At 41.1% G+C, this 72,089-nt stretch overlaps 5 protein-coding genes across 5 annotated transcripts; 1 reads left to right on the top strand and 4 right to left on the bottom strand.

Moving 5' to 3' along the window:
- The first annotated feature begins 21,738 nt into the window (after window positions 1–21,738).
- Window positions 21,739–22,701, top strand: LOC119895492 (olfactory receptor 52Z1-like). The gene has a single exon (XM_038708644.1). The coding sequence runs from the start codon at window positions 21,739–21,741 to the stop codon at window positions 22,699–22,701; it is 963 nt and encodes a 320-aa protein (XP_038564572.1).
- A 3,597-nt stretch (window positions 22,702–26,298) lies between these two features.
- On the bottom strand, window positions 26,299–29,291 carry LOC119895491 (olfactory receptor 10J4-like). Its single transcript, XM_038708642.1, has 4 exons — window positions 29,264–29,291; window positions 28,793–28,983; window positions 28,018–28,680; window positions 26,299–26,596 (listed from the first exon to the last, which is right to left on the bottom strand). Exons 1-4 carry the CDS (start codon window positions 29,289–29,291, stop codon window positions 26,432–26,434), a joined length of 1,047 nt encoding a protein of 348 aa, XP_038564570.1. The 3' UTR covers window positions 26,299–26,431.
- A 12,281-nt stretch (window positions 29,292–41,572) lies between these two features.
- LOC119895490 (olfactory receptor 10J4-like) lies at window positions 41,573–46,876 on the bottom strand. Its single transcript, XM_038708641.1, has 4 exons — window positions 46,870–46,876; window positions 46,302–46,492; window positions 45,521–46,189; window positions 41,573–41,887 (listed from the first exon to the last, which is right to left on the bottom strand). Exons 1-4 carry the CDS (start codon window positions 46,874–46,876, stop codon window positions 41,723–41,725), a joined length of 1,032 nt encoding a protein of 343 aa, XP_038564569.1. The 3' UTR covers window positions 41,573–41,722.
- A 9,147-nt stretch (window positions 46,877–56,023) lies between these two features.
- Window positions 56,024–60,562, bottom strand: LOC119895489 (olfactory receptor 13C2-like). Its single transcript, XM_038708640.1, has 4 exons — window positions 60,514–60,562; window positions 59,087–59,274; window positions 57,584–58,246; window positions 56,024–56,188 (listed from the first exon to the last, which is right to left on the bottom strand). Exons 1-4 carry the CDS (start codon window positions 60,560–60,562, stop codon window positions 56,024–56,026), a joined length of 1,065 nt encoding a protein of 354 aa, XP_038564568.1.
- A 7,963-nt stretch (window positions 60,563–68,525) lies between these two features.
- On the bottom strand, window positions 68,526–69,464 carry LOC119895487 (olfactory receptor 52L1-like). The gene is made up of 2 exons (XM_038708639.1): window positions 69,119–69,464; window positions 68,526–68,989 (listed from the first exon to the last, which is right to left on the bottom strand). Exons 1-2 carry the CDS (start codon window positions 69,462–69,464, stop codon window positions 68,526–68,528), a joined length of 810 nt encoding a protein of 269 aa, XP_038564567.1.
- Between the last annotated feature and the right edge of the window lie 2,625 nt (window positions 69,465–72,089).

Raw genomic sequence — 72,089 nt, 5'->3', positions numbered from 1 at the left:
CGACCGACCTCAAATTTGTGCTGTGCCTTCTAAAGGCATTGAAGATGAAAAGTTGTGCTATTGCAAGTTTTCGTCAATGGGCGTGTCCGTGGCGTGGCGTCAATCAACTCTTCGCCATGACGGAAGTTGTGTAACTTCAGTGTACTGCTCACATCTGCACCAAACTGTACATGTAGGATGAGAGTCCCGCCCTGAACACATGTACATGCTGACATTCACCCACAGTCATAGCGCCACCTGCTGGCAACAGGAAGTGACTTTTAACGAAGCAGCCCCCGCCGCACGTTTCACTACGTGCACGATTTTCTGTGGTATGTGTATTGTCCAGACGCACAAAAAAGCCTCTTGGAGCGATGCCTAAAATCAACAGGAAGTCGGCCATTTTGAATTTTACGTCAAATTTTGGATGATTTACACACTTCGTACTTTAACGACTCCTCCTAGGGATTTAGTCCGACCGACTTCAAATTTGTGCTGTGCCTTCTAAAGGCATTGAAGATGAAAAGTTGCTATTTGCGAGTTTTCGTCAATGGGTGTGTCCGTGGCGTGGCGTCAGAGATCAAGTCTTCGCCATGACACAGGAAGTGTTGTAACTTCAGTGTACATGCTCACACTAACCAAACTTTACGTGCTTGATAACTCTCCCACCCCGTTTATGGAGGACCGATCCTGACACAGCCAGAAATAAATACAGAAATAAATAAATGCTCAATAAATAAATAAGCATCCAATTAAATACACAAAAAAATAAAGTAATAAATAAATGTAGGTAGTAATTAAATTATACAAGGAGACATAAATGTTATATTTTAATTAGTGCCTTTACTTATTCACCTTTGTTATAATTACCTTATTTGTTTATTCAACTTTATTTATTACAATTTTTTTAATGTATTTATTATGTTGTGTTTTAATATTTTTGTCTGTTTTATTCTTCCTTTGTATTTATTTACCTTATTTATTTTCACCCATGGTATTTATTTCTGCCTGTCTTTTTAAATTTTTGTATGCATTTCTGCCTCATTATGCAAATGAGGAGGGGCTGTGTCTCAAGGGGTCATCTTCTCTGCTATTGGTGGACCAGTCAGACAGGAGAGCTCCTACTCTGCCGCAGACATCAACGATCTTGCCCCTCACACAGTCAGATGGCTTCCTTCAGTGCGCTGAGGTGTTTAACAACTCTGAAGACACTACCAGCAATGTCTTCCTTCTCTTTTCACGTAGACGCTCCGACAGACAGTGCTTTCAGTTTGCTGCATGCATGGACACAGAACTGCGGTATAGGAGAAGCACACGGTCAGCTGGCTGCAGCTAAATCTGGAGTGCACTCGTATTCAATTCTGTATGGTAAATTCAGTTTTAACGGAGCAGAGCGAGCTGACAGGCAGAGTTAGAGACTTTTTCTGTCCGTTTCTCTCTTTACAAAGACGCTGTTGCAGTCGAGTCTTCTCTGAAGAGCAATGATGCAACCCGATGCGAGCACATACAACACAATTTATCAATTACACAACGGATATACAGTATGAAAATAAGATGATTGGATTATACTCTCACAGGAAGTATAAAAACCTGTTACATGCTAACCTGTAATGTCAGGGAAATTACTTTACTTAGAATTAAGTACTGCAGTTGTACATTTGAAATACCTTCCTAACTTTCTGATAGGAAGCCTTCTTGAGGTGGTATAAAACATTTCTTCTTATATTCTGATTTGAGTTGGACACTATGACCACATGAATTAAAAAAATTAAACATTTCACTGCCCAAGTCAGCTATACACAAGTCTTGTTCATCAGACTACATGCTGTGGCAGATTTTGTCCCAGGATTTCTTATGCATTTTCTTCTTCGTTGCATGATTTAGAATAATAAGGTGAGAAATGGGTCTGTTCTGAGTTCATCCTGCACTGCAGCAGCTAATAAAGTCCATTTAATCCCCAAAACGCTTTTCTTTTAGGCAGGCTGGAGCAGAAAACAACTCACCTTTCTCAAGTTGTACAGTAATGTCACATGTGTATGAAGGTGGATCAAACAAGCTAATCTTAAATGTCAAAGTAGAGAGGAGCCTAGTAGGCCTATTTATTTTCATTCATTACACAATATGAATAAGCTATGCAGACAGTTGTAAAGAAAGAACATCTTTTTCTTCTGTTCTCTACTTGTTATAGTTACACAGTATTAGGGGTGTGGGCTGTATTAAAAGTATCCACTGTTCTCACATGCTCTAACACACAGTAACGATGAAATGTGTGCTGTTCTCACATTCTTCCTCTGTATGTACACATAAACAACAAGGCAGGGAAATATAAAAGGAATTTATTTTGTTTGGGTACATTATTGTTCAGTTACATGCTCACATCTGAAACAAACTTACGTGCTTGATAACTCTCCCACCCCGACATCTACACGTCAATACCGATTTATATTCATAGCGGCAAGTGCTATGTAGCTCCACATAGGGCACAGGAAGTGACATATAGCACCTTCATGCGGCGTCGGAACCGCGTAGGAAATTCACAGCCGCACCGGCAGAGCTCCAGAATATGCAACTCGGCCGTCACGCGCAGCGCGCTACAAGTGCGAGGGCCCGCCAACGCTGCTTGCAGCTTTAATTTTTTTATTTTTTTTTTTTTTCTGCAAAGTAGGCCCAAATGACATGGCCTAAACATACTCGAAAACTCACCAAAATTTGCAAACATGTCAGAACCGGTGAAAAATTTCGTATTCTACAAGTTTCGCACATGGGCGTTGCAAAATGACTCGCTAGCGCCACCTAGAAAATTGGAAAAATTAGCCCCTCGTTCACGTTCAACCTACATCTACGAAATTTTCTGGGGACATGTATCATGTCAAGACGCACAAAAAGCCTCAAGAACCCATAGCCTAAAGTCAACAGGAAGTCGGCCATTTTGAATTTTACCATTTTTGGATGATTTACACACTTCGTACTTTAACGAACTCCTCCTAGGGATTTAGTCGGATCGTCAAATTTCTGCTGTGCCTTCTAAAGGCATTGACGATGAAAGTTGTGCTATTTGCGAGTTTTCGTCAATGGGCGTGTCCGTGGCGTCGATGATTCGCTATGAAACAGGAAGTTGTTGTAACTTCAGTGTACATGCTCACATCTGGACCAAACTGTACATCTAGGATGAGAGTCCCGCCCTGAACCATGTACATGCCGACATTCACCCCAGTCATAGCGCCACCTGCTGGCAGAAAGTGACCTTTAACGAAGCAGCCCCCGCCGCACGTTTCACCTACGTGCACGAATTTTCTGTGGTACGTGTATCTTGTCCAGAGCACAAAAAAGCCTCTTGGAGCCATAGCCTAAATCAACAGGAAGTCGGCCATTTTGAATTTTACGTCAAATTTTGGATGATTTACACACTTCGTACTTTAACGAACTCCTCCTAGGGATTTAGTCCGACCGACCTCAAATTTGTGCTGTGCCTTCTAAAGGCATTGAAGATGAAAAGTTGTGCTATTTGCAAGTTTTCGTCAATGGGCGTGTCCGTGGCGTGGCGTCAAAGATCAGCTCTTCGCCATGACACGGAAGTTGTCGTAACTTCAGTGTACATGCTCACATCTGGACCAAACTGTACATGTAGGATGAGAGTCCCGCCCTGAACACATGTACATGCTGACATTCACAGACAGTCATAGCGCCACCTGCTGGCAACAGGAAGTGACTTTTAACGAAGCAGCCCCCGCCGCACGTTTACCTACGTGCACGAATTTTCTGTGGTACGTGTATCTTGTCCAGACGCACAAAAAAGCCTCTTGGAGCGATGCCCTAAAATCAACAGGAAGTCGGCCATTTTGAATTTTACGTCAAATTTTGGATGATTTACACACTTCGTACTTTAACGAACTCCTCCTAGGGATTTAGTCCGACCGACCTCAAATTTGTGCTGTGCCTTCTAAAGGCATTGAAGATGAAAAGTTGTGCTATTTGCAAGTTTTCGTCAATGGGCGTGTCCGTGGCGTGGCGTCAAAGATCACTCTTCGCCATGACACGGAAGTTGTCGTAACTTCAGTGTACATGCTCACATCTGGACCAAACTGTACATGTAGGATGAGAGTCCCGCCCTGAACACATGTACATGCTGACATTCACAGACAGTCATAGCGCCACCTGCTGGCAACAGGAAGTGACTTTTAACGAAGCAGCCCCCGCCGCACGTTTTACCTACGTGCACGAATTTTCTGTGGTACGTGTATCTTGTCCAGACGCACAAAAAAGCGGAGCGATGCCCTAAAATCAACAGGAAGTCGGCCATTTTGAATTTTACGTCAAATTTTGGATGATTTACACACTTCGTACTTTAACGAACTCCTCCTAGGATTTAGTCCGACCGACTTCAAATTTGTGCTGTGCCTTCTAAAGGCATTGAAGATGAAAAGTTGTGCTATTTGCGAGTTTTCGTCAATGGGTGTGTCCGTGGCGTGGCGTCAGAGATCAAGTCTTCGCCATGACACAGGAAGTTGTTGTAACTTCAGTGTACATGCTCACATCTGAACCAAACTTTACGTGCTTGATAACTCTCCCACCCCCTATGGAGGACCCCTGACACAGTCAGAAATAAATACAGAAATAAATAAATGCTCAATAAATAAATAAGCATCCAATTAATACACAAAAAAATAAGTAAATAATAAATGTAGGTAGTAATTAAATTATACAAGGAGACATAAATGTATATTTTAATTAGTGCCTTTACTTATTCACCTTTGTTATAATTACCTTATTTGTTTATTCAACTTTATTTATTACTAATTTTTTTAATGTATTTATTTATGTGTGTGTTTTAATATTTTTGTCTGTTTTATTCTTCCTTTGTATTTATTTACCTTATTTATTTTCACCCATGGTATTTATTTCTGCCTGTCTTTTTAAATTTTTGTATGCATTTCTGCCTCATTATGCAATGAGGAGGGGCTGTGTCTCAAGGGGTCATCTTCTCTGCTATTGGTGGACCAGTCAGACAGGAGAGCTCCTACTCTGCCTGCAGACATCAACGATCTTGCCCCTCACACAGTCAGATGGCTTCCTTCAGTGCGCTGAGGTGTTTAACAACTCTGAAGACAATACTACCAGCAATGTCTTCCTTCTCTTTTCACGTAGACGCACCGACAGACAGTGCTTTCAGTTTGCTGCATGCATGGACACAGAACTGCGGTATAGGAGAAGCACACGGTCAGCTGGCTGCAGCTAAATCTGGAGTGCACTCGTATTCAATTCTGTATGGTAAATTCAGTTTTAACGGAGCAGAGCGAGCTGACAGGCAGAGTTAGAGACTTTTTCTGTCCGTTTCTCTCTTTACAAAGACGCATGTTGCAGTCAGAGTCTTCTCTGAGATGCGAGCACGACATACAACACAATTTATCAAATTACACAACGGATATACAGTATGAAAATAAGATTGATTGGATTATACTCACAGGAAGTATAAAACCTCTTACATGGTCTATTAAAAGTAAAGTAACACAAAAATGTCAGGGAAATTACTTTACTTAGATTTAAGTACTGCAGTTGTACATTTGAAATACCTTCCTACCTTTCTGATAGGAAGCCTTCTTGAGGTGGTATAAAACATTTCTTCTTATATTCTGATTTGAGTTGTGGACAACTATGACCACATGAATTAAAAAAACATTTCACTGCCCAAGTCAGCTATAACACAAGTCTTGTCATCAGACTACATGCTGTACAGTATTTGTGGACAGATTTTGTCCCAGGATTTCTATGCATTTCTTCTTCTTCGTTGCATGATTTAGAATAATAAGGTGAGAAATGGGTCTATTCTGAGTTCATCCTGCACTGCAGCAGCTAATAAAGTCCATTTAATCCCAAAAACGCTTTTCTTTTAGGCAGGCTGGAGCAGAAAACAACTCACCTTTCTCAAGTTGTACAGTAATGTCACATGTGTATGAAGGTGGATCAAACAAGCTAATCTTAAATGTCAAAGTAGAGAGGAGCCTAGTAGGCCTATTTATTTTCATTCATTACACAATATGAATAAGCTATGCAGACAGTTGTAAAGAAAGAACATCTTTTTCTTCTGTTCTCTACTTGTTATAGTTACACAGTATTAGGGGTGTGGGCTGTATTAAAAGTATCCACTGTTCTCCCATGCTCTAACACACAGTAACGATGAAATGTGTGCTGTTCTCACATTCTTCCTCTGTATGTACACATAAACAACAAGGCAGGGAAATATAAAGGAATTTATTTTATTGTTTGGGTACATTATTGTTCAGTGTACATGCTCACATCTGAAACAAACTTTACGTGCTTGATAACTCTCCCACCCCGCAGACATCTACACGTCAATACCGATTTATATTCATAGCGGCAAGTGCTATGTAGCTCCACATAGGGGACACAGGAAGTGACATATAGCACATTCATGCGGCGTCATAACCGCGTAGGAAATTCACAGCCGCACCGGCAGAGCTCCAGAATATGCAACTCGGCCGGCTCACGCGCGGACGCGCTACTAGTGCGAGGGCCCGCCCAACGCTGCTTGCAGCTTTAATTAGGGCCCGAGCACGACCGTGCGAGGTCCCTATTGAATCTGCTCGGATTATTTTTTTTTTTTTTCTGCAAAGTAGGCTCAACTGACATGGCCTAAACATTCTCGAAAACTCACCAAAATTTGCAAACATGTCAGAACCGGTGAAAAATTTCGTATTCTACAAGTTTCGCACATGGGCGTGGCAAAATGACTCGCTAGCGCCACCTGAAAATTGGAAATGATTAGCCCCTCGTTCACGTTCAACCTACATGTACGAAATTTTCTGGGGACATGTATCGTATCAAGACGCACAAAAAAGCCTCAAGAACCCATAGCCTAAAGTCAACAGGAAGTCGGCCATTTTGAATTTTATGGCCATTTTTGGATGATTTACACACTTCGTACTTTAACGAACTCCTCCTAGGGATTTAGTCGGATCGACGTCAAATTTCTGCTGTGCCTTCTAAAGGCATTGACGATGAAAAGTTGTGCTATTTGCGCGTTTTCGTCAATGGGCGTGTCCGTGGCGTCGATGATTCGCAATGAAACAGGAAGTTGTTGTAACTTCAGTGTACATGCTCACATCTGGACCAAACTGTACATGTAGGATGAGAGTCCCGCCCTGAACACATGTACATGCCGACATTCACCCACAGTCATAGCGCCACCTGCTGGCAACAGAAAGTGACCTTTAACGAAGCAGCCCCCGCCGCACGTTTCACCTACGTGCACGAATTTTCTGTGGTACGTGTATCTTGTCCAGACGCACAAAAAAGCCTCTTGGAGCCATAGCCTAAAATCAACAGGAAGTCGGCCATTTTGAATTTTACGTCAAATTTTGGATGATTTACACACTTCGTACTTTAACGAACTCCTCCTAGGGATTTAGTCCGACCGACCTCAAATTTGTGCTGTGCCTTCTAAAGGCATTGAAGATGAAAAGTTGTGCTATTTGCAAGTTTTCGTCAATGGGCGTGTCCGTGGCGTGGCGTCAAAGATCAGCTCTTCGCCATGACACGGAAGTTGTCGTAACTTCAGTGTACATGCTCACATCTGGACCAAACTGTACATGTAGGATGAGAGTCCCGCCCTGAACACATGTACATGCTGACATTCACCCACAGTCATAGCGCCACCTGCTGGCAACAGAAGTGACTTTAACGAAGCAGCCCCCGCCGCACGTTTCACCTACGTGCACGAATTTTCTGTGGTACGTGTATCTTGTCCAGACGCACAAAAAAGCCTCTTGGAGCCATAGCCTAAAATCAACAGGAAGTCGGCCATTTTGAATTTTACGTCAAATTTTGGATGATTTACACACTTCGTACTTTAACGAACTCCTCCTAGGGATTTAGTCCGACCGACCTCAAATTTGTGCTGTGCCTTCTAAAGGCATTGAAGATGAAAAGTTGTGCTATTTGCAAGTTTTCGTCAATGGGCGTGTCCGTGGCGTGGCGTCAAAGATCAGCTCTTCGCCATGACACGGAAGTTGTCGTAACTTCAGTGTACATGCTCACATCTGGACCAAACTGTACATGTAGGATGAGAGTCCCGCCCTGAACACATGTACATGCTGACATTCACACAGTCATAGCGCCACCTGCTGGCAACAGGAAGTGACTTTTAACGAAGCAGCCCCCGCCGCACGTTTCACCTACGTGCACGAATTTTCTGTGGTACGTGTATCTTGTCCAGACGCACAAAAAAGCCTCTTGGAGCCATAGCCTAAAATCAACAGGAAGTCGGCCATTTTGAATTTTACGTCAAATTTTGGATGATTTACACACTTCGTACTTTAACGAACTCCTCCTAGGGATTTAGTCCGACCGACCTCAAATTTGTGCTGTGCCTTCTAAAGGCATTGAAGATGAAAAGTTGTGCTATTTGCAAGTTTTCGTCAATGGGCGTGTCCGTGGCGTGGCGTCAAAGATCAGCTCTTCGCCATGACACGGAAGTTGTCGTAACTTCAGTGTACATGCTCACATCTGGACCAAACTGTACATGTAGGATGAGAGTCCCGCCCTGAACACATGTACATGCTGACATTCACAGACAGTCATAGCGCCACCTGCTGGCAACAGGAAGTGACTTTTAACGAAGCAGCCCCCGCCGCACGTTTTACCTACGTGCACGAATTTTCTGTGGTACGTGTATCTTGTCCAGACGCACAAAAAAGCCTCTTGGAGCGATGCCCTAAAACCAACAGGAAGTCGGCCATTTTGAATTTTACGTCAAATTTTGGATGATTTACACACTTCGTACTTTAACGAACTCCTCCTAGGGATTTAGTCCGACCGACTTCAAATTTGTGCTGTGCCTTCTAAAGGCATTGAAGATGAAAAGTTGTGCTATTTGCGAGTTTTCGTCAATGGGTGTGTCCGTGGCGTGGCGTCAGAGATCAAGTCTTCGCCATGACACAGGAAGTTGTTGTAACTTCAGTGTACATGCTCACATCTGAACCAAACTTTACGTGCTTGATAACTCTCCCACCCCGCTATGGAGGACCGATCCTGACACAGTCAGAAATAAATACAGAAATAAATAAATGCTCAATAAATAAATAAGCATCCAATTAAATACACAAAAAATTAAGTAAATAAATAAATGTAGGTAGTAATTAAATTATACAAGGAGACATAAATGTATATATTTTAATTAGTGCCTTTACTTATTCACCTTTGTTATAATTACCTTATTTGTTTATTCAACTTTATTTATTACTAATTTTTTTAATGTATTTATTTATGTGTGTGTTTTAATATTTTTGTCTGTTTTATTCTTCCTTTGTATTTATTTACCTTATTTATTTTCACCCATGGTATTTATTTCTGCCTGTCTTAAATTTTTGTATGCATTTCTGCCTCATTATGCAAATGAGGAGGGGCTGTGTCTCAAGGGGTCATCTTCTCTGCTATTGGTGGACCAGTCAGACAGGAGAGCTCCTACTCTGCCTGCAGACATCAACGATCTTGCCCCTCACACAGTCAGATGGCTTCCTTCAGTGCGCTGAGGTGTTTAACAACTCTGAAGACAATACTACCAGCAATGTCTTCCTTCTCTTTTCACGTAGAAGCACCGACAGACAGTGCTTTCAGTTTGCTGCATGCATGGACACAGAACTGCGGTATAGGGAGAAGCACACGGTCAGCTGGCTGCAGCTAAATCTGGAGTGCACTCGTATTCAATTCTGTATGGTAAATTCAGTTTTAACGGAGCAGAGCGAGCTGACAGGCAGAGTTAGAGACTTTTTCTGTCTGTTTCTCTCTTTACAAAGACGCATGTTGCAGTCAGAGTCTTCTCTGAGATGCGAGCACGACATACAACACAATTTATCAAATTACACAACGGATATACAGTATGAAAATAAGATTGATTGGATTATACTCACAGGAAGTATAAAACCTCTTACATGGGTCTATTAAAAGTAAAGTAACACAAAAATGTCAGGGAAATTACTTTACTTAGATTTAAGTACTGCAGTTGTACATTTGAAATACCTTCCTACCTTTCTGATAGGAAGCCTTCTTGAGGTGGTATAAAACATTTCTTCTTATATTCTGATTTGAGTTGTGGACAACTATGACCACATGAATTAAAAAAACATTTCACTGCCCAAGTCAGCTATAACACAAGTCTTGATCATCAGACTACATGCTGTACAGTATTTGTGGACAGATTTTGTCCCAGGATTTCTTATGCATTTCTTCTTCTTCGTTGCATGATTTAGAATAATAAGGTGAGAAATGGGTCTATTCTGAGTTCATCCTGCACTGCAGCAGCTAATAAAGTCCATTTATCCCAAAAACGCTTTTCTTTTAGGCAGGCTGGAGCAGAAAACAACTCACCTTTCTCAAGTTGTACAGTAATGTCACATGTGTATGAAGGTGGATCAAACAAGCTAATCTTAAATGTCAAAGTAGAGAGGAGCCTAGTAGGCCTATTTATTTTCATTCATTACACAATATGAATAAGCTATGCAGACAGTTGTAAAGAAAGAACATCTTTTTCTTCTGTTCTCTACTTGTTATAGTTACACAGTATTAGGGGTGTGGGCTGTATTAAAAGTATCCACTGTTCTCCCATGCTCTAACACACAGTAACGATGAAATGTGTGCTGTTCTCACATTCTTCCTCTGTATGTACACATAAACAACAAGGCAGGGAAATATAAAAGGAATTTATTTTATTGTTTGGGTACATTATTGTTCAGTGTACATGCTCACATCTGAAACAAACTTTACGTGCTTGATAACTCTCCCACCCCGCAGACATCTACACGTCAATACCGATTTATATTCATAGCGGCAAGTGCTATGTAGCTCCACATAGGGGACACAGGAAGTGACATATAGCACATTCATGCGGCGTCGGAAACGCGTAGGAAATTCACAGCCGCACCGGCAGAACTCCAGAATATGCAACTCGGCCGGCTCACGCGCGGACGCGCTTACAAGTGCGAGGGCCCGCCCAACGCTGCTTGCAGCTTTAATTTTTTTTTATTTTTTTTTTTTTTTTTCTGCAAAGTAGGCCCAAATGACATGGCCTAAACATACTCGAAAACTCACCAAAATTTGCAAACATGTCAGAACCGGTGAAAAATTTCGTATTCTACAAGTTTCGCACATGGGCGTGGCAAAATGACTCGCTAGCGCCACCTAGAAAATTGGAAATGATTAGCCCCTCGTTCACGTTCAACCTACATGTACGAAATTTTCTGGGGACATGTATCGTATCAAGACGCACAAAAAAGCCTCAAGAACCCATAGCCTAAAGTCAACAGGAAGTCGGCCATTTTGAATTTTATGGCCATTTTTGGATGATTTACACACTTCGTACTTTAACGAACTCCTCCTAGGGATTTAGTCGGATCGACGTCAAATTTCTGCTGTGCCTTCTAAAGGCATTGACGATGAAAAGTTGTGCTATTTGCGCGTTTTCGTCAATGGGCGTGTCCGTGGCGTCGATGATTCGCAATGAAACAGGAAGTTGTTGTAACTTCAGTGTACATGCTCACATCTGGACCAAACTGTACATCTAGGATGAGAGTCCCGCCCTGAACACATGTACATGCCGACATTCACCCACAGTCATAGCACCACCTGCTGGCAACAGAAAGTGACCTTTAACAAAGCAGCCCCCGTCGTACGTTTCACCTACGTGCACGAATTTTCTGTGGTACGTGTATCTTGTCCAGACGCACAAAAAAGTCTCTTGGAGCCATAGCCTAAACCCAACAGGAAGTCGGCCATTTTGAATTTTACGTCAAATTTTGGATGATTTACACACTTCGTACTTTAACGAACTCCTCCTAGGGATTTAGTCCGACCGACCTCAAATTTCTGCTGTGCCTTCTAAAGGCATTGAAGATGAAAAGTTGTGCTATTTGCGAGTTTTCGTCAATGGGTGTGTCCGTGGCGTGGCGTCAAAGATCAGCTCTTCGCCATGACACGGAAGTTGTCGTAACTTCAGTGTACATGCTCACATCTGGACCAAACTGTACATGTAGGATGAGAGTCCCGCCCTGAACACATGTACATGCTGACATTCACAGACAGTCATAGCGCCACCTGCTGGCAACAGGAAGTGACTTTTAACGAAGCAGCCCCCGCCGCACGTTTCACCTACGTGCACGAATTTTCTGTGGTACGTGTATCTTGTCCAGACGCACAAAAAAGCCTCTTGGAGCGATGCCCTAAAATCAACAGGAAGTCGGCCATTTTGAATTTTACGTCAAATTTTGGATGATTTACACACTTCGTACTTTAACAAACTCCTCCTAGGGATTTAGTCCAACCGACCTCAAATTTGTGCTGTGCCTTCTAAAGGCATTGAAGATGAAAAGTTGTGCTATTTGCGAGTTTTCGTCAATGGGCGTGTCCGTGGCGTGGCGTCAAAGATCAGCTCTTCGCCATGACACGGAAGTTGTCGTAACTTCAGTGTACATGCTCACATCTGGACCAAACTGTACATGTAGGATGAGAGTCCCGCCCTGAACACATGTACATGCTGACATTCACAGACAGTCATAGCGCCACCTGCTGGCAACAGGAAGTGACTTTTAACGAAGCAGCCCCCGCCGCACGTTTTACCTACGTGCACGAATTTTCTGTGGTACGTGTATCTTGTCCAGACGCACAAAAAAGCCTCTTGGAGCGATGCCCTAAAATCAACAGGAAGTCGGCCATTTTGAATTTTACGTCAAATTTTGGATGATTTACACACTTCGTACTTTAACGAACTCCTCCTAGGGATTTAGTCCGACCGACTTCAAATTTGTGCTGTGCCTTCTAAAGGCATTGAAGATGAAAAGTTGTGCTATTTGCGAGTTTTCGTCAATGGGTGTGTCCGTGGCGTGGCGTCAGAGATCAAGTCTTCGCCATGACACAGGAAGTTGTTGTAACTTCAGTGTACATGCTCACATCTTAACCAAACTTTACGTGCTTGATAACTCTCCCACCCCGTTATGGAGGACCGATCCTGACACAGCCAGAAATAAATACAGAAATAAATAAATGCTCAATAAATAAATAAGCATCCAATTAAATACACAAAAAAATAAAGTAAATAAATAAATGTAGGTAGTAATTAAATTATACAAGGAGACATAAATGTTTATATTTTAATTAGTGCCTTTACTTATTCACCTTTGTTATAATTACCTTATTTGTTTATTCACCTTTATTTATTACTAATTTTTTTAATGTATTTATTTATGTGTGTGTTTTAATATTTTTGTCTGTTTTATTCTTCCTTTGTATTTATTTACCTTATTTATTTTCACCCATGGTATTTATTTCTGCCTGTCTTTTTTAAATTTTTGTATGCATTTCTGCCTCATTATGCAAATGAGGAGGGGCTGTGTCTCAAGGGGTCATCTTCTCTGCTATTGGTGGACCAGTCAGACAGGAGAGCTCCTACTCTGCCTGCAGACATCAACGATCTTGCCCCTCACACAGTCAGATGGCTTCCTTCAGTGCGCTGAGGTGTTTAACAACTCTGAAGACAATACTACCAGCAATGTCTTCCTTCTCTTTTCACGTAGACGCTCCGACAGACAGTGCTTTCAGTTTGCTGCATGCATGGACACAGAACTGCGGTATAGGGAGAAGCACACGGTCAGCTAGCTGCAGCTAAATCTGGAGTGCACTCGTATTCAATTCTGTATGGAAATTCAGTTTTAACGGAGCAGAGCGAGCTGACAGGCAGAGTTAGAGACTTTTTCTGTCCGTTTCTCTCTTTACAAAAACGCATGTTGCAGTCAGAATCTTCTCTGAGATGCGAGCACGACATACAACACAATTTATCAAATTACACAACGGATATACAGTATGAAAATAAGATTGATTGGATTATACTCACAGGAAGTATAAAACCTGTTACATGCGTCTATTAAAAGTAAAGTAACACAAAAATGTCAGGGAAATTACTTTACTTAGATTTAAGTACTGCAGTTGTACATTTGAAATACCTTCCTACCTTTCTGATAGGAAGCCTTCTTGAGGTGGTATAAAACATTTCTTCTTATATTCTGATTTGAGTTGTGGACAACTATGACCACATGAATTAAAAAAACATTTCACTGCCCAAGTCAGCTATAACACAAGTCTTGTTCATCAGACTACATGCTGTACAGTATTTGTGGACAGATTTTGTCCCAGGATTTATTATGCATTTCTTCTTCTTCGTTGCATGATTTAGAATAATAAGGTGAGAAATGGGTCTGTTCTGAGTTCATCCTGCACTGCAGCAGCTAATAAAGTCCATTTAATCCCCAAAACGCTTTTCTTTTAGGCAGGCTGGAGCAGAAAACAACTCACCTTTCTCAAGTTGTACAGTAATGTCACATGTGTATGAAGGTGGATCAAACAAGCTAATCTTAAATGTCAAAGTAGAGAGGAGCCTAGTAGGCCTATTTATTTTCATTCATTACACAATATGAATAAGCTATGCAGACAGTTGTAAAGAAAGAACATCTTTTTCTTCTGTTCTCTACTTGTTATAGTTACACAGTATTAGGGGTGTGGGCTGTATTAAAAGTATCCACTGTTCTCCCATGCTCTAACACACAGTAACGATGAAATGTGTGCTGTTCTCACATTCTTCCTCTGTATGTACACATAAACAACAAGGCAGGGAAATATAAAAGGAATGTATTTTATTGTTTGGGTACATTATTGTTCAGTGTACATGCTCACATCTGAAACAAACTTTACGTGCTTGATAACTCTCCCACCCCGCAGACATCTACACACCAATACCGATTTATATTCATAGCGGCAAGTGCTATGTAGCTCCACACAGGGGACAAAGGAAGTGACATATAACACCTTCATGCGGCGTCGGAACCGCTTAGGAAATTCACAGCCGCACCGGCAGAGCTCCAGAATATGCGACTCGGCCGGCTCACACGCGGAAGCGCTACAAGTGCGAGGGCCCGCCCAACGCTGCTTGCAGCTTTAATCTTCTTCTTCTTCTTCTTCTTTCACACATTTATCAACTGACAGACTAGTAGCAAAATACTCCAATTTAAACTCCATTTTGCCACCACCACAAAAGAAAACTGCCACCCACACAAATACAGCAACAAGAAACAACTTACCTAACACGACATCAAAGAACATGAGAAAGAACAGACGAGCCCCCGATTTATGTTACGTCCCAAGGTCTAGGGGTGTCCTGGATGTAACAAATGTGTGGCTTCCCACTCTTCCCATTCCCAAACAAGGCCAGCACACAGTAAATACAATTTAGCAGTTTTATTATTTCTTTCGGAAATGAGCAGTGCCCAAAACCTAAGAAAACCTAAAACTTTCCTAAACCCAAAACCAAAAGGTAAAGAAAAGACAAAGCTCTGAACTAGGCTTCTAATTCCAAAAACAGGAGAACATGGTGCAAACAAACTCCTACTCACTGCTCGTAGCTGACACAATATGGCTACAACAAAGAAAATTGCTACATAGCAAACAAAATGGCAAAGCCAACAAAACAAGATTGTCATAAGACAATAATCAGAATGACTGTCTTGTCTTCTCACAACAGTTCTCTGCATACAATAAACTCAGACATAACACACAGTACACAGGCTCAGGCTGGGGATGGCAGAGAGAGAGAAGAGTTCCTGTCAGTGGGGCCTCAGATGGCTGCTGTCATCCAGGTGCCCAATCAGGAGGCTCCAATCAGCTCTACACGACCAATCCAGTGTGCCCACCTGTTCTCCAGTACCTGCATACACTCACACACACTCTAAGAGAGGAGAACAGCTGACAGTGCAGGGAGAGATAAAGAAACAACAAAATATGACCCCAGGGTCATAACAGAGGCACCTGCATAGAGGTGAACAAAAAAGGCCTGAATGGCACAGTCACTGTATTGAATGTACCGCTCTGAGTTTGACATTAAAAGATCTCTGAGTACAGGAGGTATAACTACCGTGGCCCCCAAAACATCATTAATGCTCATGTTGCAGAGCAGCAGATACATGGGCTGCTGGAGGCTCCTCTCCATGAAGGTCAGGATAACCAGGCCGATGTTGGACACCATAATGAAGATGTAGATGAGGAGGAGGAAGACAAATGCAGGAATGGAGGAGTCGGGGCTGACCATTAACCCCTCCAGGATTAGAATATCCCCACTGAAAGTCTGGTTTTCCATTTGTCATCGGTCACGTAGCAATGAAAATGTCTGTGTGGATAACAACTGAGCTGCCCACAGATATAGTTAAAGAGTTACAGTAACAGAAAAGCAACGAGATTTCACAACCTCCGGGGGCCAGGAAGGAGCATGAACATGGAACCAGAGGCAGGGCTGCTGGGCTAGGGACCAGCAACTGGATGGCAGGACTGAAGACCGTTGACTGGGCTCGGGGGGCAGGAGTCAGTAGGGCCACCAAAAGGGAACCAGAAGTAGGTGCCAGTCAGGCCACCAACAGGGCACGTGGAGCAGGAGTTGGTCAGGTCACCAACTGGACCTCAGGACTGGAGTTCAGTGACTGGGCCATGGGCCCAGAGACCGATGATGCCAAACGGGAACCTCTGGAGCCAGAGAAACAGGTGGCTGCAGAAGCACACTAGAGTCTGTGTGAGGCAGCAGAACTGAGTAAGGAGGATGCTGCTGTAACTCAGTGAGGTCAGGTTGCTTCTGTGGCGCAACAGCAGGGTCAGAAGTTGTTGCAGCACAGTAGGGACAGGAACAGTACTTGGCTGTAAAACAGGGACAGGGTATTGCTGCAGCAAAGCAGAGTCCAGGGCTGGCAGCAGTTCAGCAGGTACAGGGTGTAGACAGGAGAATGTGGCAACAGTTCTTTGGGCTCAGTGTGCTTGACTGTTCATCAGGAGTGGGGGGCTGAGGCATTTTATGAGGTTCAGGATTGTAAGGGGTTTGCTGCAGCATAGCAGAGGCTAAGAGCTGCTGCTGCACAGTCTGGGGATAGCAGCAGTTCAGCATATTTAGGGGCAAGCTGTAGCATAACAGGCAAGACGGGGGCAGAAACTTATAGCAGCACATGACTGGGGGACTGACACAGTCTTTTACAGTTTTACTGGGTTTGGCTGCAAATTGAGACTGGGGTTTCAAGCGGACCACTATTTGCAGCGGAGGCCTGGTATAGTTGCAGCAAAATAGAGTCAGAGTGGGGCTTTGGTTCAGGAGTCGGCGGGGCAGCCGACAGGACAAAGGGAACAGACAGGTCAGGCGGGTGGCTAGCCACTGCATTGCTAGCTGGAACAAGCAGATGGCTAGCTGCCGAACAGGGTGCAGGCAAAACAGGCAGAGGACTAGCCGCTGTGGCGCAAACCGGACCGGATACTGGCGGAGGACTAACCGCGCTAGCCAGACAGGATAAGCCGGACAAGATACAGGCGGAACTGGTTCCTTGTTCAAATGTGCTCATTAATTATTCTATGGCACCGTTTATCTCACCTACCTGAAAATTGCAGCAGTTTGTTTGCAATTTGGGGTTCAGTATCTTGCCCAAGATACTGTGGCTACCTCCTGAGCCACAGCTTTCATGGATTTCATGTAACCCATTGTTACACAGTTTACCCTCCTCTCTTATTGATCAGTGGTGTTTTAACTTAAAATACTGAGTTCAATCCAGTATAATCTTAATATATTTCTTTACAAAATCTCATGAACTAGCTATTTAAGGTTAATTTAATAATTTTTCAAAATTTTTGGAATTGCAACAGTTTACTTTGGCAATAAATCTAAAAAGATATATGGACATGTTTTCTTCACTGTTGTTCAAAGTGAAGAGGCACTCCAGCGATTAGGAACTGCATCCACAAGAACTCCTCATTAAAGTACAGATTTTTAGATGTAAAACACAAAAAAATTACATAAAATTACTTAAAATACCGTGTTTTAAAACTCATTCACTCAGCTTTAGGCTTCTATTTTATGGGATTATCCAAATTATTAATAGTAAATTCCTGTTAAATTTAATTTTTAAACTATAGAATAAATTTTTATAGTGATTACTTTATGTAAACAATATTTGACAGTAATTACAAGCAACTATCCAATATATCTACAGACTTTTCTTTTTATTGTATGGGGTTTATTTTGAATAAACATACTTTTCTAGTGATTAAAAGCAACTATCCAATTTATCTACAGCCCTTTCCCATTTTATCTATCTATCTATATATATATATATATTAAATATACATACAGCAATGTTAATATTTGTTTAAAAGTCCCATTGTAATTTTTACCTCAGTTAGGCCCTTTTGGAAGCCATCCACAAGCTTCTGGTTGAATCATTGACCACTCCTCTTGATAGATTTGGTGCAGTTGAGCTAAATTTGACAAACAGACTTTGTTCAGAATAGTTCACATGTTCTCGTTGGGGTTTAATCAGGTAAGGTTGGGTACTGTTTAAATTCTACGCTACCAGTACCAAAAAAACTTCTTACAACAGTAAAAAGTAGAAAACGAGTACGCAGTAGGGGTGAGCATCTTCACTGGTCTCACGATTCAATTCGATTACAATTATCAGGTGAACAATTCAATTCGATATCTTGATGCGTCACCTCAAGGGTGGGAATTTCTAGGCACCTCATTACGATTATGAGGCTACGATGCGATTGTAAAACAGACAGGATAAAGATGTATTTGTAACAATCCAAAAAGTAGGAAGTGATGAATAGGGGTGGGAGAATTAATCGATTCTTAGATGCATCAGGATGCTGACGTGGAAGATTATGAATTGATAAACAAATGTCTCAAAATCTATTATTAAAAGTTAATTGATAACGTAATGTTGACGGATCGCAGCGCCTGGACGGAGCGCACAACAGAGAGACCAGTGTTCCCCTGTGTTTGACACACTACGGCTGCAGAATGAATAACCACCCCACTAAATGAATCGTAATCAAATCAAATCGCGAGGTGCCCAGAGATTCCCACCCAGTAATGAATATAAGTTTACTTCATTTAAATGTAACGAACATTGCATAAAATTATTAGATTATTACAGCGTTATTACTAACCTCCTCTGCTGATATTTTTATTTTTGATGCAGCCAGTCAGTATCAGTATAGAGTCAGATTTGGTTGAACTACGATGCTCCAGCCGAATCACGTTCACTCCACCTTAATATATTTGATCCTTTATTTGGGGTGGTGGTGTTGGTGAAGTGGGTATGACGCACGTGAGACCCGGGTTCATTTCCAATCTGTGACACCAGTGTGTCCCTGAGCAAGACCCCTAGTTGTTCCAGAGGCGTGCCACCTCTGACCTAAATAGCAATTGTAAGTCTCTTTAGATAAAAGCGTCAGCTAATGAATAAATGTAATGTCTCGTCTAGTGTAGTTACTTGTCTTGTAAGTTGATTATTGTAATCTTGTATTGAGCACCATGGGCCTTGAGAAACGGCATTGGGTTCATTGTGTACCGGATATGTGGATGAATGACAACAAACAAATTTGAACTAACAGCCAAAAATGTCCTGCTAAGCTTCCAGACCGCAGTCTGAAGAGGATGGGATCATAGCAGTCATATTTTCGTCTGCTCCGCTCGTTTTCACCGTCACCTACTGCCGCCTGTCACGTAGCTGTCCTGTGAAGGAGGAGAGGATGCTATTTAACGCAGGCAGCAAGGCAGCTGACTCTGTCACGATGTTGACAGAGCAGCTGTCAACTGCGTGTATGAGGCATAGAAATAGAACTGATAGATTGTGCACTGTAGCACGATAGCAACAATCTCTCTGAAAAGGCAGATTCTAGAGAATATTTTAATTGTTCACAATGTAATATCGTAATATCGATATTCAAGTGTGCATATTAGCCGCCTGGTTCTTTTTAAATTATTCATAGGATTAGACTTTAATATTTTAAATACAACTAAATGTTACTTCTAGAGCAGCAAATTTAATGTTTACAACAGCAATAAAACAAAATAAAATAAATTTTACTCTGTAAAAATACAGAGTCTCATATGTACAGATTTATCTGTAAAATAATAAGTTAATAATAATATAAGTTTTTTTTTTACTGTAATTTGATTTTTTACCATTATTTTACAATTTTGTTTTTTACAGTGAAAGTGTGGCTAAAAGTGCGAAGAGACAAAAGATTTTACAAGACAATGGCAGCAGACATTAAATTGAGAGAGGTTTAATAAAATTTAATGAAATCAAAACATTATTTATTGGCCCTCATGGGTGTGGTGGGCCTAGAGGGCACCAAGACGCCCAGGAACAGACTGGTTTGGAGTACCAGGTGACCTTCAGTCAGCTTATAAAAAGTGGCTCACAGCCTACCTCTGGTCTAGCTGGTGGAGAGTCACGTGAATAGAGGTAAATCTGATTCACATATTCTAACAATGTCATTTTTCACCGTTCACTGTACGTATCTGATGTGTTTTGTTGAGAAAAAACAATCTTGATGAATGAACTATAATCTGAAAGCAAACTGAAAAGAATGCGAAATGAAATGGATAAAAACAATTATATGTTAAAGGATTTTACTGAGATAATATTTGAAAGAATATAAAAAAAATTGAGCATGATGAATGCATTAGATATATTTTGTAGAAAAGATTCATTCTGTTCTTTAAATAATGTATAAATAGGCGGGTTTGTTTGATGAGGCAAAAACTCTCAACAGTAAAACAAATTGTGCCTAACTGAACAAAAATAAATAAAATTAAATATGAAGCTAAATTATATTTACATGAAGTAGTGATTATTTTTACCAACAGCATGTCAGACTGAGCATGGTTGATTTGATTTAACTGATAATATAACTTGTCTGTGATACTGTGCGTATGTTTACAAGCTGTTCAGGAAACGGGAAAGAAGCAAACTTTGAGATACAGTGTGATTTTAGGATTTTAATTTGGCGTTCACAGAACCAGGTGCAGTCTGATCTGTATTAGAGGTAGTTTTCTTTAAATGTGTGCAGTGAAATACTCAAGACTCTGGTTTCAGAGACAAGACTTTTAATGCTCATAATGTGACTTTATTGTTAGAGTTTTTTAAGACGTCCAAATGTTATATTTTTTTTCTGTACATGCACATGGGGCTCATGATAGACCCAGCAGCTGGTTAGCGTACACACAACAATGATAACCGTCAACAACAGTGTCAGACAGAAATAAAATGATGGTGTTAAGACAGGGCACGCTTTTTCTCTTTCTGGAGTTATTCGACTTTTTTACAGTGACAACTTTTAGATTTGTCTGAAAACTGGAAACATGGGCACATACTGTATATCAGTTCACACACGCACAGCAAAGATGAAAAACATTTATATTAAACTCCTAAATGTCTGCTTTGGAAGAAAAAAACTCAAATTATCTCCAAGAAGTTGGTTAGATTTCAGTGCCGCTCTTTTTCACATTTAGACACATATTCTATAATGTTTCAGCAGCCAGAAAATCATGTGTCCTTTTTTGATAAATACAAAATAAGTTTTTCATGGGACAGCTACAGTATCTAGATATACCAATGAGCTGTTTACTTCTTTATTTTCCCATATTCAGATCGAATAATAAGCTTCTGTTTGAGTGCCTGCAGGATACTTAGAGTAAACCCTTTACTCGTGTCATTTCGTTTTGCATTTTTCTAACTTTTTGCTCGTTATATCAAAGCTGTATTTATTTACCAGCTCACAAGCAATCATACGTAACACCATCACTTTGAGAGATCAGGTTTTAATAACGAACACAGTGCTGACTGAATTCTCTGTCTGTGCTCCTCTCCAGGACCCCCCTGCAGCATGGAGAACCAAACTTTCAGCATGGATGTTCTACAGCTGGAGGGGTTGAAGGTCAGCCCTGACTTCTCTATTCCCGCATTCGTCCTCCTCCTCCTCATCTACATCTTCATCATGGTTTCTAACATCAGCCTGGTAGTTCTGATCTTCATGGAGAGGAGCCTCCACGAGCCCATGTATCTGCTCTTCTGCAACATGAGCATTAATGATGTTTTCGGGGCCACGGCCATCATTCCTCGTGTACTGAGTGATCTTTTTACTCCAGTCACAGAGCGGTACATCTATTATTATGAGTGTGTCATTCAGGCCTTCTGTGGTCACTTTTATGCAGGTGCCTCTCACACAGTGCTCATGATCATGGCCTTTGATCGCTACATGGCCATCTGCAACCCTCTGCGATACGCCACCATTATGACCAACAGGATGGTGGTGATGCTGTCAGTGGGGGCCTGGGGAACAGCTTTCTTTTTGATTGTAATCCTCATCGGCCTCAGCGCCCGCCTGTCACGCTGCAGGCGCTTGGTAAGCGCCCCTTTTTGTGACAACGCCTCCTTGTTTAAGCTGTCGTGTGAAAACATTCTCATCAACCACATCTACGGCCTCGGCACTGCCATGGGCACGATGGCCTGCTCCCTGTGCAGCGTCACCCTCACCTACCTGAGGATCGCCATGGTGTGTTTCAATAGTAAGAACAAGACTGTGAACAGCAAAGCGCTGCAGACCTGCGCCACCCACCTGGCTGTGTACCTCATCCTGCTACTGTCAGGCAACATCATCATCATCCTCCATCGTTTTGAGAACTTATCAGATGAAAGGAAGCTGGCATCCCTCTTGTTCATTGTGGTCCCTCCTTCCATGAACGCTGTTATCTACGGACTGCAAATCAAAGCAGTCAGAGAAAAAATGATGATTATATTTAACAGGAATAAAATGAAAGAAAGAAATAAAATGTCAATGCAGAATTAAATGTAGAAGAAATGGCTAATAAACTCTATGACGGTACAAAAGTACCAGGGAATATGTATATGTATATATATACATATATTTAGTGTATTTAATATACAGTACTTTGCAAACGTTTCAGGTGTGGATAAAGTGGTGTTAAGTAAGAATGCTTTCAAAAATAGACATCAATAGATTATTAATTTAAGAATTAAATGTTTCATTGTGCTTCTTCAAAAGAGCTTGGACAGCACATCTGGAAACCTCTGTTTGCCTTGAAACGTCTGCATTGGAGAGACCTTGCTGATGCAGCATAACTACCATTGCCATGATGTATGACTCTGACAGTAAACTATTTTTAGTAAAAGTTCTATTCCTCCTACACAGCTGTTTATGTTTCACTTAATTAGTATTTTTCAACCTACATATTGAATTGGTGATCATTGGCACCTGTTTGACAATATGACTACAAAATCTCTGACTTTCTGCAAGTGTACTTTGAAGAATTGATGCTATTTGACGGCAGGATATTTGATTTACATTTTTCTTCTTGTCACTCACTTTGTATTTTACTAATTGATAAATATTATCTATTAACATGTCTATTGTTGAAAGCATTCCCACTTTACAGCCCTTTTTCCACACCTGCCTAAACCGTTTGCACAAAGATACCCAATAAAATATCTGCTCTTTCGAGCTACAATTGGGTTCTAGTAGCTGGCTCTGTTTTGGATCTGGCTCCAGGTTCATAAAAAGTTAACTATGAAGATTTAAACAAGTCTTATACTATTATTTTATGCTAAGTATGTATTAAGTATTTCAACAAACTGAATAAACTCTGAGAACTGATATTTACTTGTTAGTGCTTGAAGGGAGTCCATAGTGATAGTATTTGAGTCTGAGTTGTATGGCTCTTTATACCATAGTATTACAATATGAATGTGTGTCCACTATATATTTTTCAAAGAAAGAAAGGGTTACTGTACTTCTACAGGTTATTGTCCTGCAATGGGTTAAATATGTGTATAGTAATAAAAAGACAATATTTGTACATCAAATGAAGTTGTCTGACTATTTTTTCAATCAATCTTTATTATCCCTGTGAGGAAATTAGTTTGCAGCAAAATCACGTCGGCATTTCATCGTACAACAGACATACTGATACACATATCCCGCACCTCGCTACAGATAAGGCAGGCCAGAACATCCTGCCTATTTGGCTATGTGCCTTACCAGTTTAAAAACTTGATGGCTTGAGACAGGTTACATCCACAAGGTAACACTGGTGAAGCTAGAAAGACTGAGGCTACAACTTGTACATCTAAAGAAGAAAGTCAGCCTCCATAAGTTCTTGTAGGCTGGTATATTAATAACTTCTCTAAGACTTGTCAAGAGTCAAAATCTGATATTTTTTTATGGCAAGTTGGTAAAGTCAAGGTTCATGTTTTTTTATTGCACAGTTAACAGTGTACAACAGTGTTGTGGCAGAGCTAATGAACCCATAAAGCGAGACACAGACAGACAGGAGGCTGGAGCTATGATTTGAAAGGTGTCTTTATTACAAGGCTTTGCAGAGCCAATCAGGGATCCAGAGCTGAGGGGCAAAGACAGGACAGGGAGAGGAGAAATACTGTTAGGCAGGATTCAACAGGCAGATATCTACAAAGTAGTTAGAAACACAGACTGACTCAGCAGGTTATATGCACTGGCATAGCACAGGGAGAGAGAGGCTATGCAGAGGTGGAGAGCATGACAAATATGCTGCGTTCCATCTACCTCCGAAGTCGGCGTTCAGGACTCGGATCGACGTCATATCCATTAAAAAACAAGAAAACCTGAGTTGGATGCATTTCATTTGCCACACAAAACGTCAAGTTGGAAAACAACATGGACGTGTTGTTGTTAGCAACATTGACCTAGCCAATTTTAGTAGCACCAGATGATAAATAACACAGCAGCATTTCAAGCATCACAGGATCATAGTCACATGACTATAGACAACAGTTAAAACAGTATTGTTTATACGACTTACTAAATTGGACACAAAAAAGACAAAACTGCTAAAAATACTGTACTTTGTGCAGATCATGCCACAATTCATAAAAATGAATTAATATAAGAAGTGAAAAGAATAAAAGAAAACAGTGTAGCGTGTTGTATTATTGTAGTCATTGAGAATATGAAATGTATCCATTTACTGCATCTCATCAACGTGGTTGAAAGCTTGGCTGCATAGATGGTAAGACGTAGACATAGCCACCGTGAATGTGTCTTAACACAACAGTACATTAGGACATATGATATACAGTAGACTAATTATATATATTCTGCATATACAGCACATTCTATGCATGTATTTGTGTGTGTTCTGAGGTGTAGTTTAGCCTGTGTTTAGGGAAGGATAAAGGGGTAACGTTACACTAGCCCGGTAGTTCTTAACCTGGGGGTCGGGACCCCCTGACGGACTACTGGAATCACTTTGGGTGGACACTGTAAATATTTGGCACTGTTTAATCCAGTAGGTGGCGGTAATGCCAGCCGCTATAAAACGCCAAAGAAGAAATATTTTCAACTTCAGAAAGGGGTCGGACTGCCAGAAAGGTGAAGAACCCCTGCACTAGCCATTTTAAAATAAATTACCATGCAGTAATTATATGGATTGTAATTCACTCAGTAGCCTAACCATCTCTGCAGTTGCATTTCAACAGGTAATGGTAGGAAATAGGTGTTAATGCTGTCTCTCTTTCCCTCCAAAGAAAAAAAAGCACTGCTGTAAGTACAGTTAATGTAGTAATCAATGCACATTATAGTCTGCTGTTACTGTGTATATGTTACACCTCTTCCCTCCAAAATTAAACACAAAAACAGATAATACTGCTTCCCCGACTCCCCAGAAGAAATGCTATCATCTGTAAGAGTCAGGGTAGTAATCAAATCACATTATACCTTAAGATTTATCCGAAAACTGGTGTCTGTCCCATATGAAACCATTCAAAGTGGTTGACAGTGCGGATTGGTTGGAACGACTGAGAGCTGCATGGAGGTGATTCTGATTTTATACCATCTACGTAATATAAACATGTATATTTGTGAAATGGTTGCAGTTCAGGAAAAGATCATGGTTTTGAATAAAATAAGTACGTACTTATGTAACTAACTTATATTATGTACTTACGTAACCTACTTACTTAAGTTGAAAATAGAGTCAAAACTGACTACTGGTTTCACAGAGAAAACAAAGACTGGTCTTATAGTTGAAAGTGCTATAAACCACCCCGACCACCCCCCTGACTATTCTTAGTCTTACATGTACTTGTAAACTACGTCACCTGACTTTGATGGAACATTAAGCGAGGGGAGCATCCAGAAATTAGGCTAGAGGGGGGGACTATGACATTACAGTTCGAAGAGTACAACCTCTGACCCAGCTGCTGTGTTTGACGTATTGTGAGAGTGGGCTGATGCTATTAGGACATTTTTGAATAAAGCAGAAGTTGTAAACAGCAAAACATTGGAGAAATAAGTTCTGAGACATATTTACACAGTGTTTTGGGGGGAAAAAATATTTATTTTAATATTGGTCCATCCATCATGTCTGGTAGAAGCAGTGTTCCAATGAAAAAGGACTGTTGATATATATATTAAATTAAAAGGCTCATTAACTAGGACATTAAGACCCCTGGATGTTCAATTGCCTTTACTCTCGCCTCTTTGACAGTGTCCAATTAGCAGAGTGGCAGGTTTTCTTTCCCAGTCAGGACAAGGTGTTGACATCCTTCATGCGTAACACAGCAGCAGGTCTGAACCTGCTCAGAGTCCTTCTGATGGACTCTCGCAGTTCCTTGTTCCTCAGACTGTAGATCATTGGATTTAGGAAAGGAGTTAGAGCGGCGCACAACACAGCCACAATGATCCGGACCTAAAACAAAAAAAATTTAAAGCTTTATTGAACATGGAAAGCTCATTGTGAATTTTTGGCATTTCTCCCCACAGGTCATGTGGGCTAATTATTGGCTGTTTCGGATTTCTATCAAATTTGCTATGAGTTCTTATGGTCACCAAATGACCATGTAGCATCAACAAGACAAACATTTCATTTGGTCTGGATTTTCATCCTCATCATCGGGATAAATCCAAAGAGTCAAGGCAGAGTAGTGTAGAATGCCTCAACACTTGGATCTACTTGGTTCATAATACTTTTGTTGACCCCAAGACCATTTGAGAAAATCTCCCCTCATTCAACAATTTAGTTGACAAGTTATCTTGAAGATCAAATAGTCAGATTCCTGGGGAATTCACTGTGGATATTTGTGTTCATCAGAGGATCAATCCCACATTTTTTGCAACCTCCTGACCTTTTCTATCTTGTGCATTCCCTGCTAGCAATGAGGTTTAAGAATGGTAGCCTACCTATTATTGGAAACAGATCTACAGGCCAGATTGACATAACAGACTCTCCAGAGGACTTCTCTTTTTGCACCACCCTCAGAGCTCCACTGCTCTAAGAATAGGAAAATCATCAGTATGTTTTTTGTTCTGTCTGAACGCAGACGTCTTGTGGGTGTTTTAAACAATGGAGGTTCTATTAGCTTGCATTAGCAAAATTTTGACTTTTGACAATAAGACAGTAAGTGTTTATAGACATGCTAGCATCTCTGTGATGCTGTACTTAGGTGCAGTGTTGCTATAAGCTTAAATGCTAACACAAGCATGCTAACATGCTCATATTGCTAACATGTTAGTGAATTAGTATTATTCATACTGATGGGAACATAAATGTCTGAACCAAACTTCGTGGCAATCCATTCAATAGTTGTGGAGACATTTCTCAAAACCACAAATGTCAACCTCAGGAACAGTCAGGGGCTCAGCAAAGTTATTAGGATACACCCTGGATATCTGAACCAAAGGCAATCCATCTAACAGTTGGTACAGACATATTTAAGTCAGTACCAAAGTGGTTGCCCAACCATATCAGAGCGACATTTCTATCTATATAGCCACACTGCTAGAGTGGAAAATTGAGTTGACTTACTTCATGTTTCCAAAGCTTTCAACCACATCTCATGGCCTTCTATATTAGACCGAGTTAGCACTTGAGGTGGAAGTGGTTCAGTTGCTCATCATGCTACTTAAATATGGGCTAAGGAATTTCCCTTCATCATGCAAAACTCCTGAATCTCAGTTTTGCGTGTTAGGCATCATGGTCCTCCAATGCAACAAACTGTTTTGGATGAAAGCTTTGGAAACACAATTTACGCGCACAAAGTCCAATTTTCTTTTGTCACACTGCTGCTTCCAACAAGTATTACTATTACAGCTGAATGATTAATCTCATACCTCTGATGAAAAGTTTCCCACTCGGTAGGAGATGTATACACATGAGGCCGAGCTGTAAGTGATAGACACCACAGTTAGGTGAGTGGCACATGTACCGAAGGCCTTCAGCCTCTGAGCAACACCCATCTTCAACATGGAAAGACCAATCAGGACATAGGAGGTGAGGATGAGAACTCCTGTGGTCAGTAGGGCCAATACAGCAAAGGAAAGGGACACAATATTATCCACAGAGGTGTCAGCACACACCAGCCGCCTGACAGACGACAGGTCGCACCAGCCATTCTTCACCACGTTGGGGCCGCAGTAAGGCCGCTGCCAGCTCATGGAGGTGGCTGGCAATGTGCAGAATATGCTGAAGCCCCAGGCTCCTGCGATGAGGAGCAGCTGGACGGGCCGGGTCATGATGGCGGCATAGCGCAGAGGGTTGCAGATGGCAACGTAGCGGTCATACGCCATTACAGTCAGGATGGCTTTTTCAGTAACCGCTAGCTGTATGACGAAATGCATCTGGAGGAAGCAACCCACGACGGAAATGGTATTCATGTCTGTCAGGAAGCCAGACAGCATTTTGGGGATGGTGGTGGTGGTGTAGAGTATGTCCACAAAGGAGAGGTTGTAGAGGAAGAAATACATGGGAGAGTTGAGCTTCGGATCAGTCATCGCCTGTGTGAGATAAAACAGTGGCAGTGATTACGATATTAATCATTCCATCTTAGTCTGACTGAGTTAATAACGCTAAAATTGCCATAACTAAATGGAGAGCAGTGTTCTGTACCACATAAATGATCATGCTGTTTCCTCCCAGGATGATGATGTAACCCAGCAGCAGGGTGACAAAAAGGATTATCCTTTCCTCCTTACCAAGGTTAGTGAGGCCCTGGATGATGAAGAAAGTGACGCCATCAGGCTCCCAGGTGCTGTTAACAGAGCTGGACCTGTGATTGGTTGACAAGGGCAGATATGAATCTGGAGAAAGAGAGTGACATGAGAGAAGAGTCAGTGTTTTACAGACAGAGAGGAGTGTTATAGGTCATAGTCAAACATTGAATTTTACCTCGGTCTCTTCATATTTCCATCAACAATATTCATACAGATGTAAAAACAGATTGCTCGCCTTGTAGGGAGGTTTCGCAGGGTAACAGGCTCCTTTTGCTGCCTTACGATGTTTGGTGGGAGGAGCTTAGCACAGTGATGCAAGCAACAGAGATGCATGAAGTAGGTTCTATTTTGTATAGGCTTCGCCAACTATGGCCTTCGCTAGTGGGTTTATCCATCATGCACATGCAAAGCACTGAAGAACGGTCTCATACTGTGTGTGGCCTTGAGCCCTTACATTCATTTACTTACAAGCATTCTAAAGTAAATTTTCTAAAGATATGGCCTTCAGCAAGAAGTTGGCAAAAGCCGGGCGAGAAGACGCTGACCCTGTATGGCTGTGCCGCGTCTGACACATCTTGTGTGGTGTTCTTCACCCAGCACACCGGCCTGGTGCTCACACCAGAGGGAAGCTGCCTCTACTGTGGTGTCCTATCCCTGGAGGGGGAGCAGCAGAGGGTGGATAACTTTAATGCACAGGACAAGGAGGTGTGGAAGCCCACACACTTGCAGGATGAAGCTCTGGAATTCCTGTTGCAGGAGGAGCAGGAGTTGGACAGCTCTTCTCCTTCCATCTCGCGCTCGTGGAGGAGAAGGATCCTAAGCCCGGGGCCCAGTGCTTATCTGGAACTTCTCACTCTAGCTTCTTCCTCATTTGTCTTTGGTCTTTGGCACCCTTCGGCATGTGCCGATGTGGCCCCCTATGCCATTCCTCCCCCTTCTGCTTCAGCAACCCAACCAGCCCCTCCACCTGCTCCCCCAGTGCAGCGGTGCGGCAACAGGACTCCCAGCGTGTCCTGCTCTTGTCCAATCCACCGCCGGAGTGAGCGCACTGACAACCCTGCTCCACTGCATCACTTTTGTGGTCACTATGGTGACAGCCCTGTCAATCATGAAGCTGCTGGGGTTGATGTCAGCTGCCCACATGGTGGTACCCATGGGGGAGGCTTCAGCGGTGGTTCATTTACCTGCACATTGACCCAGTAAGTCAGAAAAGGCGCCAGTGGCCAGCCTTTCCACATAATTGTGCTGGAGCTGCTCACGGTATGGAAAGTGGTCCAGCATCATCACCAGTCTTTTGCGGAATCAACGTGTGCTTATTGGCACAGACAGCAAGACACTGTGGTGCCTTATTTAAATCACCATGGGCGTGTGCATTCGGCGCAGCTGTTAAGTTTGGCAGGCAGCTGCTACACTGGGTGCAAACACACCTGCACTCCATCACAGTGGAGTACATCCCTGGTGTAATGAACAGAGGGGTGGAAATCATGTCGAGGTGAGGGCCCCGTCAAGAAAAATGGGGCCTACATCCAGAACTGGTTGCTCAGATCTAGAGCAGATTCGGCAAGGTGGGGGCGGATCTGTTAGCCGCTTGTGAGAATGCACACTCCGCTGTGGGTATGCTGTATGCTTCTCCTCTGGTCTGTTTTTCTTCTTCTTCATGGACTGCGTGCAGGAAGAGAATCTATCGGCAATCCAGGTGGCTCCAGAGCGCACAGGCTCATTGTGGTTCCTGTGCCTACAGCGTCTGCTGTCGGTCCAGCTGTGGGAACTTCCGTGGAATGAGGATGCCCTCTCCCAGGCAGGAGGGCCAATCAGGAGCTATGCACCACCACCTTTGGGCCTGGCCACTGAGAGACTTATTTAGGTAAAGCTTAGGTCTCTCTCAGGGTGTGGTGCGCACTGTACCAGCCAGGATTTAATCTCTTCCGTGCAGAGCTAACGGGAAAAACAAGGGGACGTGGGCTCTGTCTCTACATAAACAAAGGTTGGTGTACAGATGTCACAGTGTTGAAGAAATCATGCAGTCCTCACTTAGAGACATTATTCATAAACTGTAAACCTTTTTATTCACCGCAGGAGTTTTCCCCGTTTATTCTGGTCGGCCAGGTGTAGTAACACCTCACGAACAAAGGCTTGAGGTGGAATGTAAACGGCGACCAGAAGAAACGGGGAAAACTCCTGCGTGAAAAAACGTCCAGACTCCCCGCTCAGTGTTTTCGGGGACTTCAACAGAGCAAACCTCAGCCATGGAAGTTTGCTGATGACACAACAGTCACCGGCCTCATCCGGGACGGTGACGAGTCAGCCTACAGACGGAAGGTTGATCAGCTGGCTCTCAGGTGCGGTCAGAACAACCTGGAGCTTAACACGCAAAAAACTGTGGATATGATCATGGACTTCAGGAGGAGCCCCACCCCACCCCCCCACCATAGTCAACAGCCCTGTGTCTGCTGTGGAATCCTTCAGGTTTCTGGGTTCCACTATATCCCAGGAGCCCAACACGGACACCATCATCAAGAAGGCCTAGCACAGGACGTACTTCCTGCGCCAGGTCAGGAAGCTCAACCTGCCTAAGGAGCTGCTGATCCAGTTCTACACAGCCATCATCCAGTCTGTTCTCTGCACCTCCATCACTGTCTGGTTTGGATCTGCCACCAAAAAGGACAGGAGCAGACTACAATGGAATGTCAGGACTGCAGAAAAGATCATCGGTGCTAACCTGCCCTCCATTCAGGACTTATACATTTCAGTCAGGAAACGGGCAGGAAACATCACTGTAGATCCATCTCACCCCGGACACAACCTGTTCCAGCTCCTCCCCTCTGGCAGGCGCCACAGAGCACTGTACGCCAAAACCAACAGACTCAGGAACAGTTTCTTCCCACAAGATAGAAATAAATCAAGAAGAGATCTCAGAGTTGTTTCTTTAATTTCTACTAGACACAGTTGATCTACTTTTTATACAAAGGTGAGACTAATGTCTCAAATTCAACTCACAGAAACAACCACATATAATTTAATTTATATCTTACTCAAAACCAGAGATCTCAGTTTTCTCATAGTAACCTTAGGAGCAAATAGCTCATCTGTGCCGAACTCTGATCAAAATAAGAGATCTCAAAATGATCTTAACTAAGTGTAATATAAGTTTCCTGAATATGGATCAGAAAAAAAGCTCCAAGATGTGTTAAGTGTGTGACCCCACGAGGGGTGGAAAAGTACATAAGGGCTCAGATAAGGGGTGTAACGAGACGTGACAATTCACAAGAACATGATGAGAAGATTTTTAACACTATTTAGAAGAACGGGGGTCTGGGTTTCCTCTCCCAGAAAATTGGAGCATTAAACATTTAATTTCCTGCATTCTGGAGACATTTTCTGCTCCAATTTACAGTTTCTTTTTTTACATAAAGGGACACGAAACAAAAAAAATATAACAAAATATAATGCAACTATCAGCTGCAATTTTTGGTAAATACACATTTATTTATTTATTTAAATTGCATCACATTTTATTGTGCAAATAAACCTTTCTCAAAACATTTTCATTTGTCCCCAGCGTCCCCTGTGTAAATGACACCTGTGCTTAAATCAAATGTTGAGGTACTATACTTGCACTTGCAGTATTTCCATTTTAGGGAGCTTTATACTTTTACTCCCCTACATTTCAAATCCCATATTGTATTTATTGCTGTTTAGAAAAATAAACATTTGTCATTGAAAACAATTCACTGTCAAATTTCATGTTTTCCAATTTATTAATAAGATTGTCACAGCCAGCATTACTACAACACCAACCACTTTGACATGATATTTAGAGATGAATTTATTGAATGCACCAAGAACTGACATGCTATAATGTAATATTGAGCAGTTTCAACTTTGATTACATTTATTATGAATACTTTTATACACTTACTAGAATTTTGAGGATTTTTATGGTAGATATGGTATTTCTAGTTAAGGAACATTGTTCTGTAGTTAAAGACAATTGTCCAGTATTTACTGTAGCTGGATGCTGCAGTGGCAGAGATTATTCCCTTTGACCAGCAGGCCTGGGATTCAAATGAAGCTCAGAGCAATTGCTTCAGAGCACCTGTAAGTAGTGCTCATTTTCCTCTCTTAAGAGGAGAAAGAAATGAGACTGAGCAAGGTCTCAGCTATTACCGCTGCTAAATGCTTTGTCTCACCTATTTGTCCGTATGAATGTTAGGAGCAACATGTGAGAAACAGGTCAGACAACACTGAAACTTAAACAAGGCCATTATACAATCACATTTTCCTCTTATTGACTTGTATGTGTGTTTGTGTATATGCATGTCTGTGTATGTACATTTGTCTGCTACAATAAACTTACTTAAACGGTAACATTAGTGTAGATTACCCTGGAGACTGTGGTGGTTTTGTGGGGGGGGCAACAGGGGCCAGTGCCCCTTCGAATCTCCTATGGCCCCCCTGCTTAAGGAAAAGTGTACAGTAGCCCCATTAGATTGGCGGGTGCGGGCCACATCAGCCCCGAAGCAACCTCCATATGGCCAAGCACATAATCTAATAGATCTGACAACAAAAGTAGTACAACTGAAGTAATCGTCCCCCTCCTTAAAGGGTAAATAATCATCTTAACAGTTTAATAATGTATTGCATTTAAACAGCACTTTTCATACGCAAAAAGCGATAACGGTAGCCTACTGGTCCTACCAGGCTGGACATGCAGTCTGCCAAAATATGTACCCCCCCTTTATAACGCACAGATGATGGCCTAAGTATTTAATTTTGTGTATACTTCCCATCAGGTATAATAACAGGGATGAATGTGGAGAAGTTTGTTGTTTCCTAGCAAAAGTTATATTGGGATACAAAATACAAACTGGGATCCAGAGAAAGTCTAGTACAACAGAGCTTATACTGTTCATTAAGCCTTACAAAGAAGTGTTGCATCAAAGACTGTACTGTAACTTGAGCTAAAGTTAACAGGAATTTTTTTTTTGTATAATGTATTTAATAAAACTATAACTAAGTTACAGAAAAGATCCTGTTACTGAAACAAATAACTGTAAGTCACTAAAACATTGCATTATACTAAATAAGACATTTTGAAAGCTTGAACATTGCCTTTGTCTCTTTTGTCCCGGATTGAATGGGCCCCTCTGACAAAATAACTGGCCCCAGCCTGGCCCCCTTAATAAAACTGGTCTAGAACCGCACATACATACATTTACATACATTTAAATCTAATATAAGTCATATAATTTGGAATAGTATAGATACTGAACAAAATATAGTCTTGGTCCAAATATTTACTTTCTTACCTCAAATAAAAAAAAATTCTATATATTCTGAACATGCATGTTTCCATGCGTGATCTGGGAGGAAGTAGGTAAATACTGAAATTATCACATGACTCCTGTCTTATCCTGAACTTGTAGAATCGGTGGTGTTACAATTCTCCCCATGTTCCAATCATACCCGGTCTCCCCTACACTGAAACAGGTTTTGCTTGCTGTAATCATTCCTCCTGAACAGACTGGCTATTGAAAGAGTCTAATGGTTTTTCACTAAAGCATTTTATAACTTGTTTTTGAAAAGTGCTCTACAAATAAAGATAATTATTATTATTATTTTACACTGTAAGGGATGGAGGCCAATATCTACAGTCCTCATTTTGTGCAAAAATGTTTTCCAAATTGGTTGTTTGTAAGAAGTAAATTTTAAATCTGTTATTGTAGTTTCATAACAGTTGGAGAGGTCTAAATCTCTTTATACAGGCACACATCGAACATAAGTAGATCTGAGATTGGCTTTTTGTCAAACAAATGTTCACCCATATAACCCCATATAATATTTTCTTATTTGGTGTTATTAGCACTTTATATTAATGTATTTATTTTGTTAACTTAACTGGGGGAAGATTTAACACTTGAATAATTTTAAACATATTGGGTTTTAATATAGTCAGAAAACAAGAAAAACAATATCATGGTTAATTTTGCAATAAAATTAATATTATTATTTTTTTTTTACATATTCAGCAGTGGGCCAATATGTAAAAAAAACAACAAAGAAGTAAAACCAATGTCAACAAAGAACACGTGTATATGACTCACAGTCTGCAGGAAATCTGTGTGAAAGCATGAATTGAAGTCAATTTATAGCTTAAGTGTAGATGCTTCTTTCACTCTCTAGTCACGTAGAAATAATACTGTCTGTGTGTAAAACTTACAAATCAGAGTAATTTATTTACCATATTAGATATGCAAACAAGACTCATAAATGTTGCTTACGTGTACAGCACTGTAATATGAGAGCAGTTATTATTAAGCCTTTTTGCAAATAAAACGAGTGCTGTAATGTGTCCTTGCGTTCAATGACTGGGAAGTTTCTACTGCTGTGATAAAAATGAACTAAAAAACGTTTTCCAAAGGAAAGCAGATCAAGACTAACTGTAATATCATGACTACACATGTCCTTTTAATGTAAAACAAAACATAGTGTTCCCGTGCTTACAACTGACAGAGACATTTCTGATCCATGTATAATATATCACGCTGTGAAGTTTCATTGCACAGACATCATAAAAACAGTACTCAACACAATCACCAGCACTGAATGAAACACTCACAGACCTCTGGGGATTTTAGGTGAAATAAGAAACGGCAAAAGCTCCATCTCTCCTCAGCAGACAGACAGATGAACAAAAGGGAGGATGTAGACAAACTTGCTGTCATCTGACACCAAGTGCAGAATAATTTCCACTGCAAAAATGAAAAGCTTTGTATAAGACTTCGTCTGTGCACAAGTTCGATCTGACAGCACCAAAAGAAAAGAAAATCCTAAAAACACACACACAACACCACTTCTTCATGTTTGCATTTTTAAAAGTCTAGAACATGGTTTGAAAAGTAAGACATCATAATCTTACCTGAATATGTGAATCAGTCTTTGCGCTGCTCAGCCAGGTTTCATCAGATAAAGGCAGAACTTCATCTTAGGTCCACATTTAGCCTTTTCAAGAGCAACTGACCTTTTTTCTGATCATAATGGAGATTATAGTGAGACCAAGCACCATTAATTACACAAAGTTACATCAGACCCTATCATTAAAAAATTTAATTGAACACAGGCTAAAGAATACCAAAGGGACCTATTTTTAGTTACCTCTGTGGCTATAAACAACAACAGACAGCAACATAATTGTCTCTTACCTTTCTTTAATTGCTAGTGTGTATATGTGTGTGTGCGTGGGTGCGTGCGTTGTGAGGACCAAACCTGGTGTTAATTCTTTAAGCAAATCTCGGACTACAACAGTTAGTCTGAGTCCCAGCGTTCAAAGTCAAAGATTCAAAGAAAGTAATTGGCCTTTTCCATCATTCTGAGAGCAACTGTGATGTGATTTTTATGCTGCACCCAGCATGAGTCTGCAAACAGCAGGAAGTGGGTTACCTCGGTGGGCAGCCTGTCGCCAGCAGCTCTCCATCTATCAGCTCATTATGGCTGCTCCCTGTTGTTGCATTACTCGCTGCAATATTTCAAACTGATCCGCTGTCAAAAAATGCAGAAAATAATTGTAGACGCATTTATGATAAACTAAAGTGGTCAGTGCTATTTGTCTGCAATTGATCCTTTGCTAAGCCACGACACCCGTAGTTACTACATGTGGGTCTAAATGTTTTATTAAGCGCAGCAAATGACCCCATCAGATTACTGTAGTATTACAATTAGTAATCCAAGTAACACTGCATTACATCATTACCAGAATGCACCATCTTTGACTGCTCTGCAGGTCAGGGGCAGATTCAGAATCAGTTTTATTGCCAGGTATGTGTACACAAGCGAGGAATTTGACTCAGGATTGTACATTGCTCATGATGTGCTTACTTTTACAATAATACAATAATAAGATCAGACACAGGCTACAGTACTGAGTGCAAAGGATGCAGGAGTAAATTATTATCATTATTATACATTTCGGAGGTGGATGAGATATACAGGTGCACCTTCACATACATACATACATACATGCATACATGTACACATGTACACAGGAGCATAGTGCAAAAGGTGCTGGAATAAATTATGTGCAGGTGTTATGTACTTGAGGTATGTGGATTTTTTATACAGTATATGCAATAGGAAAATATAAAAATATGAACAGTATGGACAGCTCTGAAATGGAGAATGATGAATAAATAATAAGTTGTAACCAGTAAACAGGTGGCTGATTAAAGACAGAGTTACTGGGTTATTGCACAGGAGAGTCATCAGAGTGATGGCTTGTGGGAAGAAACTGTTCCTGAGTCTGTTGGTTTTGGCGAGTCCTGACCGTCCGTTGTAGTCTGCTCCTGTCCATGTTGGTGGCAGAACCAAACCAGACAGTGATGGACATTCAGAAGACAGACTGGATGATGTGCTGTGTAGAAGTGGATCAGCAGTTCCTTAGTCAGGTTGAGCTTCCTGAGCCGGTGCAGGAAGTACATCCTCTGCTGGACCTTATTGATGAGGGTGTCAGTGTTGGGCTCCCACTTTAGGTACTGGGTCTCTTAGGTCTTAGGTCTCGACTCATCATGTCAAGAAGCCGGACCTTCTGTTGTTCAAGTCGGTTACCAGCCAAAAAGGAAGAATGGAGAATGAGGGAGACGTCCTTTCCACAGCTGGAATTATTGCAATTATTGTGTCACAGTCTAAGATACAAAGAACATTGTCGTCCATTGTAAACTTTGTGTGACCAGCAAAAAGCTTTCAACAACAAAAAATGTAATTTATTGAAGCATCTGCTGAAGTAACACAGCAAAACTTGTAGAAAGACATTCACCTGGAAGCCGCTACTGCCAGTGATGCATGCACTGGTTGGAAGAGAGTGGCATTAAGCAACGTAATACTGATCTGATAAATGCATATGCAGAAAAACATTATATTTCATAAAACAAACAAACTACTTCTTTGTCTCATAAATATGCTACATGAAAGTCCTTTGTTTTCTTGTTTTTTTATATATCCATAGCCTGTATAGAATCATCTGGTTTGAGAGGCTGCAATGTTTTCAGTTTGGGAGATTGTTGACTTGGTTAATTATTGTTCCAGTAAAAGTGGATTCATTTCAAATGAGCTGACTAAACAGGTTGTCCATTACTTTTTAGGAAGGGGCTTGGTGGAGGCTAGTAATAGATACCCCCCTACATAACTAGTTACTGTAAATACCCAGTAATAAGTAAAGTAATATTATTACTTTTTTAAAGCGTAATGACTAAAAAGTAACACAACACACTGCTCGGTGGCTTGCTTCGCATATACATTTCTGCTTGCCATCAACAACAGATTTAACGTCTACCTCAAGAAAGGTAATTTTGGGGGCTGGCAGGCTTGTGAGCCACTAACCATAACACTGTTGCTACCAAAGCCCTGCAAGAAAATGAACGGCAAATGGCACTGCCACTCCTCCAAGACTCTATGGAATTCTGTTTTTGACATGCTTGGCCGCCTAGTGGTGCAGAAGTGAGCTGTGATTTCCGTCCTGTCTGACCAGACTGTCACCAAGCTAGATAATTCCAAGATCCTGAAGCTGAAAGAGAAATACTGGAGGCTCATAGAGGACTCTGCGAGTTTTAGCCAGACTGAAGTGTGCAACAGCAGTGATGTCGGCGGAGTCGGGTGTATCGATCAGAAATACATTCAGCCTCATCAACAGACAGCTCGTGAGAAGAAGATTGCGCGAGTGCTGCAATTCAAGAAAAAAGGCTGTTTCTCTGATTGATCAAATCATCAATCAATCAATCAATCAAGCTATCTCCTTATTTGTCCCCCTGGTAAATTAATTTGCAGAACAATCAAGTAGGCATGATATCATACGCCTACAGAGAGAACCTTCAAACATACTGGTAAACGCACAACTAATACACATAACACCTAACATATAATTTCCCATACCCCGCACCTTACTACCGATTAAATTAACTAATTGCTTGAGGCACAAATTAAGATTTAGATCTATTTTTGGTACATAGAGGGAGGCAATATCGTCGCCCAGATGGCAGCAGTTTGAATGAAGGGGCAAGAGGGTGCCTCTTGTCTCCAACAATGGTTTTGCCTTGTTCATCATTCTTTCCCAGAAGCCTGACATTAGCCTATAACAATACACTTTGTTGAGTTTCCCAAAAATCAAGCATAGCGTTAGTTCAGGCAGGCAACAAAGTCAAGCTCCACTCATTCCAGCATACACTGTCAGCACGTCAGCTGACAGCTCAGCTGATTACTCTCTTAGCATTCATTGGCAAATTCCAGACAAGGCGCCTATTTAAACTGCCGTAGCCTACTCTTCAGGCTGTATCTGATAGGGATGCACAAAATTATCGATCCGATAAGTAAAAATCAAATATAGAGCGGATAGAGCCACACAGACGCAGTTCAGGCAGCTAGCTCCTGTCCTCGTTCCATCTGTGTCTGTGTGATTCAGTGCAGGTAACAATGTGCAGATTGATGGCAATCTAAGCTTAACATTTAGTCTACAGACATCTTTCATTTAGCTTGTTGTACATCTAGCTTTGCCAAGCTAGTGTTGGCGCGGTGGGCTTTTAATAACACAGAAGATGAGAGACGTGGTCAGAGCGGATCAATTGACTCCTTCTACATGTTATGCTCGTTTAATGGATGTATTGACAAAGTTGTCTTTTACTCTTAAGGTTTTGTTGCACATACTGCAGTGGCTTGGAGTTACCTTCACTTCAACGTGTCCACGACCTGTCTCTGTGCTCGCCACTGTTCCTGCATGTGAGCTCACATGTATGTGTTTGTGTGCGCGAGGCGACACAAAGCAGCAGAGGCTGCATCCTGATAATAAACGGTCTTCAGCCCCAGGCCCGTTTAACACCATGCTTCAGTGCCCATCTAGTATCTGATTAAACATGTAAATTGCCTGCCTGCTCTGTTCTGTACAGGGGTTCTTTACTGCGACTCTCTCCCTCGGGCTTTCCATGTATGCACATGGATGGACAGGGAGGTGCTCTCCCTACCTTAAGACTTTTCCACATAGGCATGTGGAAGGGCAGGGAGCTGCTCTCCCCGACTCATGGCTTTCCATGTAGGCAGGGAGATCCCAGAACAGAGCCATACTGCCAAATATAATTCAGTCAGTCAGTCTTTGATGAAAGTTATCCTGACTAAACAGTTGATTTAATCATTAAATATTTTTATTTACACATATCCATTCCAACCAGCTGATGTCTCCACACAGTTTGAAGCGTACAGCCACTGACCCAGCTGCCATATTTGATGTGTTGTGAGAGTGTCACATTCTGCCTGTAGGCTATGTTAAGTTTAGCGCTCTGTGAGTTCTTGGTCAGTTGAGTATCTTTTACATAGTCTGTTTGGGGTTCGGTCCTGTCTGTTGTCCTGCGTCCAGTCTACCGGCCTGATTTGTTGTCTGTTTGGTTATTATCATTCTGTGCTTATCTCTTTTGTTCAGTTATCTTAGTCTGTTGTGGAGTTTATCTGAGTTTGTCTGTGTTGTCCTGTTATCTTCGTCCTTAGCTGCTCTGGTTATTAGTTTGATCTCTGTTGGTTTTGTTGCTAACACCTTGCGTTAGACTCCCTGTTGCTGTCCTGTTTAAACTTTAGCAGTTTAGCAGTTGGTCCATGTTTTCAGTTTTTTCATTTTGTTCCTTGCCTTGTGTTTTCTGTATAGCCTTGTTTGTTCCATGGTTCATTTGCATGTTCAGTGTTTGCTCACTTAGCATCTGTGCTGTCTTGTATCTTAGGTTTAACCCTTTTAGTTCTGTGTCTGAGTTCATGTCTTAGTGTTTACTCTTGGTCTGTGTACTTCTGTGTTTGTTGTTATTTTGCCCATGTCGGCTCTGTGTTATGTTCTTAGTTCAGTCTGTTTTCCCTGTTACGTTGTAGTCTATCTGTATGATTAGTTTTTAGTCTGTTCTGTGTTCCAGTGTTTCTTTTCTTGTGTCAGTTGCCTGTGCCTTGTGTTCAGTGTTCAGTCTGCTTGTTTCAGTTCTGTTCCTGTTTGGATCTGTGCCATCCTAAGTTCTTGTCTTATTCTGTTTCTATCTATTCTGTCTGCCTGTCTTTCTGTTCCCCCAGTAATCCCTCTGCCTGCCTGTCTCTCTGTTTTCCCCTGCTGTCTCTCTGACTGCCTGTATCCTTAGTCCTGATTCCTGTCACCTGTGCTGCTCCCACCCTGCTTATTAGTCCCTGTGTATATGTTTGGTGTTTCTGTTTAGTCCCTGTCTGGTCATTGTAGCGTGTATACGCTCTGTCGTGTCTTGTGTGGAGTGTCCTGCCTGTTGCTCTGCTGCTTGGTCTGTTGGACTGTGGATTCCTCAACTGCCTTTAATCCTGATATCCTGCTTTTGTTTGTATTAAAGTCCCTGAACTGCCTCTCCGCTCCTGTGTCTGTGTCTGTGTCTCTCACCTGCTTTGCACTCACCCTCAATCGTGACAGAGAGTGGGTTAATGCTATTAGGATAAGCATAAGTTGTAAACAGCAAAGCATTGTACAAATTACTTCTGAGACATACGGTATTCACACAGTAGTAGGGGGGAAAAAAACATTAATTTATTTTTATATTGGTCCATCCATCATATCAGGTCAAAACAGCTTTCCAACGAAAAGGGATGATGATTAACTTATTTATTTAAAAGGTTCATAGACTACTTTAATGTGAATAAAATCATTAAAAGTCCTAAGATTTGTTTATAGACAACTGAACAAACACACAATATACAATTCTAAAAAGACTGATCAATAAAGCCTTATTTCCAAATAAATGTTTGTGCAAGACAGTATCTACAGGACCCCTGGATGTTGAGTTGGCAGGTTTCCCAGTCAGGACCCTGTGTTGACATCCTTCGTGCGTAACACAGTAGCAATTCTGAACCTGTGCATAGTTCTTCTGATTGACTCTCGCAGTTCCTTGTTCCTCAGACTGTAGATCATCGGGTTTAGTAAAGGAGTTAGAGCGGTGAACAGCACAGCCACAATGATGCGAACCTAAAACAGAATAAAATGTGAAGCTTTATTGAACATGCACAGTTCAATGTGGATTTTTGGCATTTGTCCCCGCTAGCAGCAGATCCTTCTGGTGATCCCCAAATGGCAATGTAGCATCAACAAGACAAACATTTACATTTAATTTGGTGTGGATATTCATCATTATCATCTAGATAAATCCAAGGAGTCAGGGCAGATTACAACACAGTCTCAATGATGGATGCAACTGCAATTTGGGAGCATTCTTTTTCATTTCAGATCTTCAGCAATTTTGCCTTGACACTTATGGTCCCAAAACAATCATGGACCTAGTTGGGTCATTGGGTAGTTGGGACTCCATGACCATTACAGTAAATATCCCAAAAAACAATTTGGTTGACAAATTATCTTGAAGACCATGGCCAGATTCTTGTGAAATTTACGGTTGACCAGGAGCAGGTTGCACCAACCAAACTTAAACCTGGGCTTAACTGCGCCTGGTCTTAGTGGTGCACGTTCATGTACACAGAACTATAGCTGTTGCCTAGCAGCATGCATTGCTTGGTTACGTTGTAAACTATCTTCCGCTGTTTTGTTAACTTGTAGCCCTATCAATGGAGGATCAAAGAAAAAGGAAAGGAAATTTCACCGACATTGAATACGAAAGTTCCTCCGGCACCGGATGATGACATATATATCATCATCATCATCATCAGATATAGATATCACCTACACATTATGCTTCAATTGTGATGAGAGGTTACTGTTTTGGTTATGTCATAGTATGAGCTTCTATATTATTTCCTGTTTTGTTCTTGACTGGGCTGGCTATGATTTTGGTTTTCTGGTTGGGGTTTTGTGATTTCTGTATTGGTTTGTTTGGTCATGTCCTGGATTATGTTCTGTTTTGCATTTGTTTAGTGTCTTTACTGTAATTATCGGCCTCTGTTCCTTGTCTCTGCTTCTTGTCTGTGTCTGCCCTGATTGCCCTGATGTAGCTCAGCTGTGCTTGATTACCCTGCCTGCCTGGTGTCTGTTGTTCTGTATTGTTCAGTATTTAAGCCTTCGGTTCTGTTTAGTCTTTGTTGTTTCTGTATCCGATGTTGAGTGCTCCCTGCCTGTCTTTGTGTTCACCCCGCTTTGGATTATGCCGGTGTTGGATGTCAGCCTGAGTTTGACCTCCTCATCATAGCTTGTAAGCCTGTTTATATTTGTTAATAAATTCCATACTGCATCTGAAGTGACTGCATCAGTGTCCTTCCCTCTGTTCCTACCTCGACACCCGACCATCCTGACAGTTACTTGTTAAGTGAGACAATTGGTAAATGGATGGGAGAGGTACTGTGAGTGAAAATAATTCCTCCCATCTGGTGAGATACTTGCACAAAATGTTTGCTTTTCTGGTAGGCACCCCATCCGTATCATGGTCATCTATCTTTGAACCCTCGCACTGCTGTTCTTCTTCAACCGCTCTTCTTTTCATTTTATTGGCGTGTGCTGTTTAAGTGATTGCGAGTCAAATTTTTGGTTACACCTACATACTGCCACCTGCTTTACCAGAGAGAAACGTAGTAAATATTTCAAATAGGCTACACCCAGAAGGATTTTTAAAAACAGTTCTAAAATACAGGAGATTTACAGGAAAAACAAATAGGGGTGACGAGTATGAATGTACTGAAATATGCATGCTTTGACTAGTTTGACTACACATGTTCTCTTTTTGCACCACCCCCAGAGCACCTCTACTAAGAACAGGAAAATTATCAGTATGTTTTGTTGTTCTGTCTGAACTGTTTTGTAATGCATAATAAACAATGCAGCTTCTATTAGCATGCATTAGCAAAACGTTTACTTTTGACAACAAGACTAAGGGGGAGCTTCACACCTGAAAGTCCGCACTAAGGTCCGAACCAAAGTTTACGGTTTGATACATTCGGTTAGTTTTGGTTTGGTTTCACACAGCAATTATGCAAGAGCACCAAAGAACTTTACATGACATATTTGTGTCCTGTAGTCATCATCTATGTGGGCTGCATCTCCCTACACTTGACTTTGATTGGTTTGTAAACAGTTCTGCAGTTAGCTTTGACAAGAGTGAATAAATGGGGGATGAACAGATGCATATCCTTCCCACTATATTGTTGTTATTCTTATGGAATTACTACCTTCAGCACCAACTTAACTCGAGGATATTTCAAATTTGCCAAATGTCTTCATTGTGCAAAAACTATATCTTCTCTGGAAGGCAAAGAGAAGACAAGAAAACAATCCTTCTGTACCTCCGTTTAAGGAGATACCAAAGAGCTGGTGACAATTTTCTTTCATAGGAGATTTATGATTGTGTCCTTATTTCACTGCATTTCTTCATGAATTTGTTTGTTTTCATTTTACACGGGAACCACCGAACTTCCTGTAAATAACCTGAAAGTCCGAACCATCCAAAAAATGCTTTCACACTAGAAATGTACTGACAGAGACTACCTCTTTTGTCCACCTTTTACTGTGTTTTATGTATGGTCTTATCTTCTGGTCTTCTGGTCTTATCTATCGTCTATTATTTTCATTGATTGATTATATATTTCTGTTTTAATTGTTTTTGTGTCATCTGTTTTTATATATTTTTATTTTGATGTTTTTATATTTCTGCTTCTCCTTCTCTCATCAGTACACATACATACTGAAATGTGCTATATAACTTAAATTGACTTGACTTGACCACATTTCATTTGTTTGGTCCAGACTGTGGTCCGGGGAAAGTTTTCACTGTAATTCTGTAACTTTGGTTCAGATCAAACTGAAAAGTCTGAATGTCCGGACCAAGGTTGATGTGAAAGTGTTCAGTCATGCTTCTCTGTGAGGCTATACTTAGACACAGTGGAATTTTAAGCGTAATGCTAACATGAGCATGCTAACATGCTGGTGTTTAGCATGTATAATGTTCACCATGTTTACCATTTGTCTTTAGTGTTTTTTCATGCCAACATTTGATATGGTGGGGATATCAAAACCACAACATGGTCTGGGCATCCTGGATATCTGAACGAAATTTAAAGGCAATCCATACTATAGTTGTTGACCTATTTCAGTCCGTACCAGTGGTGGCCCAACCTTCAGACTGCTAGAGTGGTCGACCTACTTTGTTTCCAAAGCTCTCAATCACATCTCGTGGTCTTCTACAGGAGATGGAGTTGCTTGTGGTGGAAGTGGATGAGTTGCTCATCATGCAAATTAATTAAGGAGTGAGGAAGTTCTTCTCATCTCACAAAACTCCTGTACCTGAATATTCAAGTTCCACACTTTTCCACAGGCAATTTGCTCAAGCTGAACCATCTGGTATCTCTATGGTAGGTCAAGCTTTTGTGTTCGGTGTCATGGTCCTCCAATGCAACAAACTGTCTGCGGTTTATGGTAACAGAAATTCAATATGTAGGGTACATGATAAAAACTGAAACATCTAGGCCTACCTGATAACTCAGCAACTTTACAGCCACAGGATGTGGCTAAAAGCTTTGCAAACACAATTTAAGTGGACCTAGTCTAGTTTATTTTTTGTTACACTGCTGCTTCCAGGTCACAAAAGAACCTTTGCTAGTGTTTCTTTATACATGTACTAACACAAAGGTAACTATTACAGCTGAATAATTGATCTTGTACCTCTGATGAGAAGTTTACCACCCGGTAGGAGATGTATACACATGAGGCCGAGCTGTAAGCGATGGACACCACAGTTAGGTGAGTGGCACACGTCCCAAAGGCCTTCAGCCTCTGAGCAACACCCATCTTCAACATGGAAAGACCAATCAGGACATATGAGGTGAGGATGAGAACTCCTGTGGTCAGTAGGGCTAATATGGCCCAGGACAAGGACAAGGACACAATGTTATCCACAGAGGTGTCAGCACACACCAGCCGCCTGACAGATGATGGGTCGCACCAGCCATTCTTCACCACGTTGGGGCCGCAGTAAGGCCGTTGCAAGCTCATGGAGGTGGCTGGCAATGTGCAGAATATGCTAAAGCCCCAGGCTCCTGCGATGAGGAGCAGCTGGATGGACCGGGTCATGATGGCGGCATAGCGCAGAGGGTTGCAGATGGCAACGTAGCGGTCGTACGCCATTACAGTCAGGATGGCTTTTTCAGTAACCCCTAGCTGTATGACGAAATGCATCTGAAGGAAGCAACCCACGACGGAAATGGTATTCATGTCTGTCAGGAAGCCAGACAGCATTTTGGGGATGGTGGTGGTGGTGTAGAGTATGTCCACAAAGGAGAGGTTGTAGAGGAAGAAATACATGGGAGAGTTGAGCTTCGGATCAGTCATCGCCTGTGTGAGATAAAACAGTGGCAGTGATTACGATATTAATCATTCCATCTTAGTCTGACTAAGTTAATAACGCTAAAATTGCCATAACTAAATGGAGAGCAGTGTTCTGTACCACATAAATGATCATGCTGTTTCCTCCCAGGATGATGATGTAACCCAGCAGCAGGATGACAAAAAGGATTATCCTTTCCTTCTTACCAAGGTTAGCGAGGCCCTGGATGATGAAGAAAGTGACGCCATCAGGCTCCCAGGTGCTGTTAACAGAGCTGGACCTGTGATTGGTTGACAAGGGCAGGTATGAATCTGGAGAGAGTGACGTGAGAGAAGAGTCATTATTTCACAGACAGAGAGGAGTGTTATTGGTCATGGTTCAACTTTAAGTTTTACCTCAGTCCAGTGCTTGAAGTGGGCCGGTGCACACATGTTCACAGTACCGGCACTTCTAGATTTTACTCTTTGGCGTACCAAGACTTTTTCTTGGGTACTGGCACTTCTCAAAGGCTGCTGGTACTCTTCTCTGCACTCTCTATATTGGGTTCTCTGGGTTCTATGTGACACTTACCTGTTCCATCACCTGCATGCTAATCTTGGTGGAGACAAAGTAGGGAGAAGCTTTGGTGTCTTTCATGTGACACCATGTGCATTAAGTTGCTTGTCAAAGTCGCTTTTTGTGAACTGACTCCTCATATCCGGAATGAGGCTGGACATTAAAAAAAGGTTGATGCGCTACAGCGAACCTTTAAAATGTTAAACTCATTGTTCGGCATGAATGGTTGTGATTGTTGACAAGTTAGCACTTAGCATTAACAAATCAGAGACTAACCACCATGAGCGTTTTTTAAGGCGAAAAATTAGAAATTATACTTGTGCAGGTTTCAGTAGTATGTAGTGGTGAGGGACGCAAATTGCAACCGTCACTGCTCACCCCTTTCTTTGCAAGCGCACAGGAGAAGCCGACACACTCTTTCGGGTCTTGTGCTAAATAATACGTATGGTCCTCCATTTGTCCAAATTTCACTTCTCTTCTTCTACCAAACCAGACAACCACTACAACTACTACTTCTGCTTCTTCTTTGTATGTATTCAAAGTAGTGATGAAACACGCTCTGTAGAGCTGTTCGACCATTTGGGCTACTATAGAAACATGGCGGTGCAACATGGTGACGTCCGTGTAAGAGGACTTGCGGTGTAAACACAACGGTTCATTATATAATGTCTTTATACACCACTGAAAACATTTATGGATATTAGCTCACAGGCCAGATGGTGAACAGGACAGAGTAGCAGCTTGTGGCTCTTACTCAGCACTTCATCTGTTAAATGTTAGATTTATTTCTTGTAACGAAAAATACAACAAAATCGACTTCACCGGCATAAGAGAGAGAAATCTAAACTGTGGTTTACCCAGATACCAGCAATTTCCACTTGAACAATAGACTGAACATATGTGCAATGACCACTTTGCCTTCTAAGGATATGGAGAAATTGCAAACTATGATGCAAGAAGTTTTACAAGCAAGGTAACAACCTATTTATGTAAACTGGGAAAATTGACTTCCTCACGGATAAAGTTAATCAGATGGTGAAAACAATCGCTTCAACTGACGAGGCAATTGCCTCTGATGTTCACGATCAAGCCATAAAACTAAGGGATCAGGAACAAAAGATAAAGCACTTGAGTCACAACTTACCAAAGTACTTGAAAACCGTGACCTAGCTGAAAATAAATCTTAAAGACATAATCTTCACCTGCACAATCTACCAGAGTGAATCAAAGGCCAAAAGATGAAAGCTTACTTGGCATCAATACTGACAGAACATCTGAAAGTCCAAATCGAGGAACCCGACATTGAACTTGCACACCGGATCGGAGTGGAAAAAGCTTCTTCAAAACTATGTACCCTTATCATGAAATTCCTCCATTTTCAAAAGAGGCAAGATGTCCTGTAACTGTCCTGGAACTGCAAGATGATTCATTATTGGCAACAACTCTGTGATAGCGACTCTGTGAAAATGGGCCCATGAAAAACAGACTGAAACGCACAGAGTTGGAAATCTGGAAACATGGATCAATACCACCAAGTGCATTGTTTTAATATGATATAAATAGGTTTTTTAGTACTACTCTACTCTCATGTGTTTGTTTCGTCCTCATGTCTCAAGCTAATAAATTGTACTCAGGGAATATATTGGATATTCAATCTAAAAAATTAAGTTGGTTTCCTGGAATACAAAAGGTCTTAGCCAACAACTAAAATCTTAAAACAGATATAGCAGTATTAAAAGAGACACACCTAATTTCTCAAGATGTGGGTAAATTAAAACAGAAATGGGTTGGCCAAGTTTTTTCATCATGTTACAACTGTAGTAGTAGAGGTGTAGCAGTGTTTATTCATAAAAATTTACAATTACAAATGCAAAAAACTTTGATCCAGAAGGTAGATTTATTTTTCTGAAGGCAAGTCTTTAAAATAAGCCGGTAATCATTTTTAATATTTATGCCCCCAGTGAGAATCACCGTCCTTTCTTCAATATAATTTCTGAAGTTTTAGTCGATTGCAACAATATTTCAGCAATTCTTGGCAGATAAATCAAATCCCCCCTCCAGAATGGATATGAAAATTAATTTTTTTTTCAGTGAAAATAACTTACCTGTGCTGTCTCAATTTGAAAGAAAGAAAATTACAAATAAATTAAAATAAAGAAATTACAAAATCCAAAGTCATTACAGGCCCAAGGGGAGAATGGCGGAAAGATTTTTGTATTGTCTAAGCCGGTTTTAATGTGCATATGACAATAAACTTCTTGAATGTTGAATTTATTATTTTTACACATTTAACATTATGTTAAAGAATTAAAACCAATGTCAACAAAGAACACGGGTTAAGGATGTGTAAATGACTCATAGTCAGTAGCTGAGTGAAAGCCAGCACGAATTGAAGTGAACCGTATTAGATAGACAAACAAGACACATGAAAGTCGTTCATGTTTAAACAAAAAGAACAGTTCATGTTAGCCCTTTATACAAATTAAATGAATGAAGTAATGTGCCATTGCCTTCAATCACTAGAAAACTATTTCCTACTGTTGTGATAAAAATGCATTAAAAATGTTTCCAAGGGATAACAGATCAAGACTAACTTTAATATCATGACTACACATGTCCTTTTAATGTAAAACAAAACATAGTGTTCCCGTGCTTACAACTGACAGAGACATTTCTGATCCATGTATAATATATCACGCTGTGAAGTTTCATTGCACAGACATCATAAAAACAGTACTCAACACAATCACCAGCACCGAATGAAACACTCACAGACCTCTGGGGCTTTTAGGTGAAATAAGAAACGGCAAAAGCTCCATCTCTCCTCAGCAGACAGACAGATGAACGGGTGGGAGGATGTAGACAAACTTCAAAAACTGCAAAAATGAATAGCTTTGTGTAAGACTTCATCTGTGCACAAGCTCGATCTGACAGCACCAAAAAAACTAAACAAAATAAAAGAAAATCCTAAAACCCTACACACAACACCACTTCTTCATATTTACAGTTTTAAAAGTCAAGAACATGGTTTGCAAAGTAAGATATCATAATCTTACCTGAATATGTGAATCAGTCTTTGCGCTGCTCAGCCAGATTCTGTCAGATAAATGCAGAACTTCATCTTAGGTCCACATTTAGCCTTTTCAAGAACCACTGACCTTTTTATTGATCATAATGGAGATTATAGTGAGACCAAGCAACACTAATTACAAAGTTACATCAGACCCTATCATTATTAACTGACTTGTACATGGGTTAGCAAAAGAATACCAAAGGGACATTTTTGTTACCTCTGTGGCCATAACAACACCAGACAGCAACACAATTGTCTTGTTGTTTGACCTCTTCATTAAGATTCATTATAGAACCTCTTACCTTACTTTAATTGCTTGTGTGTGTCAACTTGACGCAATGACAACATTTGCAAAACTGCAGTGTTTTCATCATTCTGCTAGTTTTGGGTGTATTGCCAAATATTTTGGTGACCTTTGATACAACATACAGTTTAAATTACAGGAAAATATTGAATATTACTGCAGATTTCAGTTTGTCTGTGTCACAACTTTGAGATTCTTTCAAAGCTAATTTACAGTTAAAGTTGTAATCCTTAGATTTAGATTTTAGTCCTGAAATACTGAATGGCAAACTTCAAAGGGAAGAGGGGCTGTGGGTGCTGTTCACTTTCAGTAAGAAACAAAACAGCACCCCTGCTCCCAGTGTTTTCTAAAAACTGGCATTATCATCGTCACTACCAACAGTGACCAGAGTAAGAGACATTTTTGACACCTCACTGGAGACATGCCTCCACCATCATCCCTGTCCCCCAAAAACCAAGGACCTCAGGACTAAACGACTACAGACCCGTCGCCCTGACCTCTGTGGTAATAAAGTCCTTTGAGCGCCTTCTGTTGTCCCACCTTAAATCCATCACAGACCAGATCCTGGACCCCCTGCAGTTCGCCTCCAGAGCCAACAGGTCTGTAGATGATGCAGTAAACATGGCCCTTCACTACAACTTCCAGCACCTGGACTCCCCAGGAAGGTGATTGGCTGCAACCTTCACTTCATCACTTCAGGACCTGTACGCCTCGAGGACTCTGTGGCGAGCAGGAAAGATTGCAGCTGACCCCTCTCATCCTGGACACAAACTGTTTCAGACTCTCCTGACCCCACACTTTACAACGCTCAACTGTGCTTTATGCTCATGTTGTGAACTTTTGCACATACTTAGCAGCATTGTATTACAGTATTATTGTAAATTTTTTGTACTTTTTTGGATCTCCTTACTTTTTAAATATTTCTATTTATGTTCATGTGTACTGTAAGCACCAATTTATACCAAGGCAAATTCCTCGTGTAAAAATGTACCTGGCAGTAAACCGAAGAGGCAACAGTCAGACAAACCGTCAAGGGAATAGTTGTGCAGGTGGTGACACAGACAGTTGCTCTCTCCTTTTCCTTCCTGACTGATTGTTGTCTAGTTTTGCGTTTTGATAGTGTCCTTGTCACTACTGGTAGCATGAGGCGGTACCTGCAGCCCATTCAGGTTGCACAAGTAGTCCAGCTCCTCCGGGAAGGCACACCCATACGTGCCATCACAGGAAGGTTTGCTGTGTCTCCCAGTACAGTACAGTAAGAGCATGGAGAAGATTCCAGGAGACGGGCCGTTAGAATAGAAGTGCTGGACAATGCGATAGAAGGGCATCAACCCAGCAGCAGGACCGGTATCTTCTACTTTGTACGAGGAGGAACAGGAGGAGCTCTGCCAGAGCCCTACAAAATGACCTCCAGCGGGCTACTGGTGTGTCTGATTCTGACCAACATGTCAGAAACAGACTCCATGAGGATGGCATGAGGGCCTGACATCCTCTATTGGAATCTGTGCTCACAGCCCTGCAGCGTGCAGGTCGATTGGCATGTCTCCCACTAACATCCTGTTCTCTTCACAGATTAGAGCTGGTTCACACTGAGCACATGTGACAGATGTGAGAGTCTGGAGACGGCATGATGAATGCTATGCCGCCTTCAACATCATCCAGCCGGACCAGTTTGGCGGTGGGTCAATGATGGTCTGGGGAAGAATATCCTTAGAGGGTTGGACAGACACTCCACATGCTAGCCGCCTGCTGTTAGGTACTGAGATGAAACTGTAAGACCTTACACTCACGGCGGTAACCAGCTATGAGGTCACCGAGGTCTGGACATCCATAATTACAAGTAGGATAAAGCCTATCAATAAATAATTCAAATGAAAAACCATTGATAACACGATCAATGTATATGTAAGCTTAAGGACCATGTGGACGCACTGACTACACTGTCGCAACCCTCATTTCAACTTGATAAACTGTTCCCCGATCACTGTCCAGACTTGGGGAAACACAACAAAAGCAGTTTGGAAACTGTTTGGAGTAAAGCAGCCATCTTCCTGAACAATCCTGAGCTCCATCAGAGCGGGAAGGATAGGTAAAGTTTGGTATCATTGCTTGATTCTGGGGTACTGCAATAAATACAGTAGAGCGGTGAGCAGAACTCTGCCGCAGCGCCGGCGTGGAGACTTTGCGTGTTGGTGTTGCTTATGCTACTCCGTTCTGCAACAGCTGGGTATGCTTGTGGGGGAAGGGTCATCACGGAGGTTTGATATGTTAGAAACGGATTTGTTGAAACGGAGTTGTAAGAGTTTTATGATAAGTTCTAAGGAAGCACTCAATATGTGGCAGTATCTCTGCCATTGTCATGTTGATTCAGTGTTATTAATTCTGTAGCTGAGGGGTTGTCAATAAGTTTGGGTTCCTGGTTAGCTCAGTCAGTAGGGTATCAGCCATTCAATTGGATGGTTGTGTTCAATCCCCCTTGCACAAACATATTTTTTCCCCCTCTTCAACAAATTACCTATGAAGAGACTGTTTCATATGCTCACAATACAGCATGTGCTGGAGTGTGCGCGTCCCAGCGATCGATCCACATCAACCTATGGGTGCTTATTTTCATTTTCCCAGCATCTCGAAGCAATCCACGAAGCAGGATTTGAGCTTATCCAGGTAACTTCGGGGTTAACCCTGGGTTTTCAGTATCACGACAGTGCTTCATTTCCTACCGGGGTAGATCACCATGCAGGTTATGTTGCAGATAAGAGATCAACTCTGTGAAAATGCCGCCTACTGACCAATCAGCTCTCTTGGAAAATGACATCACCATCTGTAGGAAATCCCACAGACTGTTTAATAGGCTGCTTTATGTTTGCTGCAGTGATACGGAGAAACTCTTGTAGGCTAAAGCGACATCATCCTACAGAGACTGATTAAAAGCCTCAGGCTATTGTTGCCTACAGATTTTTACAATAAGCCTACTTACTGCTTTGAAATGTGTTTAATATTTTTTATTTGCTCCCAGTCCGTTTCACACAGCCTGACGCAGCCTTAAAATAAATGGTTCTCATTTTTCTTATGTAATGCTGAATATTATGAGCAGTTTGGGAGGTAGATATAGAAATATGAAATTTTAATATGAACGTAGGCTGTTTATTTTAGGTTAGTAGCTTTCTTATAGGCCAACTACAGAGACTGTAGCCATGTTCCTCCCCACCTTCTGCGATGTGGCTGCAGGTAAAGAGGTGAGTTTTCAGCAGCCTAAATCTTTCAACCACTATTTGAGCACATTTTATGGCATGAATGGATTTCATTGCTTTATGAAGTTAATTTAGAACAATGTTAGGAACAACACTTGAGTGTGTTAAATAAATTAATCTAATTTTTGAAGTGACAAGAAGTTTTTAAAGTGAGGTAGAACGACCACTTATTCAGTGCCGAGTATTTTATTGTGGAAACGCCGACACACAGCCAAGCTGAAATAATAAGGCTGATGTTTTGTTTTCTAATTTTCAATTAGCTTTTCTGGACATTAATGTCTTAAAATGTGCCAGTTGATAAAATAGTACTGAATGGTTTTAGTATAGCCAATCTGATTTTAGGTTCTGAGTATTTGATCATTTTGTTGAGGATTCCATCAATACCACAAGTCTTTTTTCCTTTCAGGGTCTGGATGACATCTGTTCGTTCTTGGTCAGTTATTAGGTAATGTCGAGGGTTTTGTTAGTTTTTTATCAGAACCTCCAGAGCTTTCCATTTAGTGAATAGGTTGTTCCATTTCTCCCAGAAGTGGTTGGCCTCCAAGGATTCCTCAATTTCACAGAACTGGTTCGTGCTGTGTTTGTTTTTACTTGTATTGTTTCAGAGGGGCATTGTATTGACATCGTATGTTGTGGTTATCTGGGTCCCTATGCTTTTCATTGGATAATTTTCTTCTAGTTTTCCTTAGGTTTTTGCATTCAGTGTCAAACCATGTGTTATTGTTTATTTGTTGAGACAATAGAGCTAATTATTTGATTTGATTTTGTCCACAGCAGAATTTACACCAAAATGATTATGGCGAAACATTTAAGTTAAATAAACTTGAGTTTGTCTCTCTGTCTGCCTCTGTCTGTGATTGTCTAAGCAGAGTCAGGTGTGCCAGACCCTGAGCTGAGCCTCACCAGCTGCCTCCCATTCTGCAATCAAGTTTGCTACAGGAACTCAGCTTGCCAGGTCGTAGTCAGGCTGTGTTTCCAGCCACTTTGTTGTACTTTTGCTTAAACCTGTAATCTCCTGCTTAACAGTCTTTCCCCTCTCCCCACAGTTTCTGTCTCCCTGTTGGTTTTTGTCTCTCAGCTTTGACCCTACCCCGATTTTGACACCCAACTGTTCGGTCCGCCACGTCTCAGATCCCCTCCAGGCTCAAGCTCAGTCCCCGTCAACATTCATTAAGCACTGTAATGAAGTCACATTTTAAGTTATAGCTCCTCTGCAATTTATTTTTTCATATTCACATTGTTTTTTAAGCCTGATTAGCCTGCTAGCCGAAATTAGCATCCAATTTATTATTACAGTTAATGTGAATTACAGATTCACCTTACTAACCAAGATAGCTCCACCCTCTTGTCCAGTATGGTCAGTTATGGTTCCAAAAACAACAACATGGCGACGGCCAATATGCCAAACTCGAGGCTTCAAAACGATAGTCTACAAACCAACCAAGGGCGTCACTTTATGTTCAAAAGTGGTAGGGACAAAAGGTCTGAGATTAGGGGTGTGATGAAAGAGTTTGTTCACGAGAAGATATTTTAACACTATCTTGAATAAATATTTGCTGCTGAAAAATATGAGTGGGGGTTTGGGGGTCCTTCTCCAGAAGATATTCAACATTAAACTCTGCATTCTGGAGACATATTCTGCACCAGTTTATGGTGGAAATGTCTTTATATGAGGCGAAACACAAAACTCAGGTGGTATATGACAATTCAAAATATGAAAATATAATGGAATATAATGCAGTAATCAGTAGTAAAAAGTGATGAGGACATCTCCCCAGCATCCCCAGTGTAAATGACACCTACGAAACCAACGGATGATGTCATGATATATCCACTTATTTTATACTGTGTATGTAATAAACACATGGTTAACGTTGGTTAGGTTAGGATCTTGGTTTGGGTTAAAATAAGTGCATTACTAAAATACTTACATAACTAATGTATTTAGATTGTGTGTTGATTACAATGTTGGCACACAGGAAACAAACCCTGGTCTTCTGGGTGAAAGTGTCGTGACCACTTTTCTCAGTCTTTATACTGTGTCAACTGACAGCCTATCAAAACACTATCCAACAGGGGTGCATCCAGAAATTATGCTAGAGGGGTACCTATACTGTCACAGTTAAAAAAGTACAGCCACTGACCCAGCTGACACTATTAGGACATTTTTGACACAAGCAGAAGTTGTAAACAGCAAAGCATTGAACAAAATAAATTCAGAGATATATTCACAGTGTTTGGGAAAATTGTTTTTTTAATTTTATTTTAATATTGGTCAACAGCTTTCCAATGAGAAGTGACTTGATATGATATATTTAATTAAAAGGATCATTAACTAGTTTAATGTGACCCTTGTATGCAAACAGCTGAACAAACATAATTGGCGATATACAACTCAAAAGGAATACGGCTGTCCCTGTATAGATTCGATGCTACGATACAAAGAGTCTGATTCGACTGCCAGTCTTGTGAAATTGGGATCTTGCCATTTTGGTTATATGTGGATGCTCAATGTCTGATTTTACATAGAACTACCTGTTTTGTCCCAATACATTAACATACAGCCTATTTTGACATAAATCTCAACATAATGATGTTTATAAAAATGTGAAAAGAAAGAAGCTTTTAATAAATCTTTTAAAGAGTTTCCTGACACCAGTCAGGACAAGGTGTTGACATCCTTCGTGCGTAACACAGCAGCAGGTCTGAACCTGCTCAGAGTCCTTTTGATGGACTCTCGCAGTTCCTTGTTCCTCAGACTGTAGATCATCGGGTTTAGGAAAGAATTAAGAGCACCGAACAGCACAGCCACAATGATCCGAACCTAAAACAAAATAAAATATAATGCTTTATTGAACATGCAAGGTTCTCTGTGGATTTTTGGCATTTCTCCCAGCTTGCAGCAGGTCCTGAGGATGACAAGGGTGGTCAGTACCACACTTTAAAAATTGTTGGCAGTACAAAACAGTCTTGATGATGGTTGCAACTGCGATTCAGGAGCATTCTTGATCATTTCAGATCTCCCAAAAATTCCCTAAACAACCAAAAATAAACTTTTTCATAATATTGTTGTTGACTTCATGACCATTGGAAAAATCTCTCCTCAATAAACAATTCGATTGACAAGATTAACTTGATGAACTAATGGTCAGATTCCTGTGAAGTTTAATGTGGACGTTTGTGTTCACCAGAGGATCGATCTCACAGTTTTGGGGATCTCCTGACTTTTCCTCTATCTCACGTATACCCTGCTAGCAATGGGGTATAAAATGGTAGCCCATTATTGGAAACAGATCTCCCAACCACTACAGATGAGATTAGAGCTCCACTGCTTAAGAATAGGAAGATCATTAGAATGTGTTTTGTTCTGTCCAAACTGTCTAGTGGGGTGTAATAAACAATGCAGCTTCTATTAGCTTGCATTAGCAAACATTTACAAAAATGTATACAGCTATGCTAGCAGCTCTGTGAGGCTGTACTTGAAGGTTAATGTTAACATAAGCATGCTAACATGCTCACAATGCTTACATGCTGATGTTTAGGAGGTATAATGTTTACCACTTTAGTTTTTGCACTCTAGTAATGGAAAAATTAAAATTCTATCCTGACTTTAATGCTAGATGAAAAGTCAGGGGATAACTAAGTTATTACTAGTCATTATGAGGGGAACATAAATGTTTGAACCAAACTTCATCCAATCCAATTCAATAGTTGTGGATACATTTCTCAAAACCACAAATCTCAACCTCAACAGTCAGCAAAGTTAATAGGATACATCATCTGGGCACCTTGGATATCTGAACTAAATTTCAAGGCAATATATCCAATAGCTGTTCATATTTCAGTCCCTAGCAAAGTGGTGGCCTCACCGTCAGACCGACACTTACATCCATAAAGCCACACTGCGTGGAAAATTGTCAATAAAAGGTTGGCATAGACTGTATGTTTCCAAAGCTTTCAATCAAATCTTGTGGCCTTCTTCAGTGGTCAGAGTTGCTTGAGGTGGACGTGGTTGAGTTGCTCATCATGCACAGGATGTGGCTGAAAGCTTTGGAAACACAGTTTAAGTGGACCTAGTCTAGCCTATTATTAGGCTATGTAGCCTTGTCACATTGCTTTTTCCAAGGTCAAGAAAGAACCTTAAAACTCCTTGCTAGTGTTTCTTTATACATGTACTAACACAAAGGTAACTATTACAGCTGAATAATTAATCTTGTACCTCTGATGAGAAGTTTACCACTCGGTAGGAGATGTATACACATGAGACCGAGCTGTAAGCGATGGACACCACAGTCACGTGAGCAGCACACGTCCCAAAGGCCTTCAGCCTCTGAGCAACACCCATCTTCAACATGGAAAGACCAATCAGGACATATGAGGTGAGGATGAGAACTCCTGTGGTCAGTAGGGCTAATATGGCCCAGGACAAGGACACAATGTTATCCACAGAGGTGTCAGCACACACCAGCCGCCTGACAGACGACAGGTCGCACCAGCCATTCTTCACCACGTTGGGGCCGCAGTAAGGCCGCTGCCAGCTCATGGAGGTGGCTGGCAATGTGCAGAGTATGCTGAAGCCCCAGGCTCCAGCGATGAGGAGCAGCTGGACGGGCCGGGTCATGATGGCGGCATAGCGCAGAGGGTTGCAGATGGCAACGTAGCGGTCGTACGCCATTACAGTCAGGATGGCTTTTTCAGTAACCCCTAGCTGTATGACGAAATGCATCTGGAGGAAGCAACCCACGACGGAAATGGTATTCATGTCTGTCAGGAAGCCAGACAGCATTTTGGGGATGGTGGTGGTGGTGTAGAGTATGTCCACAAAGGAGAGGTTGTAGAGGAAGAAATACATGGGAGAGTTGAGCTTCGGATCAGTCATCGCCTGTGTGAGATAAAACAGTGGCAGTGATTACGATATTAATCATTCCATCTTAGTCTGACTGAGTTAATAACGATAAAATTTAGGGAAGCACCGAAATTCTTGGCCGAAGACGACTCTGAATATAATGAAAAAATTTGCCTAATACTGAACACCGAACAAATACATTCACATTTTTACATTTATTTTGCCTTTTTTTTTAACTATTGCATAAATTAAATTGTCAAAATGTGCATTACATGTGCCCATTTACTTTCTGTGAATATAATCTAATAATCTTATTTCCATACTGTATAGACACCTTATTTTGAAAACCACACAAAAACCAGACATGTGTATCCTCGCACTAACTTCATCACGTCCGACCCATTATGATAAATAATGCTGTATGTCACTTCACAGCCTTTCTTCAGGTAGGATAACCTGCCTGTCAGCTCGCAATGGGCTGTTTCAGTGGATTTACCATAAAAGCTTGAATACGTGTGCACTCCAAATTTAGGTACAGCTAGCTTGATCGCCTTCTCAGAAATGAGTGACAGAAACACTTAAAGTGGGTCAGCCTTTTCTAAGAAGTCAGCCACAGATGGAGTGAATGTGCTAGGAGACAATTCAGCAGAACAGTGTCTGCAAACGGCCATTTTTGCATCTTTCTCAGACACTTTAAAATTCTTCCACACTGCCAACATGTCAACGTAATTGTGCGGTAAAAATTCTTCAGTCTTTTGACTTATTATGCCGAACACCGTAAGTGCTTTTTTTTGCTATTTTCGGACCATTAATGTCAGTGGCCGAATGCATCCCTAATAAAATTGTCATAACTAGATAGACGGCTGCGTTCTGTACCACATAAATGATCATGCTGTTTCCTCCCAGGATGATGATGTAGCCCAGCAGCAGGATGACAAAAAGGATTATCCTTTCCTCACCGATGTTAGCGAGGCCCTGGATGATGAAGAAAGTGACGCCATCAGGCTCCCAGGTGCTGTTAACAGAGCTGGACCTGTGATTGGTTGACAAGGGCAGATATGAATCTGGAGAAAGAGAGTGACATGAGAAAAGAGTCAGTATTTCACAGACAGAGAGGAGTGTTATAGGTTATGGTTCAACATTGAATTTTACCTCGGTCTCTTCATATTTCCATCAACAATATTCATACAGATATAGAAATAGATTGTGCTTATGAACACAATATAAAAACACCAGGCCAATGAACATACACATAAAAAGCCTCTCTGTCTGCTAATGATAATTATTTTTATATCTTTCAATTTGGTAGTATATAGTCGCACACTAAGGATCTGTTAAATGTTTATCCTACAATATCAGTTTAGGTTTTTTTTAGGCACTCTCATTTCTTGGTTAAAGGTAGCGGTTTCGTAGGGTAGGAATCAGTTTCGTAGGGCCCCTTTTGCTGCATAACAAACCTTTGAGGTTTGCTGGGAGGGGCATAGCAGAGTGACGCCAGCAGCATTAGGTTTTGGCGTCTGCAGCTTTAAGATGGTATGTTAATATTGAAGTGACAGGACCTGTTTACTTTTTTTCCATTTAACCCAAACCACCATCTGTCCTTAAGCAAAGTGGGGTTTTTTTCTCCCTGGAAAGCCAATTTCATCCCACAGCATCCAAGTCTTGTGACCCCGCTGGTTCGGGGGTGGCGGCGGATCCCTCTGCTGGGATTGTTGCTGCTCCCCCGCTACGGCGTTTCCATGGCCGCCACCACTCAACATGCAGCTGCGAAGGTGCGCCCTTTTTTTCCCCGACCTTTGGCTGTACCTCCCCTCTTTGACCAAACATCACTGATTCTCAGAGACTCTTTTTTTATACTCTTAATTATAATCCATGTTGCCTCAAATGACACTGCACACCTGCACTCAACTGATGAAAAAAGTAATTATTCGCCTATTCGACTTGCTCAACAGCAGTGGAAAGCTGGTATTTAACTCAGGTGTGAAGGCTAAGGATCCTGCTAAAGCACCCAACTCTGCGACCCAGCATGGGAATTGGGCGCTTTAGCAGGATCCTTAGCCTTCACACCTGGCTTCAGTCAGCCTGCTGCTCCCATGGTATTGGCTAAATCCATCATTTTTACTTATTCTGGAACCATCCCGCCTCCTATGGACATGATGGTTTGCACCCAAACAAATTAAGTAGCCGCATGCAGGCGGTGATTCTGCAGCACGCAGCTCTCTCATCTCGACAGCTGAGACTAACTACATCATCCTCTTCCCCCAGGTCTTCTTTTACCCAGCACTATGAAGGTAGTCATTTACTTTCCACAGCCTCTGACTCCCCCTTGTCGGTAGACACTTCTACTCCCATTTTTACTTCTATAAACATTAACAATTTAATCATGATCCAGAACAAAACTAGCTTCGATGTCAGGTCCACTCTCTCTGGACGCAATATCTCCTTCTACAATGCTTATGGACAACTCTATCAGATACCATGTTCCCATATACTGGTCATCTCGCTCTCTCCCTGCTAAAAAGTAATGGAGTATCAACGCCCATTGAAATACTGTGGTGATATGATGTCAGAGTGTGCTGCACAGCAAATACCGTTCAGTCAAATTTGCCTTATTAAACACTCGATCTCTATCAAATAAGAAATTTATTTTAAATAATTATTTTACATCTCATCATTTGGATTTTTTATTTTTAACAGAGACCTGGCTAAATGTTGGTGATCTCACCGCCCTTGGTGATGGTTCTCCTCAGTGTAGCTTTCTACACTCCACAAGGACTACTGGTTGTGGAGGTGGCTTAGCCACTGTTTTTAACAATTGTTTTAAATGCAGACATATGCCTGTAGATGTATACTCTACTTTTGAGGTGCAACTTTTAAAAATTAACATTACTGCCCCAATCCTATGCGCACTGGTGTATAGGCATCCTAATACCAAATCAACTACCGTAAAAAGTTTTCTGATCTTTTGAGATTTATAGCTTCCCGCTCTGACAAACTGCTTATAAATCAATATCATATCAATATATGAATATCAATATTCATATCTGTAGCCCATTGAAACCGATGGTCACCGAATTTTTACTTCTCGCTGATTCTTTCAGTCTAAAACAATCTGTATCAGGTCCAACTCGATCTTGTATTATCATGTGGTTTTTCTGTCTCCAACCTTGAAATTATTGCTACTGGTGTCTCTGACCTTCTCATGGTTATATGCAATTCCACTTTACCGTGTCCCCTTCCCACCCCTTTCCAGCCTCATTCCCTTGGCAGATCTGTTAACTCAGCAACAGCCTCACACTTCATCTTCATGCACACTTATTTACCTCATATCTCAGATGCCGTATCTTCGAACACTGAGACTGAGAAACTAGTCACTCTCTTTACCTATCCTGCTCTGACACTCTGGAATGTGTTGCTGCTGCTACCTCTGCTCTGTGAGAACTTTAGGAAGTATTTTATCGACAAAACTGACAACATTAGATTTCACATCGTACCCTCAGACTCAGACCCCCTAGAGACCAATCATCAATCCTGCTGCCTCCAGCAGTTTCAGGCTGTGCCATCTTCCCAGCTGCTGGAGGTGGTCATGCACATGAATCCAACCTACTGTCCCTTAGACATTATTCCATCACGCCTGAAGTTTTCGACACTATTTGCCTTCTGGCAATAATGAACAGTTTCTTAACCAAGTGCATTGTCCCCTCCAGTTTTAAACATGCAATTGTGCAACCCCTTTTAAAGAAACCCAGCGTTGACTCCAGTGATCACAACAACTATAGGCCCATCTCCAAGCTACTATTTCTTTCAAAAATTTTAGAAAAAAATTGTCTTTCTCTAGGTCCTCCTACATGAACACATTTAACATCTGTGACAAATTCCAGTCTGGTTTTAGAGCACTTCATAGTACTGAATCTGCCCTGCTAAAGGTAAAAAATTACATCCTTCTCTCTGTCGACTCTGGCTCTAGTGGTATTTTAGTCCTGCTTGATTTTAGCACAGCTTTCGACACAATTGACCATGAGATTTTATTAAAACGCCTGGAGCTAAAAGTTGGTCCACAGGGCACAGTGTTACAATGGTTTACATCCTACCTGAGAGAAAGAACTTTTACAGTACTGTTAGAATAGGAAATTGTTCATCTTCTCCTGCTGCTATTAAATGCGGCATCCCTCAATTTTAGGCCCTCTCTTATTTTCACTTTACATGCTTCCACTTGGTACTATTTTTGTGAAGTACAAGTACAACATTTTGTATCATTGTTACGCGGATGACACACAGTTCTACACACCAGTTACACCTGACAGCACCCACTCCTGAAGAACCTGAATAATATCAAAGGCTGGATGGTGAGGAACTTCCATCAACTAAATGAAAACAAAACTGAGGTAATTCTGTTTGGCCCTCAGAGCTCTGTCAGTAGTTTAAGCAATTCGCCTGGTCCCCTGACTACAAACTTGCACAATATAGTTAAGAATTTAGGTGCTTTTATGGATACTTCTTAGAACCATAGCCAAATTGAAGCCATTTTTATCCCATAGAGACCTGGAAACAGTTGCTTATCACCTCACGGCTGGACTACTGTAATTCCCTGTATATGGGGCTGAACCATTCAACACTTTCCCGACTACAAACTGGAACAAAGAAAAGACAACACGCAACTCCGGTCTTGTCTCACTTGCACTGGTTACCGGTAAAATACAGAATTGATTGATTTGTTTTTAAAGCCCTCAGTGGCTTAGCCCCACAATACATTACTGATACTGTATGTTAATTCCTTATTCTGCACTAGATCGCTTAGGTCAACAACTCCAATTAGTACTGTTCTCATGCCTCACAACTAAAGGTGACCAGCCTTTTCTTTTCTTGCCCCCAGGCTTTGGAATAGTCTTCCATAACATCAAGTCCTGCCCCACCATTGAGAACATAAAATCTAATTTAAAGACCTACCTTTTTTCATTGGCTTTTACCTGATTCTGTCCCTTATATATTTTAATTTGATGTTGTTCATATTTATTTCCTTTTTAGCTTTGTTGAATTTTATCTTTACTGAGTACTCCATATTCATTTTATTGATGTGTATTGGTGCACTAGTGTTTTATTGTGTATTTGGATACACAGCGGTATCTACTTTTTGTTCTTTTGTTCGTTTATACTTGTATTTGTGTGTATTGTGTTCTTGAAAAGCAAGTAGTGGACTGCTGTGTGTGTGTGTGTTTGTGCGTTGGCGTGTGTGTGAGAGAGGGAAATGTTGAATCACGTAATACAATGATCTCTCTCTCTCTCTCTCTCCCCCCGCCGGTAACAATAGGTAGTATATTAGAGACCCCACGAAGCTCAAATTATAACTGGAACCCTGGTGTGGCTTGTACTCCCGCGTTGCCTCAGGAATATCAGCCTGTATGGGAACAGTGCTCTAGAACTACCTGACTCAAACCTCAATACATTTACAATTACAAATGCACCAAAGTGAGGCTGGGCACGACTCTGACAGAGTCTCAAGATGTTGTGATACAAGCAGTTGCTCCCAGACTGGGAGGAAGTGGACCCCTTCTGAGGCTGTACAGCAAGCAAAATCTGCTCTCAGGCATTGAAACATCATTTAGTTTTGGACTGGGGAAAAGTTGACCCACTAATGGAATCCACGTTTGATCATGCATTGCCCATATTACAAAAAAGCATTAAATATTTTCTTATTTGCTGTAATAACACTTAAACATGATTTCTATATCTATAGGGTAGATTTACCACTTCAGGACTTTTAAACATATTGGGTTTCAATATGGTCAGAAAAGAATAAAAAATATCATTGCTGATTTTGCAATAACTATTATTAGCTTCTACCCACAGCTATCTTCTACTCAAGCTTGTACGCGCAGGCCATCAGACTCTTAAACAATACCTCCAACACTACCTCCTCCACTCCTTTGACCTTCGCTGTCTCTGTAGCACAATACACAGAGCGCCTCACCTTCACATTTGTTTCTACATAAACTACTGTTTATTTTATAGTCTGTATATATTGTTGTGTGTGTGTGTGTGTGTGTGTGTGTGTGTGTGTGTGTGTTTGTGTGTGTGTGTATATATATATATATATATATAATCTTCATAAGGGAGTTTTCGTTATGTTGACTAAGCCGGTTTTAATGTGCATATGACAATAAACGTCTTGAATCGAATATTTTTACACATTCAGCAGTATGTGTAGAAACAACAAAGAAGTAAAATCAATGTCAACAAAGAACAAGGGTTAAGGATGTGTATATGACTCAATCTGTGTGAAAGTGTGAATTTATCACAAAATCTAAAGGTGTAGATGCTTCTTTCACTCTCTAGTCAACGTGAATAATGGAATAATAGTGTCTGTGTGAAATGATCCAACAGAATAATGTATTTACCTTATTAGATATAAAACAAGACACAAATGTAGCTTACGTTGACAACATTGTTATGCTAATTAAATGAGTGCTGTAATGTGTCATTGCCTTCAATCACTGGAACACTATTATTACTGTTGTGATAAAATGCATTAAAAATATTTTTCCAACAGATCAAGACTAACTGTAATATCATGACTACACATGTCCTTTTAATGTAAAACAAAACATAGTGTTCCCGTGCTTACAACTGACAGAGACATTTTTGATCCATGTATAATATATCATGCTGTGAAGTTTCATTGCACAGACATCATAAAAACAGTACTCAACACAATCACCAGCACCGAATAAAACACTCACAGACCTCTGGGGCTTTTAGGTGAAATAAGAAACGGCAAAAGCTCCATCTCTCCTCAGCAGACAGACAGATGAACGGGTGGGAGGATGTAGACAAACTTGCTGTCATCTGACACCAAGTGCAGAATAATTTCCACTGCAAAAATGAAAAGCTTTGTATAAGACTTCGTCTGTGCACAAGTTCGATCTGACAGCACCAAAAGAAAAGAAAATCCTAAAAACACACACACAACACCACTTCTTCATGTTTGCATTTTTAAAAGTCTAGAACATGGTTTGAAAAGTAAGACATCATAATCTTACCTGAATATGTGAATCAGTCTTTGCGCTGCTCAGCCAGGTTTCATCAGATAAAGGCAGAACTTCATCTTAGGTCCACATTTAGCCTTTTCAAGAGCAACTGACCTTTTTTCTGATCATAATGGAGATTATAGTGAGACCAAGCACCATTAATTACACAAAGTTACATCAGACCCTATCATTAAAAAATTTAATTGAACACAGGCTAAAGAATACCAAAGGGACCTATTTTTAGTTTCCTCTGTGGCTATAAACAACAACAGACAGCAACATAATTGTCTCTTACCTTTCTTTAATTGCTAGAGTGTGTGTGTGTGTGTGTGTGTGTGTGTGTGTGTGTGTGTAAATGTACGGTCGTACCTGCTGTTAATTATTTGAGCATAAAAGCAATACCAATTAGTCCGAGTCACAACTTTAACATTCTTTAAAAACATTCTTTCAAAGTAAGAGTTAATTTGCAGTTGAAATCCTTAAGATTTCAGGCCTGGTTGTTTTGACGACACCTGTTGTTACTGGTGGTAGGCCTAACAGCAAGTGTGATATACTACTACAGGTACCAGAATTCCCTGCAGAACAATTGTTGCTTCAATGAAGACGTCAGGCAGTATAACTGGCCTTTTTCCATCATTCTGTGACACAATGAAAGGAGTTGGATACCTCAGTGTTAAGATTTCAGTCCTAGTTGTTTTGGCGACACCTGTGGTTACTGGTGACAGCTAACAGTAATTTAATGATACTGCCCAATATCACAAATCAGAAATTTGCCTCAAGAGGCTATTCAGTCTGTAAAGCATACAACACACCTCTATCCTCAGACCTTGGTGTTTGGTAGGGTGTGGTAGAGGTTGCTGAGGGGAGCAGACATAGCAGGCAGTCATGGTGGTGGGCCGATAGAGTGGCTATCCTGCTGTCGGCCATTCAAAATACAGAACTTTGACATTGCAGCCGCTGCAGTGACTGCTCACTGTCTGAAAGCATCTCAAAGAGGCATCTCGTCTAAATGACAGTTTGCTGGCTGTTTTCCTTGGCCTTAAAGGACTCATCCTTGTGTCTCTTGACTTAATATAAGATTTGTGTTCACCTCTGCCCACCAAACTCATGCATGACTGGACATGATGTATAATGATAGGTTGATCAAGGTGCGTTAGACCTATGGTTCAAATCAGTGCTTGATGTGGAAGTGTCCCCCCCGTACTATCCTCAGTCAGGAGGAGAAATTATTATAAATTACTGTTTTATACAAAGTATGTATTATATCATGTTAGTTTAATATTAATATATTTACAGGTCCCACATTATTTGGATAGTCTGCCTACAGATATTTAAACAGTTTATTAGTTGAGATTCAATAATTTAACAGTTTAACAAATATAGCTGTGTTCTGATATTACACCACTGTGGTTAAGGTGTGTACATGTGTACATGTATGCATGTATGTGTATGTGTACCTGTATATCATATCCACCTTCAACATGTACATAATGAGAATAATAGTTTACTCTTGCATCCTTTGCACTCTGATTACTGCACTATTTGTCAATATGTCTATATTGTTTTGTTCATAGTGTGTATATTAGTGTTGTCTATTCTGTAGTTTGTGTCTTATTTTATTTCATTATTATTATATTATTTTATTATTGTATAAGTAAGCTCATCGTGAGCAATGTACAATCCTGAGTCAAATTCCTCATGTGTGTAAACATACCTGGCAATAAAACTGATTCTGATTCTGATTGCCGAGATATATGTGGCATATCAAGATGCTGATCAGACAGCATGGGGACTGGGGGGATCCGGAAACCAGTCAGTATCTGGTGTGACCACCATTTGCCTCACGCAGTGCAACACATCTCCTTCGCATACAGTAGATCAGGTTGTTGACTGCGGCCTGTGGAGTGTTGGTCCACTCCTCTTCAATGGCTGTGCGAAGTTGCCATCAGGTCAAGACCCCGATGAGGACGACGAGCATGCAGATGAGCTTCTCTGAGACGGTTCCTGACAGTTTGTGCAGAAATTCTTATGATATAAATCTTATTTATTTATTGTTATGCAAACTGATTGTTGGAGCAGCTGTCTGGGTGGCTGGTCTCAGACCATCTTGGAAGTGAAGATTTTCCAAGTGTCTGAAAGCCGGCTGTTGTTGTTGTTCCAATTTATAAGAGTGGAGATCCCTTTTCTACCTGTAATTACAGGCCTATCAGCATCTTACCTACAGTGTCCAAGGTTGCAGAGAAACTGGTGGCGGAGCAAATTATGGGCAGGGCTGGTGTGGTTACACGTGGTCTGCTTGTGAGGCCGGTTGCATGTACTGCCAAATTCTCTGAAGCGCCTTTGGAGACGGCTTATGGTAGAGAAATGAACATTCAATTCACGGGCAACAGCTCTGGTGGACAGTCCTGCAGTCAGCATGCCAACTACACGCTCCCATAAAAATCTGTGACATCTGTAGCATTGTGCTGTGTGACGGAACTGCACATTTTAGAGTGGCCTTTTATTATGGCCAGCCTAAGGCCTTTTAATGTGGATTATCTTGGCAAAGGAGAAGTGCTCACTAACACAGATGTTGACAGATTTGTGAACAATATTTGAGAGAAATAGGCCTTTTGTGTCTTAGATCTTTGAGTTCAGCTCATGATGAATGGAGCAAATACAAAAGTGTTGCGCTTATAATTTTGTTCAGTGTAGCATACCAATTGTAGGCTACAATATAAATTCCAGTTGGACGTCACTTTGTGTTGTGAAGTGGTGGGGACATAAGGGCTCAGATTAGGGGTGTGACGAAAAACTTGGGTCACAAGAAGAAGATCAGAAGATATTGAAACAGTATTCTTATTAAATCTTTAATGCTGAAATATATGGGGGGGGGTCCTCCCCCAGAAGACTTTGAGTATCAAGCACTTAATTTTTGAAATGTCTTTATTAATATGAAGATCACTTGAAATCCCAGCCACCCAGACCCCCAAGTGTTTATCAGCTGTCACTCCAATCGGGACCTTCAGCTCGCCATGGAGAAACTGGACCAATCTCATACAGGGGACCATATATCATATTTGACAAAGATATCAAAAACACTAAAAAGGGTTAGACACACGAGGACTGTTGAACATACACCAATCCATCCAATTCATCTTTCCAAATGATTTAATATTAAAATTGAAATGTTTTTGGGTTTTTTTATACATTGGAGGGAAGATCCCACTTTACATAATATTACTGATTCTAACTAATTAGTACATAAATGCTACCACGTTGGGGGATAACAACCCTTTCAGATTTAGAAATTACAATATCAGCTTAACTTTTCTAAGATTGAATATATTTGACAAACATTTGCGTATTTCTTGGGACTGCAGGCCGTAGATAAGAGGGTTGAGGCTGCCGGGAACAATGTGAAAGAGAATGCCAGAAATCTTTCTGTACTCTGCGTCCCCAGAGAAGCGATGGAGGACAATGTGGATCAATCCACTGACTAGCATTATCAGATACAGGCACAGATGAGTGCTGCAGGTCTTCAAGGCTTTACTATTCACAGACTTACTCTTACTGGTCAGACAGGCCATTGTAATTTTTGAATAGGTGAGGATTATACTGCCGATAGAGGATGAGAGCAGGACCACAGTGAAAGTGAGGCCATAGATGTTATTGATAATTGAATCCTCACAGGAGAGTTTAAAGAGCGAGGCATTGTCACAGAAAGGGTTAGTGATCAGAGTCCTGCATCGGTTCAGCCGTATGGTCAGACCGAGAAGAATCCCGACCAAAAAAAAGGCCACTCCCCAGGCAGAAACTGTCAGCTTGATCACCATTTTGTTGGTCATTAAGTCAGCATAGCGCAGGGGATAGCAGATGGCCACATATCTGTCAAAGGCCATAATCATGAGCAGAGTGTGGGAGTTGGTGCCGAACATGTGTGCAGTGAAAGCTTGGACCACACACTCATAGTAATGAATGAGGCGCTCAGAGGGAGGAACGCAGATGTCTGCAAGCATCCGTGGAACCTGGAGAGAGTTGCCCATAACATCATTTATCGACAGGTTACAGAAGAGGAGATACATCGGCTGGTGAAGGCTTCTCCATATCAAGACCATAATGCCAATGTTGGTAACTAAGATGAACACATAGGCCAAGAGCAAGAAAAAGAAGACAGGGTACTTGTTGGTCTCTGTGATCCTCATCCCCTCGAGCTGGAGAGTGAGACTGTTGTACGTATAGTTTTCCATCTGAGCTATAGTATGGAGAAATTAAACGAGAGAGGGGAAGGGAAAACATGATGAATGACACAGATACTGCAGTAAAACAGAAACTCTTACCATTTTAAATTCTACATTCAAAGATAAAGACACTGCAATCTAGAACAAACTCCTGAATAATATGAAGATGCTTTTTAACTATTTATTCCAAGTGGAAATACCAACTCCACAAAGAAAAAATAACAATAACATTTGAACTATTAATACATCGACAGAAGTAATGCAGTAGGGAAAACTCAACACTATCAACACCACAAGTTTCATAGTACTTGAGCTCTGTATTGTTACAGAAATTATATATTTTCTACCATTGCAACCTTTATATTGAACTGCACTAGGATCCATCTGTTCATCAGTACATCAGTGACAAAGCGGTAAATAGCGTAAATATCTATATATTTACATGTACCTGCGGCAGATCTATTGAGATCACCTGTAACTGAAAGTGCACTGATATATTCATTACAGTGTATTTTAATCTACATGTATCTAACAGATTTTTTCAAGATAAATCCAATAACCCCCAGACACAACAGAGGATCATATGTCTGTATGTCAAATGTCATATGATCATATCATTTGCATCTGCCAAGATTTAGAACTCAATTCTCTTTCAGAGAGGGGATCTCCCATCGTGTGATTTTAATTTAGTTTAACACCCAAAGCATTTCAAATGTGTGCTGTTAAAAGAAGAAGCTCTCAAACATTATGGTCAATTACATGTAGATGTAAATACAAAAAGGCAAATACAAAGTTACGTGTCCTGAGCTGTACTGAGTGACGTGAAGAAACCAGTCAACAATATTACCCTTTCTCTCAAGCACTCCTCCCAACAATCTACGTGAGTCTGTTTTATGTGCGTTATTTTCCCTGGGAACACCATGATCATGACTTCAGAAAGCATTACGTAATGTTCATGGGATTAATGAACACTGCCAACAAGCTTGTTAGGTGACAAGTCATAAACACATTGTGTTTTGTACTCTTATAATCTAGATCAGTAGTTGGTAAAAGGCAGTAAAAGGCCCGCCAGCAATAATATCTAGCCCGCAGCCGGATTGCTTTGATAGCAGAAAAATAAAATATAAATAAATTGATAACAGCTGGCGCTGAAATAGATCTGTCATGACAGCTACAGTTAATCACACAATCACTTATTCTGAAGTTATTGTGCCTTTTTTGCAGCAATGCTTTATGTCGAGTTTATTGAGAGCTTTTACTTTGAAAAGTTCTGAAGGACATTCAAAAGAGTCTCTGGCCTGCTGGACATGTATGGAAGATTTAATTGGACTTTAATATTTGTAACCCACAGAAGACAATCTACAAATGTGTACAATGATGCGCAAATATTTCACTATCTGCAAATGTGTATTTTTACATTTGTGATGTGTAAAATCATATCTACAAAAATACAGGGTGATTTGCAAATACGTACAATTAAATCTGTACAAAGATCTTTTTATTTCACATACAAAGTGTGATTTACGCATTTGTGGATCCATTTCTGCACACAAAACTGCAGGTCTGCAGGTCACGTGACATTTCTTTTTACACATTTGTGGAATTTTGTCCACTCTGTCCCGCTGAGATCTGTAAATTTGAGAGTAATTTACTAGCGACACCAGCAGGTGGCAACAGCGGCATCCTCTCCCATGAACTGAAAGGATATCCACGGCACCAGAGCCCTCTGCATGGCACTAGCTAGCGTAATCCTCATCGGTAGAGACAACAAGGAAAAGGATTGTAGCCTTGTTTCAACCAGCAGCGGGAAAATAAAATGGAGAAACTTCTTTTAACCCAACGCTCATGATTCAGGATCGGGTTCATTCTTGTCCAAGTCTGCTGTGCAGTTTGCTAACTTTGTGTCTCGTGTGGTGAGTTAGCTGTGTAACGTTACCCTAAGTTACACGTAACAAGCTCATATGAGATCATTTAGTTCACCTGGAGAGATTTTGATTTTCACAATAATTGGTTATCCCCTCTACAACTGGAGTTAGCATGCCAATCTCTTATATAGCCTCTATTTACCGCAGTCCGGTGATCAGTTAACATTTAGGTATATAGTGATAAAATCAGTAGGCTAGGCTAGTTTGACCAATAGTATGAAGCTGCAGTACCGGAGGCTGCAGTTTCAGGACCCCCACAATCCTGGGCCCGAAGTTCTAGGACCCTAGTTCTTCTGCGACAATGCCATCTAGTGGAGTGGTGGTGGTAATACACAGCAACACGAAGGAGGTTAACCCTGTCTGCTAGCATGTTGGCCGTGAGGCCGATGTGCGCAGCTGTAGGGTTAACCGGTTGACATTGAAATAACTCGGTGGTGGTTGCGGTAAGGATTATTGGCTTCGGGAGGCTGTAAAGAGTAACATAGCTAGCTAGCTAACTATCTAGCAGGTCAGCTAGCTGGCAGTATCAAAGTAAACAAGGGTCCTGGAATTGCTGTTCCAGTCCTAGGATTGCGGTCCTGAAACTGCAGCCTGCGGTACTGCAGCTACATGCTACTCAGTTTGACAGATCAGTGCAGAATGATCATTATCTTAGTGACAGTAAACCATGACGTCACCAGTGTTGGGCAGTAACACGTTACTGTAATAT

This window comes from Micropterus salmoides, unplaced genomic scaffold, assembly GCF_014851395.1.
Source record: "Micropterus salmoides isolate LMB-PRFRI ecotype aquatic unplaced genomic scaffold, ASM1485139v1 Ms_hic_scaffold_9, whole genome shotgun sequence".
Lineage (NCBI taxonomy): Eukaryota > Metazoa > Chordata > Actinopteri > Centrarchiformes > Centrarchidae > Micropterus > Micropterus salmoides.
This window is presented reverse-complemented; position numbering and strand designations above follow the sequence as displayed.

What these genes read in the sequence shown, in the direction of transcription:
- LOC119895489 (XM_038708640.1), bottom strand. Translation starts at nt 60,562, where the DNA reads ATGGGAGTAGAAGTGTCTACCGACAAGGGGGAGTCAGAGGCTGTGGAA. An exon ending in GGAGTCAGAGGCTGTGGAAA is followed by an intron (nt 59,275 to 60,513) that starts GTAAATGACTAC and finishes CTCTTTCTCCAG; the next exon opens with ATTCATATCTGCCCTTGTCA. An exon ending in ACAGCATGATCATTTATGTG is followed by an intron (nt 58,247 to 59,086) that starts GTACAGAACGCA and finishes TATCTCACACAG; the next exon opens with GCGATGACTGATCCGAAGCT.
- LOC119895491 (XM_038708642.1), bottom strand. Translation starts at nt 29,291, where the DNA reads ATGGATAAACCCACTAGCGAAGGCCATA. An exon ending in ACAGCATGATCATTTATGTG is followed by an intron (nt 28,681 to 28,792) that starts GTACAGAACACT and finishes TATCTCACACAG; the next exon opens with GCGATGACTGATCCGAAGCT. An exon ending in TGGGAAACTTTTCATCAGAG is followed by an intron (nt 26,597 to 28,017) that starts GTATGAGATTAA and finishes TTTTTGTTTTAG; the next exon opens with GTCCGGATCATTGTGGCTGT.
- LOC119895492 (XM_038708644.1), top strand. Translation starts at nt 21,739, where the DNA reads ATGGAGAACCAAACTTTCAGCATGGATGTTCTACAGCTGGAGGGGTTG.
- LOC119895487 (XM_038708639.1), bottom strand. Translation starts at nt 69,464, where the DNA reads ATGGAAAACTATACGTACAACAGTCTCACTCTCCAGCTCGAGGGGATG. An exon ending in CTCCCACACTCTGCTCATGA is followed by an intron (nt 68,990 to 69,118) that starts TTATGGCCTTTG and finishes TCGGGATTCTTC; the next exon opens with TCGGTCTGACCATACGGCTG.
- LOC119895490 (XM_038708641.1), bottom strand. An exon ending in ACAGCATGATCATTTATGTG is followed by an intron (nt 46,190 to 46,301) that starts GTACAGAACACT and finishes TATCTCACACAG; the next exon opens with GCGATGACTGATCCGAAGCT. An exon ending in TGGTAAACTTCTCATCAGAG is followed by an intron (nt 41,888 to 45,520) that starts GTACAAGATCAA and finishes ATTCTGTTTTAG; the next exon opens with GTTCGCATCATTGTGGCTGT.